This window comes from Mytilus edulis, chromosome 3 (genome assembly GCF_963676685.1).
Source record: "Mytilus edulis chromosome 3, xbMytEdul2.2, whole genome shotgun sequence".
Lineage (NCBI taxonomy): Eukaryota > Metazoa > Mollusca > Bivalvia > Mytilida > Mytilidae > Mytilus > Mytilus edulis.
Window position 1 is genome coordinate 51,072,230 of NC_092346.1, and position 72,089 is coordinate 51,144,318.

Consider the following 72,089-nt stretch of genomic DNA (forward strand, 5'->3'; position numbering starts at 1 on the left):
GTTTGCAATCTCTAAGGCAAGTGACGATCCACCATTGGTCAACATCTCAATTGACGCATCTTTAGATGATACGTAAAGGTATTGCCGTAGAGCATATGAAACATCGGCTGTCACATGGACTTGATATTGGGACGCTAAATCCCATGGACACGTCTCTATACCTGTTTGATGAAATGAGTCGGTTTGAATAATTGTATTCGATTCTCCACTTCATCAATTAATGTATCATTTTAAAACATTAGTTGCAAACACCTATGTACGGAAATTTATTAATTAAAAAAGTGACATGTTTGCAATATAAATAAAAGCACATGATTTATCTATTGCTTCTGCCTTTTTTTGTATTTTCTGTGTTATAATCTGGGAACCAATGTTTGTTACTTATCGATGTTTGTCTTTTTGGTCATGACGTTGTCAATCCTGGAAATTACGTTTTTACATAGTTTTCTTATGATATTGGTCAATATTTGAACATCACAAAATTTAATAAGCAATTGTCATATGTCAAGTGAATGAAATGTCTATTTGCTTATATTAAGTTTATTATAAATACCAGTAACAGCTTGTTCCCATGGGAATCGGGCTCCCAAATACCCAGTGCCTTTGGCGTTTTCCTTTGCTGTATCTAGCACTCGAATCCTGGAATTTATCATTAGGCGAGCTAAATTAGGATGAAACATCATAATTGGTGGCATTATCCATGTATCCATGTCCCAGAACACGTGACCTGCATAGTCGTTTGACGGACCCCCAGTTTTATTGGGGTTGATTTTACCCCCACGAGATAATCCACCTGAAATTAGAATAAAATTTTATCTAGAAGTTAACGTATGGTAAATAAAAAAAATTGTGCCTTAACAATTTGATTTGTGCTTTTTCTTATTCACTATATCGTTACCATATAGTATATACACAACTGTTAATACGGTTCAGATTTTTGTACTTTATGTACCGTTTGTCGTACCACTGATCGATATTTGAAGATGGATGTTGATATATCAAGATAATGATTTGACCCTTCCGTTTGATGAGTGTGCCTTTACATGGATTCGCATTTTTTTTGGACAGAATACGGTTCAACCCTTGTCATACCATCTGCATATTGTTGATAACTGTTTTTTTTGGATTTTGTTCCTGTTTTGTTTGGCATTTTCGAATTGCAGTCATATTTAACATCTCTTTTTGTTCACGAAAATAAAAAGGTCGCGTCTGCAATAAATTCTACATTGGTTATTAAAATTTCAATTGGCGTCAAGTAAAGTAAAGTTGGCGAAGATTAAGATCGTCTTGGAATCGACCTTATGCTTTCCCAGTGCCTCTACTACTAAAATAAAACAAATGTATTTACTAGAATATTCTAAGCGCTATGATATCTAAGTGATTCACAACATATGTACTGCTTACCTGGGCTTAATCCTATAAAAGGATTGTGAACATTTTGTTTCTGTGGTAAAGAAGACAATATGTTATAGAAGGCTGCATGGATATTCCTTTGGAGCTCTTTATCATCACCATGGATTTCTATATGTCCTTTCTTCCAAATTCTATTCCATTCCTATAAGAATTTACAGTTTATGAAAAAAAAGCGAAAACGAAAATATACATAAAAACACGTTTTACTTTTTAATTTGTGCATGAATTGAAATATGTTAACAATGCATTTAAAGACATGGTTCTTCGTAAACTTGAGTGGTCTTATTGCCATTGTACCTATTCTTATATAGTATTTTTGTTGTGTCATAGATAAACTTATATGTTCAGTGTATGTTAAATTGTTTTTGTTCATATGTCTTTTTGGTCGAGTTAAGCCATTTCAATCGACATTTTATAGTGTGTCCCTTTTTGTTGTAGTATTTCGCTACTGTTTCAGTTTAGGGAGAAGGTTGGCACCAGTTAGAATGATTATTACCGATGCGTTTTTATGCACCTGTCCTGTCAGGAGCCTGTTGTTCAGTGATTGTCGTGTGTTGGTGCAGTTCATAAGTGTTTCTCGTTTCTCTTTTTTTTTAATATAGATTAGACCAATGGTTTCCTACATTGTTACATTGATTGAGAGTTGATGTCTCATTGTCACTCATACAGTATCTTGTTATTTATATAACATGAGTGTTTAAAAGGCAGAAAAAAGGAATAATCGCTTTCTTCACCTGTTTATGTTGGTTGACTAGATTATCATGTCTCATTTCCAGGGCCTTTCTATGCAATGAGAACACTTCACCTTTATCAGTACCAATTGATGTAATCGAAATCCAGTTTGACCTATATGAATCATTGATGAAATCCTCTGATATATTGACCTTTTTAGTCCAAACATGATGGAATCTCATTGGTTCTAAATCATCTGTCTCCGGTCTTTTGTTTTCACCTGACCAATAACTATCATGCAATTGTATTATTTAAATAATTTTAGAACATAATTCAAGTTATTAATTTCCATTTGAACAAATAATCATTGTATACCAGTTTTGAGTGAAATATCTGCAAACCAAATTCAATAAGTGCATTGGGTTGTCGTTTATTTGGTTCATCTTGTCAAGATATAAATGGACTGGGACTCTTCACGATTTCATTTAATTTTCCGCCAATTTAATGAGTTTTTATTAGTAATGCATCTCCGGGTCGATAGTTCAGTGTTAAGTTCGTCATAGAAGTATAAACCCATCTATTGAATCTGTATTTTCTCATCACTATAGTTGCTAAAGCTCGAAATGTTTCAATCTACATTAATTTAAACACGTGAGTTTCAAGTATGTCTTCTTTAAAAACGAACAAAAAAACCCGGTTTTACTATGGTTTATATTTTCAGTTGAACTAAAAGCTGTGGTAATTATTTACATGTTGAAAATTTAGCAAAACAATGTGCGTTTATAAATCAATACTAGTATTCATTTTGAGATATAAAAAGAAACTGTTTCATCGTTTTCAATTGATGAGAATATACATACGTTATATCATTACTTAATTTAACTAAAAAGAAATGACAAAAAAAAAAAACTTCCTTACATCCCAAATTATCTTACATACGTGGTTGAGTTATCAACTTTAACCTCTGAAAAGTTGTCGATATCCTGACTTAAACCACCTTTTGAGTATATAAAACTTATATTTGTTGGTAAAATCTGCTGAACTGAGACATGAGTAACCAGTAGAGTATCATATTTTCGGTGAGCAAAATACATGATGGTAATACTCGTATTTTGTGTTGGATGGTAAATTTTCTGATAGAAGATGCCTGAAAAATATAATATCGAAATAAGATAAGAAGACTTCTTTTGATGCTATGAAATATGAAAAAAAAATTCTTCGTGCATTCAAAAATCTTTTCATTTGAAAAATGGGAATAAGAAAATTTAAACAAGTGAAAAAGTCGAATAAAAAAATTAATCAAATCGTCGGTCCACAACTCCAAAACCAGTGACTATATTTAGAAAGACCTAAGAATATCTTTGAAACTTTTGTTCAGACCTATGTTTGACTATATTTTATGGCATTTTTTATATATACTAGTATATATGAACAAAATAAAGATGGCTTATCAAAACAACTGCTTGTTTACCATTGAACATATCCAGGGCGTAATATCTAGAATCCCGACCGTCATTAAATTGAACATCAACAGCTGAAGTGGCTTGTAATCTTGCTCTGTGACTATCTTCTCTGTAACCATTGTAAAATCCATTCATGTATATGGTATCACTCAGGACATTTGTAGCAATATGACCATTACCAATAGGTGGCATAAATTTCTCATCAGGTAAGCTTAAATATAGATCAATATGGTCACAGGTATTAGTATTTTACTATAGTTTCAGGCTTAATGTTAGGCTCAATAAAATGATTGGAATATGTTTCATCTTGATACAATTTACACACAAAATATCACGAAATATTCTGTATACAAAAAGTCCAAGGTCAATAAACATTTGTTTAAATTTCTATTAAAAAACATTTTACTAACACTTGCATTGGAGTTTCCCTTTTCCCTTACTATTGATTATGTTCTCTCTAAGTATTTCTAGATTTGAAATGATTTATGCCACAGTTTGAGAAGGCTAGACATCATTCAGAAAAGACATTGTTTGTTTTTTCAGTTTAATCTTAATATTTCTGTTTCACTTGACTTTCTCTTCATATTATTCAACAGTCTTAAATAGTAAACATATTGTGATTGTTTATGTATGGTTATAAAAGACACAAATAAAAGAATCATTTCAATATTATATGTTTTTCTTTCGTCTTTTTCATGACATTGTCAATTTATTGCCAATTTATAAGTTTGAATATCCCTTTGGTATCTTTCGTCTCTCTTTTCTAGATACCTTGTGTTATCAAATAAAGGAAACAGTAGTATACCGCTATTCAAAAGTCCTAAATTGATTGAGAGAAAACAAATCCGGGTTACAAACTCAAACTGAGGTAAACACATCAACTATAAGAGGTAAACAACGAATAAACAGAAACACTGAAGTACAACAAAAAAAAATCAAAACGACCATGTAATTAACACACACAAAATTGAACTATAAGATAACAACTGCCATTTTCCTGACTTGGTACAATAATACTAAAATGTTTAAAAAAATACTAAATCGTATTAAGATTTTTCTTTGTATCAGTATACAACCATAAGTAGAATGTAGATAATGGATAATTAAAAAGCAATGTACAGTAAGTAAACAACATCATGATTAAGTTTATACATTTGCCATACGATTTTTCATGTTGGACAAGCACCTACGCCATATTGCGAGCTATTAATCGCCCCGACTCTAGGACTCTAGACAAACTTTGATTTATTCAACACTGACTACCAAGCATAGTATACATTATCAATACGGATAATTTCTACACAGACATAACTATCACTACTGTAGACAAGACCAGAGTTTTTGATTGATTATACGTATTGGAAAAAAAGACAGCAAAGAATAAATAACTCAGAAGACCTAGAGAAATATCTAATCCCGTTTCAAAGTTCAAAGACAGATTTGTATTTGTACTGTTAGGACGTTTGGGATGTTCCAGATATTTCTGTAGGATAGACTATTCTTTAAATTTATTTATGATAATGCAATATACCGATGTCATACCTGCTTGATACCAGACACCAAACATCTTCACTGTCACACGGTGAATAGATTGAAGAGTCAACAGCAATCAGACATTGAAACAAAAAGAAGCAAATGGAAATCACAAACTGCAAATAACGAAACTGGTATTTTTCAAAATTGCATATACAGAAGCAAGATATGTCGTCATGCAGTTAATTACAGCCAACTAGGCTTTGTAATTATAATGATTTTTATTAATTGACATTTCTTTGATTTATGTTGTAGCCCTGCAACTATCAAATAAAACTGATGTGCTATTGCTATGTTGTAAGTTCCCTGTAATAACGTGTATTTGTTTTATTTGCCCGGGAACCTTTAATTTTATTATGGTTTTTCATTATTCACATTAAGAGTTTATTTAGTATATACATTTTTATCATTACTTTATTTGTCTCAGACTCCACACAGACGTCTTATCTTGATAAAGTATTGCTTAAACATGCAATGTAATATGTAAAGGAAATTTTGTATTATTTAGCATAATTCACGGTTTAAATGAAAGCAAAGTCACAGATAGTTAAAATATTTACCTCTCCCATGGTATGTTTATACTGAATAAATTTCTTAGACTCCAAGTGATAACGGAACGTGTTTGTCCTGTGTGATTTATATATTGTACAACTGGTACATAAAATATGGGTATATCATTTTATATTTTTGTGATTTTGAGTTGATGAAACATAATTCACGTTACCATACTTGGCACTTTACACGTATAAAGCTTAATGTTTTTTGTTTTTAAGTCAAACATAAGTATATCGTCTCGTATTGTGTTTTCGACCGTCTGACGTTTTCGACCTAATTCTACTTTCTCTTCTCGTATGCTGCGCATGCCCGCATGACGTCATATTCGGCTGCTATACTTAGTAACAATAGCAAATGATACCACGTGGGGTGAAGATTTTTCAAATAAAGTTATAATATTAAGTATTAACGTTTTTTTTATTTGATATCACATTTTTGTACCCTTTTCACTAATACTAGTTTTACCTTCCAAAAGAATCGGTCTAAAATAAACGAATTTTCTAAACTTATGGCAGAGGTCTTTTTGCATTCAAAGTTAACTTCAATGTCATTAAGTCATGACTGTCAGGTGGTTAGTTGTAATACTTAAAGTTAATTTGAATACGGAATTACGCATGCTCTTTACAACTTTTTACCGAAAAAAAATAAAATATCAGTTAAATTTTATTTACAGAAAAAACAGTGTCAGTGGAAATTACAGACAATACTCACCAACCTCACTTCACAGTGGATTAACCAAAGTATTTAACAAAAACATGAATGTATACAAGACCATACAAGGCTTCCAAAGTGCCTCATTCTGAAGTGTGTACAACTTGTCCAAAAAAGACATCAACATGATATTTTGTATCTTATAGTTGTATATTTAACCATTCAATTCTTTAAGTCATAAATTTGATCGCCTCTAACACTTTGATATAAACTTTGGTATCAAATTTAGAATGAAATTCAAAACAGTGTGGCTGTGGCCATTGATTGACACATTAAATTCATGCATTGACTGGGACAATTTAGGTGAACGTTTGTATGTAACGACCACAGCTCACTATGTACTTTTTAAAGGCACTTAAACTATGGGGTCACCAAAGGTTCTCAACACCTTAATAAAGTAATTCGAAAAATTAATCAGAAATAACACGATGTTTTGATTTATATCAATTATATAAATCAAAACATAAAGGTTATTCCTGATTAATTTTTCGAATTATTTTTTAAAGTCATAAGAAACGAGTGACCGGTGAAAAATAATTTTCTTCCAATTCTTGAACTAATGCATACAAACATCCTAAACTTCGTCTTCTGTGCTCGAATTTATCATTTTTTTCGTGTAAATTTCGAATAATTGTCAATTTTTTTTCTCAATCGGTCAGTGTTGTTGTGAAAATATGGCAGATAATTAAAGTTCGTGTTTTGAAGCCGAAGTTTAACGATTGTCACCTGTTGTCAACAATTGACGAAAAATAAACAAAAAAGCATGGAAATTGAGCACGTGTTTAACATGTAAATTCAGATAATAGTTTATTTTAAGGACATCCATGCGTATTGTGGTCACCGGATTTTTACGAGATGGGTCACACTGAGGTCACCTTGCATACGGAAAATATGTCGGGGGAATAGCTTGCTGGAAGGAAGCTATTCAAATAAAGTAAACTTCTTCTAAATATGAATAAATTAAAGAATTTTCTTCAGAAAAAAGTATATGTACATAAGTTTTATAATGAAAACTATCCATTGAGTTATAAAAATCATATGCATTATTTTTTTTTGATTTGAGGTTTCTTATGACTTTAATTAAAGGCGTTAAGAAACCTTTGTTGACCCCACAGTTTAAATGTCTATCGTAGGTACGTCGTGAACAGTGGTCGTTACAGACAAACGTTCACGTAAATTGTCCCAGTCAATGGATGAATTTAATGTGTCAATCAATGGCCACAGCCACACTGTTTTGAATTTCATTCTATAACCAATTCCGGATATGTACGACATGTCGTTTCCGACTTTTGACCCGTTTTTTTAGATGGGTCGAAAACACAAGACGCTTGTTTTTGTCAACAAAGGTGCCATCGATCTAATAAACTCAAATGAAAAAATAAATTAAAGATCGAAATATATTTCCGTTACAATTATTTTATGCACAAGTATACTAGCGACTCTCAAAATATTAGGTATGTCTATGTTCAAACATATAACAGGGAAATTCGGAAAAATATGTTAGTAGGTCGAAAATACAATACACGAGGATATATCTCCCCCTCAACCGAATAAGAAATAAAAATTATAGAATCCTCATTAATATATTGACAACTTTTCAATAAGATAATTACTATTTATAGGCTGTCATACTTCAAGGAACGGACCTGGTCTTTTTAATGAAGAGATTATACTTAGTCTCTTTGTTTGTTTATTTAGTATGTCCTATCCTGGTTGTAAAACTGTCTTTTCTCGTAGGTCCTACAAAATTTTAAATACTACCATTTCAGAAAAAATATCAATTGTGAGACATATCCACCATTTAGATAAAATATTAAGATGTATTAATAACAGTATTTAAAATTCAAACCGGAATTTTCCTATTGAAATGGCTAAATCAAAAGCTGAAACACATCAAACGACTGGATAACAACTGTCATATTCCTGACTTATTTTCTATGGTAAAAAAATGGGTGGATTAAACAGGGTTTTATAGCTAGCTAAACCTCTCACTCGCATGATAGTCACATCGAAGTCTAAAGGCATTTTCTAATGTAGAAAACGATTTTCACTCAATTGTCATCTGACGCCCCCACTACACATTAAGCAATATCAATTACAACAAACTAAACTGCAATCACTTTTTTTTCTGGATCTGGCATGTTGATGTGAAACATAATTAATAAAATCACATTATTTAATTATCGCTCATTTTGATTTTATGGAACTCCCCTTTTTTTAATTTGACTTGAAGCTTTTATGTTATTGTTTTTCACATAATTATCATACAGATAAAATTCAACGTAACCATTTAAACAGGTAACAAAAATGTGAGTCTTACAGAAGGGTCATCCAACACCAGGTTATTTATTCCATTAAGAGAAATGTATAAATCACACAATACGATTACATTCTGACATGTAAGAATCTTCAACAAGCCTAGCAAAATATAATATGTTAAATTACATATCGGTCGTCACTATAGTTTGTTATTAAGAGCTTTTCCAATCTTCAAACTGGACGTTTATTTTTATTCTATGTTGACTAAGTTGTTGAAATCAGCTCTTATGCTAACAGTTAGACTACAGTAGAGCAATCGAATGACACTGTGTATTATAAACTATTGACTATAATGTCTATGATGAATTTGTACTTAATTTTAGTCCATTCAAATTATAGGAATTAACTGATTAAAGGTAAGATATCATCTTCCTACTACATGTAACTAAGGGTACAACTTAAATTTTCTGTTTGATTGTAAAATATTGACTGCTTCTATTTATAATTATTATTGAAATATGTTATTATGTCTCCAATATTAATCATGCACGCGACTATGTATACGTTGTATGGTCCGCGTCATTATGTACACCTATACCATGTGTGAGCATCTCAAAACATAAGAATAGTCGTTTCGTTTGACTTTATGCCAATTGTGTTTCTTCCCTTCCTTAACAGAGGCCTGATATGTGTTGTTGAAAAATATCAATTTGAATAAAGTCAGCTGTAAGATGACTTCTTACAAGAAGTTAAAAACTGATGAAATTTATGTAAAATGAGTTGGAGCAGGATTTTACTCTTTCAGAACCCCTAATCCACCAGTTTGTTGGAGGGGTTAGTGTTGTTTAGTATTTGGTTTTCTATGTTGTGTTTTCTGTAATGTAGTTTGTGTTTTCGTTGGTTAATTTTTGTCTGGTCACTGTCAGTTTGTATTCGACTAGTAAGTTTGATTGTCCCTATGGTATCTTTCACCGTACTTTTAGAACAGGACAATATACCATTTTAGCGAAATTGCGGAGCATAAGTCAATAAGACAACGACACAAATAATATACAATACCGAGGTTATTGCAATGCTTAAAGTTCTATATGGTTTCATAAAAAATGAGAATGGAAATGGGGAATATGTCAAAGAGCAGAAAACAGCCGAAGACCACTAATGGATCGTCAACGCAGCGAGAAAATTCCGCATCCGAAGGTGGTCCTCAGCTGGCCCCTAAATAACTTTGCGTACTAGTTTAATCAAAATGGACGTTACTCTAAACTCCTAAACATAGAAATGAACTAAAAATACCAAAAAAAACCCATACCAGACTAACAATTGCCAGATGAATCCTGACTTGGGTCAGGCGCAAAATGCGGCGAGATTAAACATGTTTTGCGAGATCACAACCCTCCCCCTATACATCTAGCCAATGTGGAACAAAAAGCACATAACATTACGCACAGTAAAACTCAGTCTAAACGAAGTCCGAGTCCTATGTCAGAAACGATACCAAAAGAAACTAAGCAAAATGACAAAGATACATAAATTAACAAAGGATAACTAGCAGTTACTGATATGCCAGCTCCAGACCTTAATCAAACTGATTGAAAGGTTATGTCTTCATCATATGAACATCAAGTTCAATCCCTACCGTTAGGGGTTTAGTATCATATCATCATAAAATATATGAGAAGAATATACCCCGTATCATACCAACAACTGGTTTAGAATAAAGGTGTTTATTTCCGATATAAAGACCTTAAATGCTTATTCTATAAACATGTAGTTTTATTTACAATACAAGGTGCTGTGTGCTGCGTGTATTTCTGATTTAACTTTCAAACGTTTTATGTATTTGGTCTGCAGACAGAAAATTTTGAATATCAAATGTTTTAAAAAATTATGAACAATATAAGACTTCAATGAATGTCTAGTGATATAATTGTAATTCCGGACACAATAGCTCTGCGGACGGAAACATATATGTTGCACCACTGGGTCGATGCCACTGCTGGTGGACGTTTCGTCCCCGAGGGTATCACTAGCCCAGTAGTCAACACTCCGGTGTTGACATGAATATCAATAATGTGGTCATCTTTATAAATTTCCTGTTTACAAAACTTTGAATTTTTCGAAAAACTAAGGATTTTCTTATCCCAGGCATAGGTTACCTTAGCCGTATTTGGCACAACTTTTTGGAATTTTGGATTCTCAATGCTCTTCCACTTTGTACTAGTTTGGCTTTATAAATATTTTGATATGAGCGTCACTGATGAGTCTTATGTAGACGAAACGCGCGTCTGGCGTACTAAATTATAATCCTGGTACCTTTGATAACTATATGCATACCTGTTTAGGGACCATGCAATATTTAGCAGGCAGGTTGGTCGAACGTTTTGTAATCAAAGTTATCCAAAACTCGTGTCTTGCAGAAAGAGCATAATAAATGGTCGAAAAAAAAAAATATAGAGTAAAATAGGCCATAGAATAACTAAATGAGAAAAATGGGCAAAACAAAAATGTAGAATAGAGAATAATCGAGAGCTTAAATTTCAAGAATAGAGAATCAGGGGCAAGATTTATAAAAGATAGAAGAAAATTGCTATAAAAATTAAAGAATACAGAATTGAAGCGCCCTCTCCTCCAAATCTGGATACAATTGATGTGATAGTTTATTATCTCTGGTACAAATAGAGATTAACTGAACACTTACGAATGGCATAATGACTACCTGTTACTGCTAACGATGTAATCCCCTCTCTACCCTGATAATTTGATTTTTAAAATATACAGTGTAAGCATCATTTCCAAAAACGCACATTAAATGGTTTAAAAGGTTTGAACTGAACTGCCTCAATTTGACGTGACGTTTTTTTTTTGTTTTTTGTTTTTTAATTTTTGGGGTACTAACAATGAAATAACCCATAATACTTTAAACTCTGAATCGGCGAGTTGTAATTTATACTTGTATTTTATTTCATGTTTAACAGGCGTAATGTACTGAGCATTCGAAACTAGAAATGTTGGCTTCGCTAATTGATGCACTTTGCAACATATAAAACTGTTAACATTGGTATAAATCGTTTTATCTATTTGCAAAACACACCTTTCAACCACGACTTTATCGGTTTGTTTATACAAACACAATCAAGGATTTCTCGAATCGCACTTTTCATATATTGATAAGATTACATCCTGTAATATTTTTTTAAGAATCTGACTTATTTGTACGTAACTATAAATGAGTATTGTCATGTAATACGAACAAACATGTGTTTAACAAGTTATTAAACAAAAAGATTAAAAGGAATGGTCGCACGAACAATCTTAGTTAAATAGTAAAACCTTTATTGGAATTAATTTACACTGATATACAGTAACAACAGTCGCAAGGGAACAATATTTTTTCAATTGTTTTGCACTAAATATTCATTTTTCTATTTTTATACAACATTCTGAACACTATTAAGGAGGTTGCTTTACCTTACTATAGCTGATTGTATCCACTTAAAAAATCCGAATCACATCACTGTGTAGCATCATCACCAGATAAAGGTTCCCCAAAGCAAAGAAACATTGAAAGCAACAAGTATCTATTCTCTACCCTATACAGTAAAAAACATATTCACCGTACGAATGTCCACTTTTCTTTAACCTGAATTTCTGCGTTTAGACACTTGTTTATTTCAAGATACTGTGTTGTACTTTCAGCCGATAGTGATGCAACTCAGTGTTTACTATCCAGACTTAAAAAACAAGGCAGTTCACGCGAGACAATGTTGTTTTAACTTAGAATTGTGTATCAGCAAGTTTCAGTAAAAATGCAGGGTTGGCTACTTTTCCTGAACTTTTATTACAGAAAAATAATACCTTTGAAGATTTTTTTAGCATTCAGACCTACCTTTCAGCTTGCACAGACGAAACCATACCAGGAGTTCCAAAATAGTCAGGGAAAAGTTATCTCCACTTTTTAATTTTCTGTCACGTAACTCAGAGTTAAAAACAAAATGGCATTGAGTTAGCTGCTTTATCATTTCATAGTTTGGGTAAAAAACCGATATTTTTAAATTGAACAAAGTAATCTGAAACAAGGTAAGGTAAGCTTAGAAGTGTTCCAAATATGGTATAAAAATAAAAATCAAATATTTAGTGAAAAAAAAAATAACAAAACTATCCAAATCTTGTACCAAAGCGCTTCTGCTAATGACAAAACTCAAGAAAAGGAATTGGTAAAAAAACTGTCATCATATGTTTGTGAAAATGCAATTGTTCAAAATGTGTTTCTTTCGATTGCATGTTTAAGGTTGCGAAGGGAATGTAGAAGAGCCTAGACACATTTAAATGTTAAAAGCATATATGAATATATGAATTTTTAGTTATACGTGATAACTTTGATGAATGATTTTGGTTCAAATCTTTTCAATACAAACCAAGTAGTAATGTGATTTATCAGTTTTACATGAAACATGTATAACTATATTGATTCATTATAATATCATATTTTCATAAAGCTGTGACTAAAAAATATCATGTTTCTAATATAAAACGACTTATTGACTGGGACTTACTAAAATGGATACTAATTCAGCTTACAGTTTTAAAAGTAGATTTTAATTTACAATTTGGATTAGCCTGTATCTGATTGGAGGTTGATTAGGGAAATCAGACAATAATAATCGACAGTCGAGCCTACATTTGACGTTGGTAAGCTGTTTTAAGATAATGACATGAATTCACAAAGTTTTGACTTTGAAAACTTTAACAATATTAAGAAGGATTTTTTTTTATTTTTACATATAAAATTAACAAGATGTGGTATGATTGCCAATGAGACAACTCTCCACAAGGTACAAAATGACAAAAGAACTATAAGTCATCGTACGACCTTCAATGATAAGTAAAACCCATTCCGGTTAGTCAGATATAAAATGTCCCGAAATGACATATTTAAAACAATTCAAACGAGAAAATTTAATATTTATGTACAAATGATAAATAAAAAACAAATATGATATGCAGCAACACACGACAACGATTAAATTACTGGATCCTGACTTGGTACAGGCACATATAGAATATAGCATGATTAAACTAGTTTTAAGGCACCAGTTCTAAGATGCACATCAAGAAGGGAAATTTATACAGGCATGTCAATCAACGGTAAAATAGCCATACATTCTGAATCTAAGAGTACAAACCCCAATTCATTATATTTTTTTTAATAAAATCACCTTTCTAATAACTTTTATTAATGCTTTTTGTAATGAAGAAAACAATATCAGAAAATTGTAACTCCAGATATACCGAGCTTCAACTTAACAGTGAACTTAATCAGAAATTGACAAAGCAAAAACAAACTAAGTTTATGCCCACATGTCTGTTTTGCAAGGTAAATCGCAGCTTTAAAATGACTAGATGTTAAGATTTTTTTTTATATCGGTTAATATATGTTAAATCCGGTACTGTAAATTATTGACTTCTAACTGCGTTCTCAGTCATACACCTTATCGCTAATCCCGGCTGACCCGGCCGCTTGAACTTTTGACGTAAACAACAATCACTTTTCCATTGTGGCGTCAGATATTTTGTTTTATGACGTCAACATTTTACGGGAACCTGTGTGATATCCAGCAATGGCGGACAAATAGCGATAAGGTGTATTATATGTGTATGTATTTAGTTAAATAGAAGTAGTGACTTCTTTAAAGTGGATATAACTTACCAATAAAGCCTCATACACTAAAACACAAACATTTTAAAGTTTTTATGATAGAAACTTTCATTAATAAATGCAGGAACATTTATTGTTATGCATTGCTTTACGTTTATCAGGTGTTAAAGACAGAGTAGAATAACACTCTGTAATTACTTTAATAACGACTCATAAACCAAACCTCTTGTTTCAAGTATATATTTTTTTATCGAAATCAAAGATTGTTTTGCTGAAAGAAACAGTTATTTGAATGAAAAATGTAGCTTGAAAATGAGTTAAATCTTACTAAATCACGTTACGTTGATATAAAATATGTTGATAACAGAAGGCGTTTCAATTTGAAGTTGTTTAAATGACTTTAATAGATGTATAATTGTATTCTTACACATATATGATAAATAAAAAGATGTACGTTGCTTACACCTGTAGTTTTCCTCAACTGTTTAAAACACTTTGAATTGTTACCATCCAAAGCACATGTAATAGCGCCAACCTTTCTCAGGGGCGTAGCTAGAAAGAAACGATGTGCAAGGAAAAATTGTTTTTTTTTGGTCATAGGACAGTTGAAAGAGGAGCTACATGTAGATAGGACTTATAAAAAATTTATGAATGTAAAACTAATAACAAAGCTTCTGAATAGAGTAAATCATGGTTAATTGAGAACATAAACTACACATTTTTCTGATACAGAATTTACTCAAAATTGTCCAAAATCTGCTCTTCGGGTCTAGGCAGAAACGAGCTTCCCTATTAATTTGTCAACATTCACAAAGAAATCCCGATGAACATGCAGTAATACTAGAGATAATAACCTGTCGTTGTTCATTTTTGATCGTATATTTCAACGAAGTAGTACACTGATAGATCTCCACGGTAGCACTCGCGAGATGATATAAACAAGCGTACGTGTTCGCCACCGAGCGACCTCCCAATTTTAATTGTCAAAATTACATGCCAGGTCAGTTTTCTCAGACTATGTTGAGATTTGTTGGTTTGCTATATTTACTACAACACGATGAAACAGCTACGGCTCAAAGAAGCGATTTTCTGATAATACCAGACGCGACTCCACTCTCCAGTTCCATTATCCGTAAGGGTTTCATGTTTTTTGTTTTGGAATAAAGTTATTTATTTATTATCATATGGTCTATAAACGCAAAATATAATGAGACTTTCCAATACTGTTTTGGCGTGTATGCAGGGTGATTGGCTCTGGTAGTCTGTCTAACACATCGCCGTGGCATATTTTCAACGATATCGAAGGATTCTGAAAATCTATTGCCGATTGGTACATCTCATTCTAAACATCTGTAAAATGTGCTCCGAAACTACATGCCTTAGACTGAGTATAACTAATTCAAATCTTGTAAAAGATACAAGTTACTGTCCGATTTTGTCATGATCTCCAATAAAACTTCAATTTTGAAACTAAATGCCGTTATTGAATGACATTTTATCTATTCAAAAAGTGACAACATATGTGTTTCCTTTAAACATTTAATTTATAAACTTTTATTTTGCAATTTATTTTTTGCTTGCCGAATCGATGTGCACGCAACTGCGTGTTAGCGTATAGGGAGGTACGCGCCTGCAGTTCTATATCAATATATACTGAGTAAAAAAGTTTAGAAACATACATTTAACATTAAAAAAATAATTCAACCTTTAATTTTTTTTTATCAATATGTTATCAAGTAAAATTAAACTTTATGAATTATTTTCCTTTAGACAAATGTTTATTTATTATTATGTAGAATTCTCATTTTAACGATATATCTTTTTAATATTGTCATAAAGAGGGAGATTTGGCTAGTCATCATCCCAGATTCAAACCATCATTCTTTCTTAAAATGTCCTGTACCAAATCAGGAATATGGCAGTTGTTATCAAATTGTTCGTTTCTATGTTTGTTGGCATTTGTTTTTGTTGCACTTCAGTGTTTCTGTTGTGCCTTTGTTTCCCTCTTATAGTTGATGTGTGTCCCTCGGTTTTAGTTTGTAACCCGGATTTGGTTTCACTCAATCGATTTATGACTTTTCATCACAGGTATACTACGGTTGCCTTTATCTATAGAAGAGTAGTTTACTTTTCAAATATAAAATAAAGAAGGAAAATATTTGTTGTTCAACTTGTTTTTACTCAGAACCCAGAACCTTTAACAAATGGTCACATTTTTGTCATTCATTTGTCATAAAACTTTGAATTCTCTATGTGCATTTCTTATGAACAATTCTGCCGAACATTTGGGTTTACTATAAAGTAAACGTGCCTATCTTTATTTTTCAATATTTCATTATTTTCCACACCTTTACGCTATTATAGGAGACATCATCAAGGTGTTTCGAACGACTGTTAAATATCAATTGAGCAATATTCATGGCACAACAATAATAATATAAACAGTAGTTTATCGATGTTCAAATCTGATAATGAATTAATACCCAGGAATAAAAGTGTTAAATAAAAACAGAAATATTATTTTATTTTTTAACTAATGTTTATGATGAACGCACGTAAAAATAGTGAAAAAAAAAGATATCAGTATTCATCAATCAATATATAATTGTATGTTATGAAATGTAAGATACTTTTATCAAATACTATATTAACCGCTGTATTTCCCTGTGCATGGAATATTGCTGTATAATACACTTTAACCATACCAAGTTTATAAAATATGTAACACCTGACGCTCGTTTCGTCTATATAAAACTCATCAGTGGCACTGAAATAAAAAAAGTTTGAAGGCCAATAAGACACAAGATTATAGTGCATTACAAAGCAAATGTTCCAGAGAGTTGTACCATATACAACTGAGGTCATCCATGCATATGGACAGAAACCCTAAGTGCTTCGAATAATTTGCAATTTAATAACAGAGACAATAACAATAGATATATTATGTCAACACAAACTGCTGGGTAAACGAGTTGATTTAATATCATTTTTACACGCCAATGAAAAAACATCTGCATACATGTGATTTTTATAATAACATATAAAATGTTAAAACTTTGTTACATATTTTACTAATCAATTACATGGCCATAGTTCTCTACCACATTATAAAATCTAAAACAAAGCAATCATACATTTTTTTGAAAATTGGTTTGAAAACTTTTTATTCCACAGCGTTTTCTAGTTTTGATCCTCATCAGCTTTTTTTTTAATACGAAGCACCATGACTTACACTAGCATTAATTGATTTAGTATTATTGAATTTTATTATTATAGAAAAAAATGATGGACATGTCCAAATTGTTGAAAGCAGTACCCGTCCTTCTTTCTGGTTGACATCATTCATTGTCTACTATTTCAGAAAACCCACGTTCAACTAGTGTTTTATGGGTTTCAAGATTTCTTTTCAGTTTTTGTTTCCAAACTATTTTTTTGTTTGCTTGTGTTATTTTGAACACTCTGTTGTCAGTGTTTGCCCATCTTTCTACGACTTTTATATCTTAATTGCATCACTAATATCTTATAACTATATCAAGTGATTATTGACGGAAATCTTAGAATTGGATTTCATAAAGAAGGATGATTATACAGAAATATAATCATGGAAAGTACCGAAGATTACATGAGGTATTTCGTATAATTAGTATATTGTAAAGAGATAATATATGCATACAGATAAAATTATGGTTCAGATATACAATTTAACAGAATATTTATGACTTGGTTGTGAAATTAAAACGTATACTTTTACGGATGTATATATCTGACATCTTCATCCTTTGTTAGATTTCTTAAGCTCTGTAATGTGCGTACACTCGTCTAATCCGTTTTGATTATCTGTTTCTTGCTGTTGCTTTTTTTAAGTTGATTGGTAAATCGCGTAATATAGAAAAAATAATTCAAAATTTCTAGAGCGATTTTTTGGTGCATCGTGGTTAAGTTATTTCAATTGCATTCTTACCAGCAAAGAGTAATTTATTCTTTGAAACTGACCGCCACATAGTTTTACGTTTCACTTAGTGTGTTGGGAATTTTTTTTACGGAAGTGGACATTTGCTAGTTAATTTATTATTTATTGTTGCAATGCTGATTTAGACACTGTTTTATCAATTTTGGTTAAGGGTTTCGAATGCATGACATAATTTACAGTTTGCTCATATAAAGCTGTGATGTATTTTTTTTAGCATTTTCATTTATTATTTGAGTGTGAATTTGCAAGGCGGGTAATGCATGCATATAACGAGTCACTCTGTGGTCACAATCAGTCTAGCTTATTTTTTTAGGTCAAGTGGTTCCCTCAGTTTAACATGTATCTTCATAATCAAGTAACGAAACTTTAGCAACGGTAAACTACTGTCTTCTGGATTAATTACTTTATTTTAGAATGAATGCATATCTTTAGTTATGAAAGGTACCAGGATGAAAATTGAGTACGTCAGACGAGCGTTTCGTCTACATAAGACTCATCAGTGACGATCATATCGAAATATGTATCAAGCCAAACAAGTTCGAAGTTGAAGAGCATAAGATACGCGTATTTTTTTTGAAATTGAAATTTTTAATTGACTATTATATTTACTGGTATTTCGATCAATAGTTTAGGAATATTTGACCCATCTTTTTTAATTTATGGTCTATAGTACAATTTTAACCGCTCCATGTTTACTGTACAAGAAAGTATTATATTTTAACGGTCATAGATATTGCCAAAATTTCTTTAACCGAAATTATTATTTTGATCGGTTTTTGCATTGAAAATAGTATATTTTAGGAGTTGTAAATAGTAAAAGACGTCTTTATTTAACTATAGATGATCATATTATGATCATGCGTAATATTTTGTTTTGGCAGAACAACTTGAAAACAGACTTTTTAATTCCAATAATATATATTAAATCCACAATTTAAAAAGTTTTTCCTTCAGACAACACTATCTGAACTTAAAATTAAATTTTCAATAGATTTGAAAACATCCCCCTTACTGTTTCTGACACCTTCCTCTAACACGATCACATTGTGGAGGAAGAGAAAATGTGTATCATACAAAAAAGGAACAGAAACAAAATGAACTGATGGTTGCTTGCACAAAATGTCTTGTCGAGATAAACAATGCAATGTCTTGTAAGAATATTTACGATAAGAAATTTCCTTTTTTTTTGTCTTTTATTAAAATAAAATATCTTAATTTTGTTAAAAGTGCAACAAAAATGAAAAGTGCCTTTGCAAAAGTTATTAAACTCTCAATTGTTAAATGTTAAAATAATTAAACTTTATTTAAATGAAACAAAATATTTACTTAGAACTTGACAAATATTATTTCTGTTTCAGTAGGCTGACAAAACATATTTTAAACTTTAGGAAAATATCGGTTAAATGATTAGATACCGTTTTTGCTGGCTTAGTGTTCAATGCCGACTGACGATCGTGAACCGTTGGTATAAGTGTAGTCACACGTTTTAAAAGTATAAACCAATAATCCGTAGCATCTGCGGTGGAGTTTATCCAGAGACTTGATCGTCATGGCATCTTTGTTAAGATAAAAAAGAACGGGTTACGATAAGGAATCGATTTGTACCATTGATAGGTTTTAAAATATTTAAAGTTTGGGTCATGAAACATATGTATATTAGCCCTCTTGGTAATAATGAAATTGAATTTGATGCGTCTGTCACACAACGTAGAGGTTTAACTAGCTATAAAACCAGGTTTATTTAACCAACTTCAAAGAAATGCCTGTCGTACCAAATCTGGAATATGACAGTCGCTTGGTGTGTTCGAGCTTTCAATTTTGGCATTTGTTAAGGGACCTACCGTTTTGATCTGTTATTTTTGTTATTTTATTATTTACTCAAATCTATAAGTCCATTTATCAACAAAGTGATGAGAATCGGTTACTAAACATTGTTTAGTAAACAATAGATGAGCATAGATGGGAAGCAATGAAGAAGTTATCTTCATTTGTCAATTTTTTTTATTATCATGTGTTAATTTTAAGAATTTTTTCTAAATACACATGAATCGAAATATTGTTTATTTCTTCTTTGCAACAAAAGAAACGATTTAAATTTTCCCATTGTAAAGTGAGCAATATACGGAAATATTCTAGAAAATCTGCCTATACTATCAGGATATATATTACACTTGATACGATATACCAGGGTTTGAGTATCTAATACATTTTCCTCGATAGATGGTTGTTGATTACATAAAAATATTTAATCAAGAGTTCTAAATGGTAAAGTTGAATTTATACCATCAACGGTTTAACGGACGCCAACATGATTTGACTTAACTTGTCAGAATATCTGTGTCATAGATGACCACAAGTACGTTCTTCTTTTCATAACAGCAATTAATTTCTCATGGGATATATCATGTGCTAAGTGGTAATTAATTATTTAAATACCTTAATTTTGTTTAAATGCAGCTTCGCATTATACGTAGTTTCTATCTTACGGAGAGAACACAGACAATTTATTGAATCAGAAACGATGTATGTTGCAATGATGTTTTAGAACTAATAAGTCGTTATTGCAGCAGCAAAGAAATACATGAATGTTTTAACAGCAGACATTAAACGATTTGATTAAATTCTTTAAATGTTAAAGTTTACATAATAAATATTCCGTCGTTTACTGAAAAATACAGAATATCGTTGAAGTTTGATCGTTATTTCTAGACTATTCTGCCAAGGGTTTACATTTACGAATATTTTATCACATTTCTCCTTATTTCAATTGCTTTTAATCTAAGATTTAGTAGCATATTAAGAAATATAGAGCTTTTAAACAAAGTCTTCATTGGCAAAGTAATAACTGGATCAACGTAGGGTCAACAAGGGACTTGAAGTCATAGATAATAAAATTGAAAATGGAAATGGGGAATGTGCCAAAGAGACAACAACCCGACCATAGAAAAAAAAACTACAGCAGAAGGTCATCAACAGGTCTTCAATGTAGCGAGAAATTCCCGCACCCGGAGGCGTCCTTCAGCTGGCCCCTAAAACATAGATAAACATTTTTTATTCTTGGATAGATTTGTAAATACTAATCGAATCAGCTAAGGGACACACAAGTAGAGCTAATAGCATATATTTACATATCTATTTAGAATATGAGGACAAGTCGTTTTTAAACTTAATACAGAACATACCTACGTGTGGTATGTAAAATATATAGGTAATCTTTTTCTTTTCTCGTTGTCCGGCTGCATATACAAAATGAACAGATATTCACAATTGATTTTTCATTCAGGATTGATTATCATATTGAACTATTTATACATGAAATGACGAAGTGAAAAGCCCCTGAATTAGTTAGTTAAGGAAGTATATGAAGCAAAAGAAATAAATGTACACTTGATTTATTTCTTTAATAGTGAAGTTAATTGTGTGAAAAAAAAAATTGAAAACAGAAGTGGAGCTTTGGATATTGCAAACATTTTTAAATTCTTTTTAAATGTATTAAAAACTCATCAAAGATACCAGGCATAAAATTTTGTACGCAAGATTACAAAAAAACGTAGCAGTGATGATCGATTAAAAACTTTAAATGGCATGACACACATACAAAAGCAGTATTTTCACCTCCAATTTTTATTGTTTTTCTTGTAGTATATTCAAATCATAAGGCACGTGTGAGAAAATGGATATGTGTAAAAAAAAAACTCATTTAAGACATACCTTCAGAAAACTTTAATAATTGTAACGTGTTTAAAGAGGTGCAGAAACTAGGGGCGATAACTCTTAAAAATCAGCTGAGCTTTTCAATAGCTTACTATAACTATGGGGAAACCAATCTTTTCAAAGATCAAAATTAGTGCTTGAAAAACTGCAAAATATTCCTGTAAATAGGGTAGTTCAAATTTCTTGAAATTTTCATATTTTTGTAAACAGGTCAAAGTAAATATTTTGTCAAAACTTTATGGACATTAAATGAGTCAAATATATTCTAGTCAAAGTGTTGGGTACCCCGTTAAGCAAAACGAACTTTTCTTTGAAAAATGAAATGGAAAATGTCGTCATATAGATATAAATGTATAAATATTAATAAATACCTGTGGGAGAACGAACTTAATTAATCTGTCAGAATAAGCAGTTCCTTCATCAGTTTCATACGTCGAGTGGTACATGGTAAGATGAACGAAAAAAGTCAAATGTGAATGGAAAACTTGTAAGCCTTGAAATCCCTCTTATTCCAACTGAACATGAATTAAAAGAATTTTACTTAATTTACACTTAAATATGTAAATGCTTTGTAATAACGTACATTTCTAAGACGTTTTGATTTTGCGCGTTCTTGGTGAATGAAAATCAAGAAAAGCGCTTTAGTGTCATTGGGTCAAAGTGCGTATAGAAAAGAAAATTGTATCCGTTAAGGGATTTATTTTATATAAACACATTTAATCAGAATCGCAAAAGATAACCATTCTTAACTGATTCATAAGAATTTTACGAATACACATAATAAATTTTGTTTTACTATTCACGCAAGTACATGTTCATACAGATACATGTACACAGACGTCGGTGCAATATAACACAAAATATCAATTATAAATCAGAAGTTATATGAGCTAGGTACTACTAGTACCTGATGAGCTCCTGGTGGTTACTTAACAGTTTCTAGTACAAGACTGGAAATGGTATGCCCCTAAGATAAAAATTTGAAAGAACATATCAACATTATCTTTTACGTTTATATACATTTTGTAAAAATAATTGATTGACTGTATATATGTGGACGTATGTTTAAAGTGTTTACTTAGAAAGCTTAACGTTTTAATTTTTCGACATCAGATGCTCTTGGTGTATGCAAATATTTATAATAAAAATCGACACACCGTCTATTGCATATCTTCATACATAACAGCATAGAATACCGATACTTAATGTGCTACTGTCAGCGATTTCCTATACAATAAGATTACAAATAAAAGAATGAACGCTGGCGTATAAATGTACCCAATATATCTTCTTAGTCATATCTAGCTTGTAAATATTGTTCATGTTATTTGATTGATGAGAAAAAATGCATTGAGTTGATTAAAAGGACTGTAATATTTTTCATTCTATTGAAATCTAAAACAATAATATGGCTGTCTATCTTCTAAATTTAGAATTAATGAATAGAGATATTATTTATTTAGATGATAATAGCCCGTCCTTCAATAACCTTACTTTATAGTCTAATTGTATATACATTTCCGTGAGACCTGTAAATCTTGCATTTAGACGATTGTCGTATCAAATGCATCTTATATTTGCAAAGCTTAATAACTTTTAATGATCGACGGAAGCAATCACTTTACTGTAACAAAAGCTCCTAAATCAATTCAGTATGAAATAATTCATATCATATCTATTAAAGCGAGCACAAAAAAACTTCCCTTTTGAAAAGGCTTTGTATTTTTGAATGTTTGGTCGTGTATAGGATAGTATTTGTCGTGTTTAGTTGCATTAATTTCCGCAAGGATTGAATATCATCCATTTTCAGCCGTAGATAAGATACATTTATATGCGTGAAACCATAATAGTGTTCTATTTGTAGTAACTAGTTTCTACAGTTTTTCTTTGTCTTTTACAGTTTTTCTGTGTTTTCTACAGATTTTTCTAGTTTTCCAGTTTTTCTATGTAGGGTTTTTTTCAATACAATTGGTGTAATCACAATTCTATCATTTCACAATTCCATTCTCAATTTAAAAAAAAGACCATCATTTAAAAAACAAATCCGAAAGGTTACGAAGGGGGAATTACGAACGTTATGTTGAAGAAAGATACACAACACCATAAAAGACAAACAAACGGAAGACAAACAACATTCCATAAAACACTACATTCATAATAAGTTGTCTAAATTGTCTAAAAGAGGAGAAGTTATTAAAAGATGGTTTCATAAAATCACATTGAGTAAATACTGTGTCGTGTTTCTTTTATTTAATAATTTAATGCTTCGTTTTGTTATTATGTATTAGATTATATAATTTATAATCGAAGCAGATTTTGTATGAAACGCGTCGGAAGCGCTTTTTACTAGTCTAAGAAATATGCGAACGATTAACTTTTTCAAACCCTATAAAACTAAATAGAAACATTGACTAGTTCTTATAAATGCCTTTATATGCTACAATCATACATTCAAGTTTTTCGTTTGTTTTCCTTTATTGAGACACATGCATTTATGAAAATGTTGATGATACACCCAGTGAACCAGAATAAGTGGGATTATCAACCCAAACTTTCAGAACTCAGACTTCGGAAACCAACATTCATCAATTCAGATAAAAACTGTATTCGAGGTCCATAATTAGTAATACAACATTTTAACCATACCAAATTAAATATTGGAAACTTGCGTGTGATTTGATCATCTGTAATTCGAATGGAGTCATTAAATAGTTAGACAGACCAGAATCAAGTTTCCTATTAGAGTAGTAATTTGCGCTAAATTTTCCGGCATCTGTCGTCAATATGAGACTCAACATTGCTAGTTACATTCATCATTATGCTGTTTGCATCGTGACATCATGAATTAACTCTATATACGTTGAACAGTAATACAGCTGTAATTTATCATAAGCTTAGAAAGCAAAGACTCTAAAATAAGAAACAGCCAAAAAACAAATAATACGACAGATAATAAAATACACAAAGGGAACGTTCTTTGAAATAAATAAAAAATATGTTGAAATGTCACAAACCGAACGCAGCATATTGATGTGAAGAAGGAATGGAATTTGATAAAAACAGGGTTAGAAATCCAAAATTTAAATCACTTACAGAGCATGATGGTTATAATCTATTTCCATAACTACCATTTTATTTAAATTTTGATTTTAGAAGCCTTATACACCATAATATTTTGATGTATGATATGACAAGAAATGTTTATTGTTTCCAACGCTTTCAAAAACTTGCTAATTGATGGACAAACAACTACGACCGAAGTTAGAGTTTATTTTTATACTTCCAATTAGCCAGATTATGGGATCGTTGGTTGAAAATGAAGCTGAATCCAATCGATCGACAATTTGGCCTTATATTCAGTACATTTGGAGGCAAAGTGTAGTACTCTCAATATAGAGAGACGAATTGCTTCAATACATATATTTACAATTTACACAATTATTAATTTGTTTCATTACGTCAGATGGTATTTGAAATTGAATTATCATTATTATCGTTTATTTTATTTCTCTTATCAGTCCACTAGAAATGCTTGAACTTTAAAAAAGCCAATAGCATCATACATTTATAATTAATCTATTTTTTGTCTGAAGTTTGAGATTTGGAATTAACCAAACTCAGATTCCTGTTGAATATTTATATATCTAGTAATCGTAAATCTTCAATAAGAATTTGATATGTGCAATTAGAAGCATTTGTGTATTATCGTGAAAAGCTCACATTTTCTGTTATACCAAATTTAGGTAGAAGTTTTGACGTCTTCATGGGCATTTGAAATACAAAATAAACATTGTATACCTACAGTGTTGGCTCAACATATCCGACTTTTTTGTTTTCTTTGATCCCCAAATTCGTATTCAATTAGGCATTTGAACTAATTTCATTTGAGCGTACGAATATATTTTAATAAGTTTTTAAATAATCTTTGTCGATGTCAGAATTTGTAGACGTTGCGTTCCAATGGTATTACAAGCCCAGTAGTCAGCACTTTTATCTTCCTTGACATGACATATCATTGATACATAAATGTTTATAAACGTTGAAATACTCTATACATAAAGGTTTTTCTTTCTACCCAAGACATAGCTAGCTATTGTCGTATTTGTTATGAATATTCGGGGTTTTTGGTGTGAATACTCTTATCTGACCATCTGATATTATGAATTCAAAACGACGTTCTGTCATTATATCTAACAGAGTATTCAAGAAATTTTTCGTAATCATTTTTGTTGAAGCATAATATTTGGAAACAAAACATGTATTCCAGAGCATCGTTACATACAACCTCAACACTCACCTGCGATTAGACGATAGGCTCTTAGAAGAATTTTTTAACAGCATGATTGGAAGAGGGGACATTGCAATTTAGTATTAAGCATTTTGTGGACGAGCTTCAGACACAAGATGAAAAGTGAAAAAAAATCACCTGTTTCGTAGCAAGTTCAAGTACATTTTATATCTTACGGCAATGTTCATTTCTTGTTTTTATTCTGCAATTGATTTACAAATTGTATAGAAAAACCTTGAAAATAAGAAAACCAAAAACACTGCTAATGAGTTATAATGGTATGGCGATTACAATGACAGATTACAATCGGATTCTGTATTTTTGTCTTGTATAACAAAAGTCATCCATCAATTAAACAAATAAGACTCTAAATAATTCAATGCAACGGAATAAAGAACAAATGAAGGCAACCAAACGTGGTTAGAGTTTTACAATAGCATATACTTCATTTGGTATTTAATGTTTAATTATCATTCCTATAAAAGATTGAAAAAACCTAGATTACTCTGAAAATAGCACAACAAATGTCATAAGACGTCAAATCGATCATTACTGTGTAGACCTTTTGATGACCACGCGTTTATAGTGGGTTACACTTCTCTTTAATGGATATTTCTAATTGTGGATAATACATTTATTAATTAACAATCCTTTAAATGCAATGCTAGAGGATTAAACGATTTCAAATGGTTACAAAACATTGTACAAATCTGCAAAGGTAAGTATTCATTCTTTTTTCGGTTAAGTTAGTTTCATAATTTATTTTCATACAAAAAAAAAATGAAAATCTATTTTTGGCGACCATTATATCTCTATCAAGTAGGGAACATGACTGTTGTTATCCGTCCATTTGCCATGTGCTTAGTGACTTTCTGTTTAGAATTTTCCTCGGAATTTGGTATTTCTGTCATTTTACTTTTTATAAGAATCATATGAAATGCGTTATTTTCAAAAAATAACATACACATTTGTCATACGTAATGTCGAAAATCTGACATTTTGTGGACGAGCTTCAGACACAAGATGAAAAGTGAAAAAAATCACCTGTTTCGTAGCAAGTTCAAGTACATTTTATACCTTACGGCAATGTTCATTTATTGTTTTTATTCTGCAATTTTACCATTCCACTTTATTCTATACCTTTTGTTGTCTTTAATCCTGACAGTACTAGTATTCAAAATAACCAAAAGAGGACTCCAATACCAAAATGAATGTTGACGTAAATAGTAATTTTAACTTTACCGTTTTCACAATCCACTAGATTATGCAGAATGGGTTTTGCTCCTTTGCGAACTATAGTTGTTACCTTTTATGTCATTTGGTTTCTTGTTGAGAGTTGTTCTCTGGGCAATCATACCACATCTTCTTATCTTAGCAGCACCATGATAACAGAATTCTTTGCTTCATATAAGATATCTTATATCTAGATAAACAACCATCTATCAAAGATGTGTATTAGTATAGCAAATTAGTGTAGTTGTGCATTCTATATCTTGTGTCAGCGTTTATAGGGTGTTTATGAACATAATATAAAGATCGTCGGAGATTACTATGTATGTTGACATATTGCTGTTTTTTTATGAATGGAATTGTAAAAATCTTGTATCTCTTTTCAGTGTAACACTTGTCGAATTAATGACAACATTTGTTACAAATTGTTTATTATATGCTTTATAACATGAAAATCTTCACTACTACGGATTTGTATGTATTGCTTGAGAATTAAAGCTTGGCATAATAACGTCAATTCTGTGATCTTAGTATATTTGCTCTTGTTTCTGGAAAATATAGCATTATACTTTAAAAAAAAAAGGCAACATTGTAGAGTATTTCATATTTGGTTTTCAAATATGATTAGGCAATATTGTTAAAAAAATATGTATATTCTAGTTCCAAGATTTAACGACACTTCTCAATTGAAGAATTTGGGAACACATGAAAAACTTTGAAAATGCAAATTGTGGTCAGACTCTAATGACAATCTTTGAAAAGGTATCATATATGAACATATTTTTTAAAGCGTGTCCTTGTTTACAGCTAATAATGTATCGAGTATATTCTCAAACATGTGTTCTAATATACACCTACTGAAGTATTTTGACGCAGAAAAATCTAGTCTAAAATTTGGTACAACAAAACGCTCTTAAAAACAGTGGTTATCTTTTGTTACTATGTTACATATATGTTTTTCGTTCATTTTGTACATTATTTGACCGTTAGTTTTCTCGTTTGACTTGTTTTACATTTGACATTTCGGGGCCTTATATGGCTGGCTATGCGTTTTAGGCTTAGTTCATTGTTGAAGGCCGTACAGCGACCTACAGCTGTCAATTTATGTGTCGTTTGGTCTCTTGTGGAGAGTTGTCTGATTGACAATCATACCATATCTTCTTTTTTTTAATTAAGGTACAAAATTTGAAAGTTCTATAGAAATTGCACTGCACTCAGGTACTCAAAAAAATATTAATTGAATTATAGGTTAGTAGCCTTTAACAATTCAAATCACCAAAAATAACTGTGAATGTAAATGCCAGTACGAAATAGTTTCACATTGAAAACATATAAAGTACAGTTCCAAACAAACTTGTATGGTTTTTTGGTGTTGACAAATTGATTTTGTTAGATGATACCGTGTCTTAACTGAATAGTTCTCACATTTCCTGTATTAGTGCACGAGAAGACACTCGAACTTTATTATGAAGAAACCAAAGATAAGCATTTTGTTACAAATCAGGAAAGTTTTTCAATGAACTGAACACTTAAACAGTTAAGTTCAGAAGAACAAATACTAGTGCCAAAGGTAGAAGACGTCAATTGTTTATACTATTGCACGAAAAAAGATATTTAAATTGAGTGTATTTAAAAAGATGTTTTAAAAACGCGCGTCTGGCGTTAATATAAAATTTCGACCCTGGTATCTATGATGAGTTTATTTATTATCTAAAACTGATTCTCATTGCGCGCACATAGAGTAGATATTTTAAGTATTTCTGATATACAAATAACAAGATGTGGTATGATTGTAAATGAGATAACTATACATCAAAATTAACAATTCACAATTCAATTGGACATAAACGATTGAAGGCAACTAAACCGTTCGGCCTTCTCTGATGAGACATGTGATATAACATGTTGTAAGCATACTTATGGTATGTGGGTACACAGTACAGTAGAGGACTGTCAATTTCTTCTTGTTTGGTTGAATTACAAAAAAAACCCATCATTTCCTATTAAGCAAATACCGAGGGAGTATACGTTGAATTATAAGTGAATTGTCAAAATCAATTCGTCATAAATTACTTAAGTCTATGTTATTTTCCGATGTTCTATTAATTTATTAGTTAGAGACAAATAAAACTAAAATATAAAAACTAAATGTATCGCATGAACCCCAAAAGACTAAGTGCGTTGACATAGTACCCGTCTCCGGTTATTTATATATAACCATCATGCTAATACATAATCAGCCAAAAATATATGATGATACAGATGAAAAAAATAGTTTGTACACGAACACATATTGTTAAAGGGGTAGTAGCTGAGACTCAAATTCATGTTCACAGATTCTCAAATATGATTTATAACATACTAAAACGTATATCCAAATTACAATAAGTCTGTAAGCATGTACTCGATAATATGTATCGTGTGTATTTTAGTCCAAACGCCATCTAATGAACTGTTGATATGACCTCCGAATATTGCCGATGTTCAAATAACCCAATATAAACATAAACATAAAAATAGATAGATTGTGTCCTCGTGCAAATGGATTTTAATAGGTATGTTTGGTTTTTGGTGGATCGAATCAGTCAACTAAATTTTTCACCTTTATTTCACTTAGAATTTTGACATTCTTTTCCTTTTAATTGATGGACACGACTAATGCATGATTAACCAATCTCAAGCTAATGAGTTAAATTGGAGCTCAAGTAAATACGGATTTAATTAAGTAGAGTTTTTCACTTGCAAATGAATAATTCATCAGCGATATTTCTTTAGATATTTTGACAAAATGAACCAAATTGGGTTCTGAAGACGAATTATTATTTCATTATATCATTTTTATTATTGATTGAACAAAACGAAAGCATATTCTATTTTTAACGTTTCTCGTAGCTAGTGCCCTAGTGAATAAGTAAACGAAATTCTATCGGATATTTTCATACACACGATTTGAAAATAAACTGACAGTGCCTTGTCTAAAAAAGAAAAGACAAACAGACAAACAACATTAGACACAACACAGTAAAGACAATTTAAACTGAATACAGCAAAGATAATTATTTTCTTTGATTAAATTTTGCGGGGATTTTTTGAAAGGGGAACCAAATAATTCGAATTAGACATTGTTCGTCCAGGTTAGGTAAATACAATTCGTACAATGTTTATTTCTAAAAATCAGTTTATATACATGTATCTTGGTCGAACAGTTGACGTCATTCAAGTTTGCAAAGTCATCCCTTAAATACTTTTCACGTATAATAATATCAGTATTTTCAGCACCAGTACCGGTGTATTGGCTCCTTGATTAATAAAATACAAACGATAACTCTTGTTATACAAAAGGAGTATTTTTTTCACAATACTAATGAGTCAAGACATAATTACCTTTCAATAAATATGAAGTGTACATTTATGCATATTGATGACTGTTTATCTATGCACAATGATGACTGTAAATTTTTCGATGTTCTTTAAATTTGTTATAAATATAACAATATGTCTTTAATAATCAAACAGTTAAAAGCTACCAGTGTACAAAAACTACTTTGTCTAATTTCTCCGTAACTGATTTAAACGGTTTATATGTACAGTTTAAGTTCCTTTTTGGGCATAAGAATAAATATGCATAATTAATGTAAAAAACAACTTATTATTTTGTTCTGACTATCAGTCAGTCTGTCTCCCTCTCCAAAAATCTGTGGAGAGAAAAAGGGAACCAAATGATACGCTTTGTAGGTTCATATGTTTGTTGAGTTACATATCACTCGTATTCTATGGATTTTAAAAGTATTAATTAACAAACATGTTTCTCATGTGTACTGTTGACGTCATAAGTATTGGTACAATCTTTCCACTGTTTTCGTTTTTTCACAATATTTTTAACAAAAGGTGACAAAAGTTCATTAAATTGGTGTTTAACGAAACCTTTATGGCAACAGGAAGTATGCTTTCGACAGATATGGAAAGGTATTAACGCATTGCTTTAAATTAAATGTATCTACATGACTTTCCGTCCTACGCTTTACATGTTTTCTCAATTATTTCAATTTCACTTTTATTTATTATTGAAAGTGTTCTCCTCGTGCATTTGAGATTTTTCTTCTTTAATATTTTAGAAATATTTTAATTTCCTTGATGGACCTCTTCGCCCTATAAGACAACTTCCATTTTCTTTAAGTGCATCTGCAAATCATGATTCGTACTGTCAAAATGAATTATAACACAAGAGTGAAAGGAAGAACTAATGTTTATTGTGTCTCATTTTGACGACAAATGGATGCAGAATGTAGTTCAAGTTACTAAACTTGCATCCTAATTAGGAAACACATTTCATGCAACGTCCGTGTATTGATATATGATTAGGTTATAAAACTGTCGTCAAACCTACATTTTGCACCGAAACATGTTTTTATTGTAAAATCTTAAGTAATTTCCTATAATCTTTAATAAAAGCAATTTAAGATTTTATCACATTTCACGAAGAAGGGGTGTTTTTATTTGGTTATTTGTACTCGTAATGCACTCGCTTGAAAAGGGAATGATAAATGGTAGGCATATTTGCTAATTTGTCTTCAATGAAGACCTCTCTCTCTCTCTCTCTCTCCCTCACACACACACACACTATTAACTTTATGAATCGTATGCGTCCGAGGCAGTTTTCGGAGTTTTACTTCATCGGAAACGTTCAAATGATTGAAAATAAAGGACGTATCAGAACGGAAGCAATGAAGGAGCAATATGACTAAACAACAAAAAAATAATAGCAAAATTCATAAAAGGTCGACTTTGCCTGCATTAATTTCTAATAATTTCTAAATTTACAATCGCGATTACCTCAAAAGAATGTCGGTTGATGTATGACCTTTCATGTAGAATGATATAAATCAAGTACACCTCCAAGCAAGTGCAATCGTATATTGATAATTTTTCGAGGTCTGTTAAATTACATGCAAAGATCTTAAAATAATTATGTATTCATCGTTTTACCTGTATAAGAAGGAATATTTCTGGGTCGTATGCCGAAGACTGGTCAGCGACGCTCGAATCATTAAAAAACAAAAGGCCAATTAAAATATAAAGCTGATGATCCATTACCTAAATTTGCTTATCACATGCGGTACCATATCCACCTGAGGTCAATTGAAGGTCTCATGCATACGGATTTCAATGAGGTAAAATTAGATTCAATGTTTTGAGCATTTTTTCGACAAACATTAACTTATCTGACTACTGATAAGTGAATAGTATTTTAAATTTTTCTCTTTTTGTATGTTTGATAAAAAATTCAATGAGACCAAAATTTTATAAAACTTAATAACTTTAGGTCACTGTCTGGCCTGTAATTATTCACAAAACCCATACTGCACAGCAAGCTATAAAGAATCTTTTAAAATGAGACTAACAAATAATATATTTGTTTTGTTTTTAAATTGAAACTATCAAACAATATATTTGTAATAAACATATAGTCATGTTTTCGGTTTAGAATAATAGGATGCCACTATTCTCGTCCTTTCTTTTTTTCTTGCCTTGCTGACAGTTTGGTCAAGGTACCTTCAAAACTGTGAAATAGCCTTTCCAATAATAATTCGTTTTGATAAACATGATAATAAACTGACGTCAAAGTATTAGCTTTTGACATAATATTACTTCCAATCATTAGCAAGTGTTCCTTTATTAAGTATCAACAAACATATCGCAAACCACTTGTCGTTTATCATCAACGTTGTACTATACGTTTACAGATAATAGTAACTTCTGCTAATAGCAAATGTATTCTAATCCAGCATTTTTCTGACACGAATGTCGATATTTTTAAGTACGATGACTGTTTGAACTCGTTCATTCGATTGTCTATGGACAAATATGTTAACTGACCTAATTACTGGAACCATGTGAATTTGAATGATGTGATTGTAACATTGATATATATATATATATATATATATATGAACAATTATTGGTTTCAGGTCATGTCCAGTGTATTCGCATTCATCACTATTGACAAAAGTAGAAGAGGTTGTTTTTCACAGTGATACAGTTTTATCTCATTTCATTAAAAAATAATAATTATTATTTTAAATAAACCGTATTTTTGCTGAACTGAATTTTTTTTCTTTGCATCTTCATTTTTTTCTTTGTTCTCTTTATCATTCAATTTTTAACCAGTTCCAGCAAACTGCGATTTTGCTAATTGTTTTGGAATTTGCAAGCACCTTATCAATTTGGAGCGCCTTTGCACGCCAAAAAAGTCATTTTGTGAAAATGACGGCTGTTAAAAGGTTCGGTTGTATTTTGGATTTTGACATGGATATGAAAAATATATTGTAAAATTGCATATTTTGGTAAAAGAGTCATGGGTTTTGTTTCTCCACAGGAATAATTTTCGTGAAACCAATTATAAACCAAACACTTACAGTAGCGTGAACGAATTTAAACATCAAAGTTGTTTCTTAGTGCTTACCAATTTATAATAAAAAACACCTATTTTGTTCACTTTTTTCACAAATTTATTTCCTTTTCAGAAATTTTATATTATTATTGTTTGTAGTAGGTCTATGTATTGTAATAGTAATAGTACTTGAAGTGGTAACAGTGGTAGTAGTTATAGTCATAGTATTAGTATTAGTAGTAGAGAGAGAGATTTTACAAAGTCCCTTCAGAAAAGCAGTCACGAATATTTTCAATTGTATTGTATTGTATTGGTCAGCGAATCCTTTAGTTGGATCTAGTACAACATATTTAAGCAAAGTATGTCATATCGATAAAAGCAACCATGAACTAATCAACACCTGACTTTGATATACGATCGTCATACTCTCACTTCCAGCATATAAATAATGCGAGGTTCATCAGTCAGTTTCATTGTCACAACAAAGATTAAGCAAACTTTTGAGTTCGGAACAAAATTTAACAGATAAAATATCGAGGTAAAGTTCATTTTTATATACTTTATAAGGTAATGCCTGCTGTTTTTAATTCGCTTCAATTGTTTGACCTTTTGATTTTTCTCCTTTTAATTTTGACTTGTACTTTGAGTAGTTTTGTTATTCTTCTGTTTACATATTTTGTTATAAATGTTATCAAGTTGTTGTAAATTTGTACATTGGTAATATGCAATCAAAGAAAAACGAGAGAGCAGATAATTAGTATCCTACACATTGATATAAGGAGATATGGTATGAGTGTCAAGTCATACATTTGCGTTTTTATTATACGATGAATTGAAGGTTTGGCCTTTTGGTTTTTAATCAAATACACGGTATCAACTATGGCGTGTGTACTAACTTCAAATTGAAAAATAAAAAAAAAACGTCTTGATCTCGTAAAATTGATTATGTCTGAAACCGATGATTCTTTCATTTTGTCTTGTTGTCTCAGAAAATAATGTGAGGTGTTTCAATTAAAATTGAATAATCCTGATATTCGTTCCATCAAATATACATTAATTACATTCACGTTGGTTTGCTTTTAACAGTTTTTAGGTTAACATTTATTTAAAGTATGACAAAGACTTGCACGACGGAGATTGCACATTCAGATGTAGGTCTATACAATATAAGATCAAAAATGAAATAATGAAGTAAATTAAATCGTAAAATTTAACCGTATTGCTGATTAAAAATTTCTGTTAAAAAAATGAAACTAATTATGTTTCCTAAAGATATTGCCCCGAGCTGAGAGACATGTTGTAATTAATTTTATATTTTTGGATTAACAATACCAATCAATGTATTGGACAATTGATCCGTCAAATTAATTACCATGACGACAATTTTTAGAGAAAACACAAATATCTAATGACTTCAATACAAATTTATATTAAATCTATAAAAATTTAAAAAAAAAGTCCGGTTAACTGTTTTTGGTATTCGGTATTCGGTCGTTCGAACGGTTAACCGGTGAACCGGTTAACCGTTGACAACACTAGTTAATAATATTTAAGATTACTCTTTTTCAGTGAGTGAACGTAATTCTACCTACTGTAGCCAATAAGATAATACTGGTAAGTCATAATTTTAACCTGTTAATTTATTATTGTTTTATTATGAAATTGGTTTCAATAAAAACAAAAATCATTCCTGAATTTTCAAAAAATGAATACAAATTGTAAGGTGCATTTCAATTTTATTAAAACATAACTAAAAAAGAAAATAAGACGCAATGTGCAGAATGGTAGAAGGTATTAAAGAATCAAAGACAATTTTATTTTAAATCCATTCAGTAATACTGTTGATTCATTAATATAAACACAGACCTATAATTGTTCAGAATTTCCTCAATATTAAGTGTGGTAAAAGTATATGCTGGATTTCCACGATAATCGTCGATACTTAATTCTTTTATCAAACATTTTATTTTAAAATGTGATTCACAAATCAAACAAAATCTTCTCGTCTTTGTCAGCAGGGATGATTTGATTTGATTTGATTTGAACTGTTAAAAGATGTCTACACTTTGTTTCCATGAAAATCATATAATTCACATTTAAAAGTATATAATTCTTATATGTCAGAGTAAAATCAATTATAATAATCATGAAACAATTTAAGATAGCACGTCAATGTGCCAAGAATGATTTTTACCAGTTATATACATTTGAAGAACGTATCAAATATTGTTTAAATCTACAGCTCACTGTTTACTTTTCGATGAACTTTATGTTTTTTCTTCATAATTACTAATTATTCATGGTTCGAATATAAAATTGAGAACGGAAATAAGGAATGTGTCAAAGAGAAAACAACCCGACCAAAGAGCAGAAAACAGCCCTCGAATATATCATTTAATTAAGAATAGTTATACAGACATGTCAATTCTGTTATTTGATGCACGTCTAATCATAGTGATTAAACAGATTTATGTAAATGCTTTCTTTTTTTTTTACTATTGAGTGTACTGCGACTTTTTGGTACATTATCCCAATGTCAATGCAGTCAATTTACATAATGCAGAGTTGAAGTTATTTTTTATGCAAGAATTAAATGGACTCGACAAAACTAAAATAGAATAAGTATACAACAAAGGGTAAAAGGTATGTACATATTTTGTCTCTGTTTCAAGCGAGAAATTACTATATAAAATCAAAGACTACATTTTTGAATGTGAAATGGTCTCAACCTTGCAACAAAACATGTAATATCCTTCATTTGATAGATGACGAGGAATAACTTTTGTGTTTTCTGCTCTTTATATCCAAATACTGTGAAGGCATTTAGTTTGATATGAATAGATCAAAGCGTTTGGGTTGATAGAGGGATGTTGTCCACATCATTGAAGACATAACGTTGATTTTTATTTCGAGTTATGGTGGGAGTTCTCATTTACTCTCAAGCAAGACCATTTTTCTTTTAGATGACACCGTGTTTTTTTTATCATTTTCATAAATTATAGAACAAAGGCTCATATATTTTAGTTTAGTACAATATTTTATTTAGAACATTCTTCAGGTTGAAATATTAGGCTGCTTTTAAAAATTGTAATTTATATGGTCGTGTATAAGAAGTCCTAGAAAATGGACACGTTAAGTTTGATCAAATAAAGTATTTCTAAACATCTTCCTAGAACCATCCTCAATCCATTATGACTAGTTTTTTTAAGTACTGGTTTTTCTTTTTTGGTATTTGTAGTTATTAATGGGGATATGTCTTGAAAAAATCGAACCAATACTAAAAATAACGGAAATTTTCAATGCAAGCTTTTCTCCTTAGTTAGAAAATGTTTCCTAAGACATCCAATTAGTTGATTTTAAATTATTATTCATGAATCACTTTATAGCTTGCGTTTTCGGAAACGACAGGACGGGAAATAACCTAAAATTTCATCAAATCTATTTCAATATGAAACGCAAGAAAATAAATTTATGATAATCTATATTGATAATAAAAAACAAAACCAATTATATGTATTTTTATATGACAAAACACATTTTTAAGATCTTCAAATACAAAAATGTATGGTTCATATACAATAGAGGTGATCTCTCTTATTTAATAATTTTCCTCCTTACGTGCGACAGGGTACCTTCTACTCTTTTAGTAGTAGTTTAGTTGCAACTAAACCACGGTTCGGACTCCTTCGTGCAAAGTTGACCGTGGCTGATTCTGTTTGCTCTGTTAAATGACCAAGGGTTATTTTTCATTAACTTGTCTTTTTGCGAAAATAGCTGTTTGATAATATTAGTAATAGTCGTTTTTAGGTTAAAAGCAAGTGCACAACAAACAAACCCACATTTAAACTGTAAAAAAGGGACGAAAGATACCAGAGGGACAGTCAAACTCATAAATCGAAAATGTAACTTTGAAGTGACAGTTATATACCAAAAACACGGCTAAAAAAAATAAACTGGGGCTGGTAGCGATAAATACATATTTTTTCTGTATTCGTTTTACATTTATATATTTTGTTTCTATACCACTCATTCATTTTTTATTTAGACATGTTTACGTCTTTGAAGTCTTGTTTTGTTATAACTATTAATCAAGTAGAAAAAAGTAAAATCACAAAAATACTGAACTTAGAGGAAGATCAATTGGGAAAGTCCATAATCACATGGCAAAATCAAATAACAAAACGCATCAAAAACGAATGGACAAAAACTGTCATATTCCTGACTTGGTACAGGCATTTTCAAATGTAGAAAATGGTGGATTAAACCTGGTTCTATAGCGCTAACCCTCTCACTTTAATGACAGTCTCATCAATTTCCGATATTTTTACATTGATGCGTTAAATAAACAGACACAATAAATATAATAGTCAAAATATGGGTACATCAGTCATCATCGTTTAACAATTTTAAAACCTCATGTACAATGAGCAATTTATAAAAACAAAATATGATATTAAAAGGATTTGAAATATATACTTGTCAGAAGTGTTCTTCGTTTCAATAAACATAATCTCTAGACATGACGAGAAGTAATTTTCAGGCTTTTTTGGGGGAAATTACTACATATAAAGGTTCATAAACATATCAATATTCAAGCTTCAATTTAAATGATAACAATTGTATTTGTTATCTTTGATGGTTACGTTATGGTAATGCATCACATAAGAATCGTTTAAATGCAGATCAATACATTTAAACCAAAAATAACACAAGGACCATACAATCTACAGTTTAGTAGCTACTTAATGAATATCAATAAAGTACTGTCATCTTAATGAATGTGTATAAATTCAACTTTAATGAAATAAATTATAGTCGACACGGCATCGTTTTTAATATATAGTAACTATATAAAAGTACGGTCATCTTGAAATTTCCATTTTATTGGAAAAAGCAAAAAAAAGGCCTTTCTTCTTTACCATTTTCATTAATAGTTAGCTGTCGGAATTTCTTCTGTTAGTGATTATGATTTATGGAAGCATTTCAATCTCGTTTATTGCAGATTACATGATTTACGATTTATTGGTACGATTCCATTATATATAATATCTACTTTTATGGTATCAATCTCGTTGTTACGTCAAATTTATAACAAAAGATAGAGTAACTGCATTTTACTTGATAACTTCCATAATATTGATCATTCTGGCAATCTAGATACACTGATATGTTGAATCATTGAAAAATCCGACATCACTTATCAAATTAAACAAACACTTTCATACTCTACATTTTAAAGGAACGTCAAAAAAAGGCAGGGCATCACTCCCACAATGTATGCTGTCATAGTTTTTTGCAAGGGTTTGTCTTTATACCAAAAATACCGAAATAAAATATAGTGACGTCTAAGAGATATGTCTTCTTTTTATTTTTAAGCCATTTATTCATCTAAATTTTTTCCCAATATCATTAAAAAAAAAATTGTGAATGCATTTGGATTTTGATATTGCTCATGAGCTTGTCGTAATGGTTTTTGGTGATACGTTTCAAAGTATCGAATGGAAATTGTTTTAATTAAATGTTTTGTTCCCATGATGGGAAGGATTTTTTTTGCAATCCCTTAATTTTTTTTTACAAATATTTCTCTCTGAACTCGTTCTGCAACCAGACTATGTAATTCTTATTATTTGTTTGCATTAAGTTATAAAATCGTGTCGCATGTCCGGGTCAATTCACGAACACTGATGCATTAATTGAACAGTTAAAATAAAACATGCACAGTAAAATCAGACAAACGATTTTCAGTAAATGTAAATATTGAACTGTCATTAAGATGCACATTTCACACATTTCCATAACGAGTAGTTACAGATAACATTCGAGTCTTCGAGCCATGTCACCTCGTTACGTTCCATATGATAAGAATGTGTCCTGAACGTTGACATGTTTCGGCTGTGTTGTCGTTACTTCTCATAGATACTGAGGAGATATTTGATGTATTAAAGTGTGTTATGCGTAAATAATTACAAATCAGACATGATTTGTCACTTTGGACTTAGTTAAAACAAGCTCATTAAGATTTGAGGAAAGGAAATTTTTTCGTCCATTTTCTACCTCATTTGCGAAAATAATGCTGATATCTTATTTTTAAATAAAGGCAACGGTAGTATACCGCTGTTCAAAACTCATAAATCTGTGGACAAAAATCAAAAACGGGATAACAAACTAAAACTTAGGGAAACGCATTAAATATTAGAGGAGAACAACGACACAACATTAAAATGTAACACACACAGCAACGGACTAAGCATTAGACGAAATCCGATGAGAATAACCAATATAACATCAAAACCAAATACATGAATTTGGGATAGAAAAGTACAGTGACACATCTTATAGTAATGTGAATTCTCACTCAAATATAGGAGAAAACAAACGACACAACGGAAACACAACGTAAAAATGTTACACACAAAGAAACGAACTATGATATAACAATGGCCATTTTTCTGACTTGGTACAGGACATTTTAAAGAAAAAAATGGTGGGTTGAACCTGGATTTGTGCCATGTCAAACCTCGCACTTTGATGGCATTGTTAAATATAACATTGAAATGACAACACAATAATACAGGACTACAATACAAATAAATAGGAGAACGTATTAGGCAAAGAAACACATGAATAATAGATAACAAAAGGCATCAGGTTTAATATTGTTAAAAGAGGGACGAAAGATACCAAAGGGACAGTCAAACTCATAAATCTAAAACAAACTGACAACGCCATGGCTAAAAATGAAAAAGACAAACAGAAAAACAATAGTACACATGACACAACATAGAAAACTAAAGAATAAACAACACGAACCCCACCAAAAACTAGGGGTGATCTCAGGTGCTCCGGAAGGGTAAGCAGATCCTGCTCCACATGCGGCACCCGTCGTGTTGCTTATGTGATAACAAATCCGGTAAATAGTATAATTCGGTAGGTCACATTCAGGAAAGGGAAGGGGATTGTAGTGACGACGTAAGGAACATATCCGATATCATTTGAGATACGGTTAAAGTTTGTCTCAGAAAAGAAATGTTGACGGACTATAGGAAGAAAAAGTGAATATGACTGTTGTTCCTGCTACCTTGTGAATAGCACGTTCAAAACAAGACTCAGCATATCAGTCTACCACTTACCAGGGTTTATATTATATCGCATTGACATATTCTCGTTCTGAATATGCATTCAATATGCCATTCATCCATCTAATACCGAAAATATTCTTTTAATATTTTTGTCGAGATATGGATATTTTTATATTATTTTATTTTTTCTAATCAATACATTCTGTTTTAAAGTGTTTACAAAAAACATCCTGTCTATGCAATTTTGATAAGGAGGAAACTTGTCTATCAAAATTAATTCCATTCAATTAATATTGTTCTTTGTTGACAAATCGCCATGCTATTCTATCATTTATGTACTTACGATTAAAATCGACAAGGAAGTACTAAGGCATTTCGATTTTTTAATTGACATAGCCGCTGAAACGTTTGTTTGCATGGCATAAGCAACAAATTAGAATAAGGTAATTAACCGAGTTCGCCATTCTGCAATAGAAATATTGCGAGATGATTTATAGTCTCACAAGGCATAAGTCAAATTGAATGTTAAGTTATGACACGTTCGGTTTCCTTGTCTTTTACAAACGGCGTTTTGAGTGTGACTTTCTTGGCTTCAATTCAGTTAGGTATCGATGTTCAATTATCATTTGTTGATGAAGATGACGGTCTGTTTACATTTTATACAAGTTAATGTTAAACACAAGAGAGTTTAACCATCATTACGATAGCTTTACATCTGAAAGTGCAACTCTGGTCGCGATTGAAAATCTAATTGCGGCTATTAATTTACTGATGATGAACACATTGAGTTGAAATTATTCCAATTCAATATTGTTGTTTCATTTCTACAGAAAATTCTCGTAAATTATTGAATCATTGATCAGCTCTCAATCAGTTATTCTCTATTGTTAAGCTGGATTAATAAGTTATAGAATAGAACAATTTACTGATACGAAACAATATAAATACATGACTCTCATTTCAGATAACAGAACACAACGCACGGAAGTTTTAAAGTCCTTTAAATAGCGAAAATAGAAACGGCATTATGATTCGTTTCAGCCGTGACAATATTTCAACGTGGGAAGACACTGAATGTTGGTAAAATAAATTATTTCCCGGATCGAAGAAGTTACGACAACAAACCGAGATTATTCGACATGTGGTATTAATTACAATACAGGATCTTTTCACTTTTTAAAACTATTTAACACAGTAAAAATGTGATAAAATAACTATGCCTTGATGGACAGTGAGCTGAAATTCTTTGATTCAGACACAATGAACAGGACTACTTATGACAAATTATCTGAGTGGAATAATGAACTAATACAGCATTATATAATAAATGATGTTATTCTTGGAATTTATCTTATTCTCGGAACATCTGGAAACGCCGTTGTCGTACTTGTTTATGCTTTTCGAATGAATAAGAAAAAGGATGACAGATATTTCATTCCCTTTTTGGCAGTTGTTGACCTATTAGCATGTGTATGTAGATCTTCGTTGGAGTTGGCTATGAACTTTAACCCCGTACGGTTTCAAGGAAGCGTATTATGTAAAGCTGTGTGGTTTCCTACAAACGTAACTGCTATAGCTTCGATTTTCCTTCTGTTAGTGATAGCGATACAAAGGTACTTGAAAGTATGTCGTCCCTTTGGACAACAAATGACGCTGACTTGTAAAAGATTTTCGTTGATTGTGTGTATATTCGTTGCTGTGTCCGTCTCTGCACCATTAATAGTATTCAATGACGAAATAGAAGTTATAAATCCAGAGACCAACGTCACTGGATATGTATGTGATACGGATGTTAAATCTCATTATGGCCAGGGATTTTTGGCATACATAATTTTCGCATCTGCATGCTCTTTGATTTTAATGGTGGCTTTAACTATTTTAAATATCTGCATCGGACGGACAATTTTTAAACAATTTAGAGCTAAGCACCGTAGAAAAAGTTGCAATAATGTTATTAGCAGACATAAAGTTAGTGTATGTGCTCAATCTGATTTATTGAACGTGGACCCAGACGTGAGTTTATCAGACACAGAAACAAGTTTTAAACCCCAAAAGAATTCCTCACAAGGTGCTCAGAATAACAGTCAAACAAATATTAATTCCAGTACCGAAAGCGATACCCAGAATCGATCAACTATGTCATTTTCACACCGTTACTCAATTATGTTCATGGCCATTGGTGTTGCTTTCATTATATCGTACTCTCCTCGTTTGATCTTGTTGTTTATAACATTGCATGACCCGAAATTCTTCGGAAAAATCTCACAAACCAATCTGACAATATTGTCCGTTATCCGGGAAATGAATGTTGTAAACAATGTAGTAAATCCCTTTATATATGGATTCTTCGATCATACATTCCGTAAAGAAACAAGAAAAATATGCTTCAAGGTGAATTAGGATTATTGTTCATTTTTTATATATATTTAATAATGACAATCAAATATGATCAAGTATACAGTAAATTAGAAACTGGTGCAATGTTTTACATGTAACTGTGAAATAATTTTATGTACACATCCATGCTAAATGATATATGTTATACATTTTGTTGTTTGGTAAAATTAAAATTTTATACTGTCACATTCTGACATCATTTAGTAGCATATACTCTTGAAAACGAGAAATAAAAGATGTCAAAGGGGTATTCAAACTAAAACAAAATGACAATATCAGTTTAAAAAAAAAAAACAAAAAAAAACCGGACATAGGATAAACAACAGTATACAAAACACAGAGCAACACAAACCACCCAAAACTGGGGGTTGGTCAGGTGATCCGGAAAGATGGGCATAGCATGTTAACATGCAGGAAATATGTTAATATGTAAATATTTATAAAAGATATTTTACTCTTTGGTCATTTCGCACTATATTGTAAAAAATAATTGTTATACAGCCAGAAAAATTGTAATGTATATAGTTATATCAAGAATGTGTATTCAAATCCTGTGTTATTACAGATTCATCAGTTAGATTAATGCCTTGATTGCAGAAGATCAGAAATCGGTCATTTTAATTTTTGATTCAAATAAAAAAAACGCTTAGAATAACCAGCATTTTCTTTTAAAGTTAATTCAATAGGTCGGTAAATTGATTTTGATCAAAGGAAATAAACAAAGCCAATATAGCACTGCAAAAAAGAAATTAATCTGATAAAAAAGCTTATTTATACAAAACAAAATACCTTCTACTTTTAAGTAAATACTATTAGTATGCTGTAGTTTTATAATCATCTGGCAAAGCATGCAGTAGACATTTATTTTTATTTACTATCATGCTTTGTTTTACAGATAAAAAAATCGATTCCCTTACGATAATAAACAACTTAAACATGTTCAGAAACCAGTTTTGATGGTCATGTGCTTCAATACCTATGAAAAGAAAACAAAATATGCTCAATTCTCAACAGGTAACATTGCTACCTTTAATTCTTGGAAGCAATTTGTGTGTCGAATTTCAATAAGGCGCGAAGATGTATTGAAAATTTCCTTTTGAACTGACTTCAATTAATAAGCGGCTTTAACATAACTAAACCAGATTTTAGAAACCTATTTTCTCAAAATTAGGAAGGTTTTCATTGTGATTTGAAACACATGTTACAAATGAAAGCTAATGAACGAATACCTGATGGTTATAAATCTGTTAAATCTAAACAGATACACGGCAATAGTTCAGTATAGACAATTACATCTGTATTTATGGAAATGCTTTTGTGTAAATCTATTACAGCTTATGAGCATGCTTACATAATATCATAATTCTAATATTGGAATCATAGATAACAAAGATTATTGTGACTGAGTTTCATTGATTTGTTAATTGGATCGTTTAACTGTTGAATTAAACCATTTATCCAATTTGTGAGGTGTTGGTACCCGTCAATTACTTTCAAATTCAATTCTGCCGACTTATGTATTCAGAAATAAATAGGTCAAAACCAATTCCAATTGAAAACGATTAACTCCAATAAGTGCACAGGATACAAAATATGGCCACCTAGTTTGAGAGTTCTCCTTTACGGCAGTAAAACTCACATAAAAGAGGGTGTGTGAAAACGTCGCCACGTCCATTCGGAACGGAATCGTTTAATTTAATATTTATTTCAAAGGTGAGTGCCACGTGTACATTCTCTGTCATAAATGAATCCCTTTGTTAAATATTCAAGGGGTTGTCACCTTTCATCCCAATCGAGTTTAACATACCTATTGTATTGTTTATGTATATGCATGAAATGTGTGGCAGTGAATGTTAGTCAAAAATAACTATCCGCCATTCCTCATCATATGTGTGCCTAGTCTATTCAGTACGACAACCAATTATGGTTAGAATATGTGTTGGTGTTTAAAAACAGTTTAAGAGAAACAACCAAATAGTAAACTGTCTTTGAGAATGATATATTATCACTCTGTAAAACCAAGAATTTGTAATAGCTTATAGGCAATGAAGAATCAATATAGTACCCAGATACTTTGCACACTGTGCTATCATGTTTCAATTTAAAAAAAAAACCCAACTACTTGCCATTTGTAAAGTCTCGTTGTACTATAATTTTGGTCCATCAAAATTGATCAAGTGCAGTTGCAATGGAGGAAAGGTACCAAGATGATACTGTTAGCTTTCAAAACGTTAAAGTTATTCTTAAAAAGGACATTTTTATATTGGAAAATAAATTTATAATTACTGCTGTCAGTGTAGTACTAAATGACAATTGTTATCACCTTCTTTTCTATAGACAAGAAATTTGGTTATGGCATTATTGACGTAGGTCACTAATTATTCGATAGCTCAAAAATTATGCTCTGTACATATAATTACATCAGGGTGAGAAACTGTAACGAAACATAATTATACAATGATCTGTAATGTATTTGTCCAGAACAGATGATAGACTTCCTTCCAGTTTTGCCACCAATCAAAGGGTAATAATTAATCTGAGACAAAGTTAATTGCATTGTTCTTATTCTAGTCACTTCCAGACGGTTCCCAATATGACACAAAATTATTACTATGCTGCCTATGCATACTGCTGTTCACAACTCGTTCGACAGAGTATTTTCGATTATAAGGAAATCAGTCAAATATAAGTTGTTTACATCTAAGTTTTATTATTGGTATTCTTGTTTAAGTTATACTTCAGTATCAATTTTTATTGTAATTAAAGTGACGAAAGATATTCATGGAACAAAATACATGTTATAAGAATAATGAACCGAAATCAAATTGGAAGCACCCAACCTCCGTCAGTAAAAGTCCGAGATAATTTGGTCAAAATACGACAGGTGGGATTTACATCAATGACATGTAGCAACCTCACAGTACAAAAGAACAAAAGGCACCAAGATGTCTGCATGCGTAAACAACAAAAGAAAGGCGCTTGAAAAACCAAATATAGCTCTTACCTGCCTCGAATAAATTAAATAAAATATGTTTAGAAATTTAAAGGAAACTATCAAAAGTGTACAATAAATACCAAACTGGAAAATTGTCAAAGCACTTCAGAATTGAAAACTGGTTAAAAGACAGAGATAGGGGTGGAATTTTTAAAATCTATAGTTATGATATATCTACAAAACGTATGGTTAACGGTATAAGGGACAACTTTATGAAACGAGTGTTGCAGTGTAGCTGTACCGTAAGCATTACCGTTATTCTTACAACTAAGTCTTTGAAATAACTTGACGTCGCAAATTAACTTTCACCTCGATTATTTCTATGGTTCAATTATATACTTCAAATTTCGATAAAAACTGATACAAAACAATGTTTAATGGTAGAAATTTTATTCATCTCGTTAATAATTTAGGAAATTATTAAGAATCTAGTGAATAAACTCCCAAGGAAAAGTTGTCCTTCAATATAAATTTGGCTGTACTTACTATGGACCTGTTGGTCGTATATTAAGGTAACAGTAGTATATCGCTGTTCGAAATTCATAAATCGATTGAGAAAAAAAAAATCCGGGTTACAAACTTAATCTGAGGGAAACACATCAAATATAAGAGAAGAACTACGACACAACAAAACACAACACTAAAATGTAACACACACATAAACGAACTATAATATAACAATTTCCATTTTCCTGACTCTCCACGTGTTTATTTACATATGCACCATTGGCTTTTATATATGTTGGTAAAGCATATCTGGTGAACGTAAATCCAGGATTTAAAGAATACACATTGCAACTCGTTCAACATCACCCTTTGTGAGTTACACTCACTATTCGATTCATTATGAGTCAACATAGCAAAGACTTGGCATATTAACACGAACATCAAATTAAATGGCTTTAAAAAAAGCGAAAGAACAACAGTGTTCGTGTTTAAGCGTAAGTTTAGCTTAAGCTTAAATTTAAAATCAAATAATAAGCATAAGTAAGTAAACGAGATTAACTTAAAAGCATGCAAATTAAAAAACAAAACAATCTGTTATTTGATTCCCGAAGTTTTGATGTACTTAAATAAGAAAGAAGATTTTTTTTCCAGACATCGTAGACTTATGCAAAAAATTAGACATAGTTCATTTGCGGTAGTGAATACACATCAACACGATCAAACCAAAAACGAATCTGATATACGTACACTCTGTATTTTGACATGCATACTTGGCATTTTATTGGTCATTTGTACTTGCTTTATTACAGCAGATGCAAAAGTCTTCGTATGTGTTTATTTAACAACTGTGTCAGTGTACAGGTGAGATTGAATGTTTGTGCATAAGGTAAACATCTGACTGTAAAATATAGCAAATAAAATTCATGAAACTGGAATTCAAATTAGGAAAAACAAATTGTTATAACCGTGATCACCATTCATTTTATTTAAATAATAATTTTAATATTACTTAAGTTATTGTTTATTAATTAAAGAAGAAAAAAATGACCGAAGCAGTTTCATAAAGTGTAAATTTTAGCTTCAGTCAAAGAGTGATTATTTTCCCGACACATTGTGTCTTCGTGTGGTACCCATAACAAAATATGTGTGATGATTTTGAAGTCATTATTACCTCAAGCTTACTTGACGGTCTGATCCAAGTCTATAGAACCATAATTTAATTTAAATGATTCTATTTTTCTAGAGGAAGTCAAAGCTTGCCAAACCCACGGTGGTCGACTCTCCTACACGTTAATGTATAGCCATCTTAGATCTCCAGAATATAACGACTTCATTATCCGGGTTATCCCTTCCGGCAAAAATTTCTTTGATTATATTATCTCATAACCACAAAATTGTACTCGACCCATTACAATAGTCAAATAAGTTTAAGATTAGTGACGCCATCACTTAGCCAAGCGTATATGTTTTTAAAAGACAGTTTCAACCTTTAACAGGATTATTGCATGAATATTGTCTAGGTCAGTTGATATCAAAGGGTTTTATTAGTTAAATGTTTTTTTTCTATATTTCATAATGACTTATTTATCCATAATGCCTTGAATGGCCTATAACTAATGCTCTGTTGGCTCCAATAGTTACTGTTTTGTAAAAATCTTTTTTGAAATTCTCCGTATAGAGAAATTTTGAAAGTATTATCTAGAAACTAAGGTTCCAACTACCTCAAGCAAAGTTGAACTTTGAATATACTTTTACTGCAAAAGTGAAGGTCTATAGCTTTATGATATTCTAGTTAACCCCACACAAATACTAACCTTCTAACCCAACAACTCGTTAAGGTGGTACCCAACACTTTCACTAAAATTAATTTGGCTAGTTTAATTTTCATAAAATTTTGACAAAGTATTTACTTTGACCCTTTAACCAAAATATATAAATTTCAAAAATTTTGAACCAACCATTTTATCAGAAAAATTACACTGGTTATATAGCAGTTTGACAAACACCAATTTTGATCATTGAGAAGACCTTTACAACACGACGTAATTAAAACGTTTAGCTGATTTTACAGAGTTATCTCCCTGTAGTGTTAGGTACCACCTTAATTTGACTTCTATTGAACTTCGTCTGTTTATTTATGAAGATTTGATCATATTAACAGAAGTTCTTTGTTTTTGTTACAGTCCAAAGTATCAAGCTACGAGTTTAAGTATCTTATCTAAAACTTTCTAACATTAGTACACGAGAAATATGGTCATTTATTCATTCATTCCGTATAGCGGAATCTATAAAATCACTTATATTGCTATTATCGAGATGACACTGTAAATGCGGTATCAGTAATCAGTAAAACTAATTACATAAAATATTTCATAAGATAAATATGTCAAATGTGCGCCAAGGGTATCTCCATGTTAAGAATTAAATGAATTAACCTGTAGCGATATATCTGAATACCACAACATTTAATGGACAATAATAAAACTAAAGATATAAAAACAAAGGATTATTCTTGAATGCTGCTGGTTATTCAATTCAGACTGTGTAGGAAGATATCAAATGTAAACGATGAAATTATTAAGTATTAATAGCTCTTCAATCCTACTATTTCAAGTATTCAATCCCTAACGATTTTACGAAATACAATTAACTTTTCCAATTACACAAAATTAAAATATCATGTTAAAATATGAATTGGTCGTTGGCTAAATTTTAGATAATGTGTTTTCATCAAAAATAGATGTACATATCCTGAAATTCAAGCAATCCAATTCAACATATATACATGAAGGATGTTTGGCCAACAAGAAATCAATTTAATAAAGTTTATCAGATTGGAGATAAGTATCAACTTTCAAAATTAAGATAAATTTGGTAAAAAAAAAATACTCCTACTTTGGAGTCTAATAGAAAAAAGGAAATATTATTTACTTTTATATTTTCAGGGTGGTACCTTCAATTGTTCAACAGTTAATAAAAATATTGCTGAGTGCAGTTAACCCGCCTATGCATCGATATTTTCGATCCTTCCTTTTTGGTGCAATATCAAAATACAGGTTAAAAAATAGAACGACTTCACATATGACATTTCCCATTACATTTGATCCACCAATTAAGTGTGCTGTAGAGTAGTTTTGTTCTTGTTTGAATTATCCATTTGATTTCAGCTTCATTTTGCTACACAAATTGAACTGTTGAATAGATGATTTTCTATCAAAACACCGCCGGTAACTTTATATCAACAGTTGTTCTAAAATACTTGTACGTCTCATCCAGGCATTAATATTGTGTCACATGGGTGAGAGGGTTTAAAGAATATTTTTGCCGGAACTTTTTCCTTAGGGAAATAAGACACATTCTGATGAGTTGTCTGATTTGCTGCTTCAGACTGTTTTAACAAAATGTCTTGTTGAGACGCTAAATCCGATGCCTTGTTGTTATCGGATATTCGTGATCACAGATTGTATAGTAACCCTTGCAAAATCTTTTTGACACTTGGGGATCCGTTCTTGACCAGTTCCAAAAACAATTATCTTGACAATGTCCTTTTTCAGATCTACCCTCTTTCCAGTTGCACTTTAACTACCTTGTCTTTCGGCAGGTATTAACTAACCTTGTAGAATCTACATAATTTTGATTTATTTTGTTATTAACTTTGTTCCCGAGTATGCCAGAATATTTACAATTGGACTATTTAAATATCAGCAAAAAATATCGATATATCTAGTTTGAATTGCTGTATTTCAGTTTACAATAAAAACAAAATACTTTTTTGAAATAAATACCCCCAAAAAGAAGAACAATATATAACAAAAACTCCATCTGAAGTAATACAATATTTTCTTTAAATATTCACAATACAACTGAACTGGTTAGTAGCGTTAATGATAATATCTGTCGTTATCTAAAAAAGAAAATATCTTAAATACATCATTTAAGGCCCAAAATCAGGACCTGATGTTCAGTGGTTGTCGTTTGTTGATGTTTTTCATAAATGTTTCTGTTTCTCGTTTGTTATATAGGTTAGACCATTGGTTTTCCTATTTGAATGGTTTCACACTAGTCATTTTCGAGCCCTTTATAGCTTGCTGTTCGGTGTGAGCCAAAACTCCGAGTTGAAGATCGTACTTTGACCTATACACATGGAAAAAAAGTATTGCAACACCAAATTGAAATTCAAATTAAAAAAACACTTTTAATTTTTTTGTTAAATAATTTGTTGAAATAGAACTAATTAAACATTATTCAAATATCACCTGAGTTTAATCAATAAATATCGACTCTATCAGTTTTTATCTGCACATGCAGGTACTGTACTCGTAAACACTAAAACAGCTGTTTTTATCCTCATTGTTATCAACACTTAAAATAACCAAGTTTATAAATTTATGTGATTGAGACCTTGTAATTGGTCATCCACAACTCATAACTGCAGCAAGATGGGAGATAATCAGCATGAGGGAAGCAGGTATGTCGCTGTGACAATTGCACGTATTGTTGGTCATCACCATTCCACTAGAAGTCGTTTTGAGAATAAAAATCAGTCAAGAAACGATGTTAAAGACCTTCCGAGGTCAAGAAGACCCCCTATAACATCTGCTAGTGAAAATCAAGCATAATGAAGGTTGGTCGGAAGGAAACCCATTGCAAACAATACAATCCTAAAAAGAGAGTGATGACCATACAGGAGCCTTTTAACAAGAACTGCTCGAGATTGGCTCATCGCTACTGGTTATCGTGCGATAATACCATTTCGGGGACCTTTGGCTACGAACAGACACACTGATTCGCGTATCCAATATAGTGCAGAGTTCGCCAAAGTTGGAAATTGGCGTCGTGGAGGAAGATCCATTGTTCCAATGGAATTCGGTTTATCTTCCTTGGCCCAATCGTAGTCCGAATTTGAACCATATCGAGCATATATGGTACACTCTTGGGCGTAAAGTGCACGAAAGGACATCCGAGTTCAAACACGTCATGAAATAAACAATACCCTTCGTCAAGAATGGTTGCTGCTACCTTAGCAACAAATTAGTCGACTTATGGCAGGAATCAGAAGACGTTAAGATGCGGTTATCCGTTTAAATGGAGGCTGCGCACAAAGTACTAATTCTTTGGCGTATAACGATCAACCATGATGTGAACAATCATCTAAAGATTAGTTTTGAAATGTCTGACATTGTAAAGTTCGACTACAGCAAAAGTTGTAAAATGCATTTTTTTGTATCAAAAACACTTCATTTTGTTATAAAAATTTTGGTTAGATAAAACTTTTTTTTCATTAATTTTTTGTTCGTTTTAATGCCAATGTCATCATTAACTACGTTTCAATATTATTTTACAAATATTTTATCATATTCCATCCAAAATAAGAGACTGATTTTTCAAGTTTAAAAAAAACAAGGTGTTGCAATACTTTTTTCCATGTGTATATAATGGTTTACTCCTTCGAAATGTGACCTGTATGGAGAGCTGTCTCGTTGGCACGTATACCAGATCTTATATCTATATGCCTAATACGTACAACATTTACAGAACAAAACTGTGGCAACGTTGCTTTTTGATCCTTTGATGTCAATTAATCCTATCATTGTAAAGTAGAATCACCAAACGTCTGTTTATTAAATCTTAAACAAATACGGAAAAAATAACAATCTCCGGAAGCAATAGAACAACTTAAATGATAGCATCACAATTGTAATCAGTTTGGACAACATTTGAACTACAGTTTAAAAGATATTTCCTTCAAGGCATTCATTTCAAGAGAGAATCAATACTTAATCACCATTAAATGAAAATGTAGAACTACCCATACCATTCCTTCATAATTATCCGTATATCAAAATTTAATAACATTTCGAAAATAATTAAGAAATTAATAGAGGATTCATACTATGTCTATTTCTAGGATAAGAAAAATCTCCAGGTGCTCATAAGCTTTTTGTTGTTGTGATGGCCAACAAAACAGCACACAATGTGGAAGTAGTCTAACGTAAATAATACTTGTAAGTGCATTGTTGAGGGCTGTGCTGTGGCCTATACTTGCTAACATCTACGTCATTTTGGTCTCTTATTGACAGTTTATTATTGGTACTCATCTGATTATTTTTATATTATTAATGTACTTCATCCAAGGTAGTACGCAACACGGAGAGTAAAATGGGAAAGCCATAATCACAACATGACTTCATCTCAGCTTATAGTCTTGTCTCCTCTGTATATTCAAATGTCCTTTCTGTGTATTGACTTCCCAAACTAAACAAGCAACCCCGACAAACTGCTATTCGTGTTGGCTACTACTTAATATTCCATAACTTTTCTTTCTGTCTTTTTAACTAGGGCCGTGATCACTTTTTTAAAGAATGTATACCTAAATCGGCTAGAGATGACATATTTGTATTTTTGTCTGGGAATACATGGTTTTGCGTTTTGCACGCGGCGTGTTTATTTTTCTATATAGGCTGGAGGTATAGGGAGAGGGTTGAGATATCGAAAAACATGTTTATCCCGCCACACTTTTGCGCCTGTCCCAAGTCAGAAGCCTCTGGCCTTTGTTATTTTTGTATACTTTTTAATTATAGTTTCTTTTATATATTTTCGAGTTATGACGTCCATTATCACTGAACTAGTATACATTTTTATTTAGGGACCAACTGAAGCACCCCACCGGTTGCGGGATTTTCGCGCTGTATTGAAGACCCATTGGTGGCCTTCGGCTGTTTTCTGCTCTTTAATAATCGGATGCCATACTATAGACCCTTTCTGTTTAATTATTATGTTTGTGCTACAAATGTATCTAAATTTTACATGATGTCTTTAAAAAATAATGTTGTCGTCGCTTCTGTCGTTTAGAAAGGTTTTTTCTATTCAGTCAATATATGTTTTAAAAATAGATGAAATACATCCCTTTTTCATTTGATGATTGCATTCAAACTAGCCAGGTTTTGTCCATTGCATACACAAGTCATATTTCACCTTTTGTTTTACTGAGTTTATTGACAGTTTTTTTTAAAGCATCTGGAATTATAAATATATTGCTTTATGGTTAGAAAAAGAGTATTTTCTGCATTGCCTTTTGATAGTTTTGCAATGTTACCAAACAAATAAACTTATTTTGTAAAAAGAACACTTATTCCATTGGTCAATTTTCAATCTATTCTAATAATACTTGTGTATGTTCACATTCCCAAAATAAATGTTATAATGTTTCAAATTCTATATTACAAAATGTACAATTTGGATTATCATAAATCTTGATTTTATGAAGAAATTTGTTTGTAGCTAAGGTTCGATGATTGAATCTATACTGTAGCCACTGTAACTTAGTATTATTTGTGACAACAAATGGCAGTTTATACATTTTTTTCCAAAAATGTCAGTCCATCTTAACTGACTAGTGGGACCACTTCCATTTTTATTTAAAACAATATACATATCTTTAGATCCTTTTGAACTTTTAACAAGTTTTTAATAACAGATGGAATTAAAGGTAGTTCTAATTTGTGATTTTTTTCAACAAATGATTTTGATGATTGATGTATAGCAGATATAATACCATTATATCTCATGAAATTCACATTTATCTGATACATTTCTTCTATTTTTTTATGAGAGAAAAGAGTCCCATCTTCATTTACAATATCATTTATAAATCTTATACCATTTTCAAACCAATCTTTATAAATAGTAGTTTTATTTGCTACCTTTATATTATTGTTAAACCAAATTGGACTAGCAAGAAAGCATTCCCATCTTTTTCTCTGAGAAGTTGCCATGCTTTCAGAACATCTTGCCAAAATTTTTTTTGATATTTTGATGTAATTTTGTATATAAACACTTCCACAACCATAAATTTTTTCAAGTTCTATATGAACATTTGACAAAAAACATTCTTCCATTTGTTGTCTGTTTTAATGTTGAAACACTGGGTACTTCATAGTAACGCCGACCTCTATAATAAAAGAGTCAATGGATATAGTCAACTCAAATGCTTTACCAAATATTATCAACTAATTAAATTTGAATTGACAAAAGTAATACTTATGATACAATATAAACGGTTCAATAAAGATGCTAATACTCAGTTTATCTCTAGGAATCTCATTTATCAAATTAATCTGTAACAAGACTGAAATAAATAAACAGTTACTATATTGGATCTGTTTTGTTAACCCCACAACGGAATACAGTATTTTATCTATTAAGAGTGACAAAATAAGATTTCTTCCGTAAAATCAGCCATAAAACTATTCAAATGCGGAAATTTCAGTATAAGGTTTCTAACGTTAACTAACAACAGAAAATTTCTCGATAAGAAAACTATATGTAGAACATTATGACACATTTTATAGTATTTTTAATGTTCAAATCAGGTGCTGCTTTTATCTTAAGGAAAATAGATAAAAATCGACAAAAGTCAAATGGTACAATTGTTAAATGTGTATATATTTTTTGATAACATTTTGTCGTATATTTCACTTTATACTCATGTACTGATAGCTCTATATCTTGTTAAAAAAAATATCTCTGCCTTCTTTTTCTGATGAAGTCATTAACATGTTTAAAGTCACAGTCCTTCTAGTTTCTTGAACCTGAAATATCTGTTTAGGAATATTTCAAGTTACGTATAGTAATTAGAACTATACACCTATTAATTTTATCATATTAAAAAGGGTTACAGTCTCCGTAACCAAGGAAAGAAGATATACAAAAGTATCATATAACAAAAACCATATGAGTAAATATCTTGTATTATATATGTTTGTATAAACTGTTTGTATGTAGGATCAAACAACCTTCACGTATTTAACCAATTCAAACAATCGTTTACCTTATATCAAAACTCGTAACAGAATATTTATAAAAAATAGAATCACAAAAATACTCAACTCCGAGGAAAATTCAAAACGGAAAATCCCTAATCACATGGTGAAATCAAATGATAAAACACATCAAACGAATGAATAACAACTGCCATATTCCTGACTCGGTACAGGTATTTTCTAATGTAGAAAATGGTCGAAAAAACCTGGTTTTATAGCTAGCTAACCCTTTCACTTGTATGACTTGTATGATCTGTAAATTTAGGGATGGTATAAAACGGCACCACTCAATCACTGAATTATGAAAAAAAAATTAAAAAAATCTCGTTTTGATATTGATATTTCTAAAAGTGTAAATGCCTATTTTCAGATAAAAATTAATAAAAGCGACATTGCTTTATAAAGATGATAAAGGCAACTTTTTCATGTAATGATATACATCTAGAAGGTTTCGTTCTATAAATCCATTTGAACAACTGTAATGTTTGCATTCAAGGCATGAGTTGTATGACATGTCGATGCAGGTGGTCTCATTCCGATCGGAGCACATTCGATTCTGCTTGAAATTTCTCCCATATTTATATTAATATGACGATTTGCATTGCCAATAGGACAAGTGTCCTCCAGAGACCGAAGGAGGTGGGGAGAAATAGCTATTTCAACGCTGAACAAAACTCATATCGTATAGTCGGATGTGTTTAGATGGTTTGATAAGCTTTCATAGGCGTTGGTATGTTAATGTATACTGATTAGATAAATCAGCTTATAGACCATTTTCATATGAAAATGCTTGTAATAACGTTAACGGTATCATTTGTTTCTGCACCAGTTGCGCAGTAAAGTATTAAAAAGAGAGGCGATAACTGGCTCAATATCTTTAATTGTTTTTACATAGGCGGTAATGGTAACGTTTTTTCCTGTAGCTCAGTCCATATCGTAAACTTGGATATGTATGATAGCTCGTTTCGAAGCTGTGACAGTTTCACATATGTGGTTAAATTCTCGGGGTACGAAGTGCGATTACTTTTTCCGTAAATAAGCAAACCCCGAACATCCTTTTGTGATGCGGCTCCTTGTGGTAAAATATCCCCTTTTTAACACAATAAGTTCTTTGAAAATTTAATACTTTGAACACATTCAATAGCTCCATAGTTTTTACACATTTATTCTATTATCCTCTACTTTCCTAATCACCACAAATAATTAAGTTCAGTCATTTGTTAAAAATAGAAACATGTCCAATATCACTACACAGAGATTTTTTCTTTACACGTGACTTTTGAGTTCCTCATTTCGAGGCGCATTAGGGATGTTGTCCCATATTGCAATCCATAGTTCTGATTTTTCCAAATATTTTTATGTGATCTTCATCGGTATGTCATTGTGAATAAATCTGTGTATTTTTGTCCATTTCTGAAAAAAAAATAAAGTTGTTTCAGCACTATAAGATAATGACACTTTTATCGCTATATTTATTTATTTTGAATACAAAGTGTATGCATAATTAATTTCTTCCAGTATACCTTCACTAGTCAAAAGAAGGACAAAACATCTGAATGTAACCTTAAATTACAACACACAGACCCTGTTAAAGCATTCAATAAAATTTTCTGGTGCCTAAAAGGGCATTTTGACAGAGAAATTATGCAAAAATGAAGATTTGATAAAAAAAACCACCAAAATACTTAATTATTCTAGCCAGTGGAAACCTTGTATTTTATACTGTAGAAACCACTATAAACAACTGTAAAAGTCATTTGAATCAGATAATTAGAGTGCAATGAAGTGCAAATTTTTCAAAACTTGTTCTTTCACATAATTCTATTTGAGAAAAAATGTTTTTTACATGTATTTCAGTGAATATCTTTTATCAGTGAGATATCGGCATGTGGTTTTAAATGAAACGTTGTGGCATCACACGTAATATGGCGTCATTAACTAACTACATATCAAAATAATGCTAATTATAGTTTGCAGTGTTACATGAAGAACAGTTGCCGCAAGGTTTAACTTGAAATATGGAGTCGAAAAGATCAGTAACCAAGCATTTTCATTTAATGCCTAGACCATAGCAACAGTTTTCATATCAGTATATTTTTAACATACCGACTGTAATTTGAATTGCATAAATACCATATATAATCAATTTAGAGCTTGCCAAATAAAACAAAATGCTTACCAGTTATTCAGGACTTTTTAAAACCTCTAGTTTGCCATCTCAGGTTAAAAAGTAATGATATGTCTGGAACTGAAATAAGACAAAAAAAAATTACTCAGGCTGTGTTATTATTTGGTTTAGATACATAAGTATTATTGAGAGAGCAAAAATCAAATTCTTGAAAGTTTTATCGCAAAGAAAGAAAAATGCTTCTCCCTTGTGGCTTATCAACCTTCATTTAAATCTTTTATATTAGCAGCAACGAGTGCTAGCTAACTAGCTTAATAGTTGAAAAGGTGCAGCAATATTGTTTTCAAAAGTTTTGTTGATCCTCCCCCTTTTTCACTGAGAAAAGACAATATCTTGTGATTTGCTAGTGTGCATTACAAATAATAATTCATGATTTCCTTAATACATGTACATGTTTGACTGTTTATTAACTGCATATGTCCAATATCACTACACAGAGATTTTTTCTTTACACGTGATTTTTGAGTTCCTCATTTCGAGGCGCATTAGGGATGTTGTCCCAACTACTAAAAGGACATCATTAGTCGAAAAAAAATGAAAATGCCATAACAAAAAACGAAAAACGACAAAAAGAAAAATAAGAGGATACAAAGCACAAAATAGAAAAACAACACAAACCCCACAAAAACACAGAGGTGGTAAAACTAGAATCACTTAAACTAAACTATTACATTATCTATTGCAGTCTTTGTATAGGCTTTGTATAGATATATCATTCGTTTGAAGTATTATCAAAAATATACTGTTATAGATTTTTAAATGGGTTCTCACATCTTCAAGACAACTGTTTCATTAAAATAACTTAGTCCATATTTGTAAAATACTTTTTTCACTCTGGTAACTGGTGAAAAATAATTTGAAGTTTAAAATATTTGGTTAAAAATGGTGGTTATATAGGATTCGAAGTAGTAATTGTACCACTGAATGGTTCAGATAAGATGTCACCACTAGTGATACTAAATAGTTTTCAACGCGATCCTCTAAAACAAAAATAAAAACACTAGAAGTTTCAAACGCCGTGCTACATCATAGGATAAAAATGACTTATCAAGTCCGACCCTGACTGAATATTTATCATCATATTATTTTGAAGTGTGAAAGAGAGACAAAGGATGACATTAGAACATTCAAACTCGTAAGTTTAAAATAAATTGACAACGCTGTGTATAACTGACTGAACGGTATAGTTATTGCTGATGTTGACGGCTATATGATGACCGGTCAAAATCTTTGTCCTTTGATCTTCGTGGATAGTTGTCGCCTCGGCTATCCTAACATATGTATTTCTTTATTTATATTGTTATGTTTGTGTTACTTATGTACCTTTATTTTACATAATTCCTTAAACACACTATTTTGTTGTCGCATATATGGATATATTTCATTTTTGATGTATTAAATACCTCTACTTCCATTTGATGATTGCATTTAAACAGTAGTTTAATGTTGAAACACTGGATACCGCATAGTAACGTCGACCTCTATATTAATATATAAGAGTCAAGGGATATAGTCATATCAAAAGTTCTTATCCCAGGCATAGATTACCTTAGCCGTATTTGGCACAACTTTTTGGAATTTTGGATCCTCAATGCTCTTCAATTTTGTACTTGTTTGGTTTTATAAATATTTTGATATGAGCGTCACTGATGAGTTTTGTGTAGACGAAACGCACGTCTGGCGTACTAAGTTATAATCCTGGTACCTTTGATTACTATTTACCCCACTGGGTCGATGCCACTGCTGGTTGACGTTTCGTCTCCGAGGGTATCACCAGCCCAGGAGTCAACACGTCGGTGTTGACATGAATATCCATTATGTGGTCATTTTTATAAATTTCCTGTTTACAAAACTTTTAATTTTAATTTTTTCGAAAAACTCAGGATTTTCTTATCCCAGGCATAGATTATCTACATGTAAGCCGTATTTGGCACAACTTTTTTGAATTTTTGATCCTCAATGCTCTTCAACTTTGTACCTGTTTTGCTTTATAAATATTTTGGTATGAGCGTCACTGATGAGTCTTGTGTAGACGAAACGCGCGTCTGGCGTACTAAATCATAATCCTGGTACCTTTGATAACTATTTTACCAAACATTTAAGAACACTTAAAGTTGAATTGTAAAACATTACAATTATGATACAGTATAAACAATTGAATTATGATGCTGCTCTAGGAATCTCATTTATCAAAGACTGAAAACAAATAAGATTTCAGTAAATAGTACATGTAACTTTTAACAAGTTACAATATCGAATCTGTTTTGTTAACCCCACAACGGAGTATAGTATTTTATCTATTAAAAGTGACAGAATAAGATTTCTTCCGTAAAATCAGCAATAAAACCCATTTCAGTAAGGCTTCATAATGTTAACTAACAACAGAAAATTTCACCATGAAAAATTATATATATATAGAATATTATGACACATCATTCTGTAGTATAATTTTTTTTTATTTGTAAATCAGGTGCTCCTTTTATCTTAAGGAAAATAGATAAAAATCGATAAAAGTAAAATGGTACATTTATTTAATGTGTATATATTTTTTTTAATAATATTTTGTCTGGTTTACTTTTTTTTTAAATTGTTATTTGGATGATGAGTTGTCTCATTGGCACTCACACCACATCTTCCTATATCTATTGGATGGAGAGTTGTCTCATTGGCACTCACACCACATCTTCCTATATCTATTGGATGGAGAGTTGTCTCATTGGCACTCACACCACATCTTCCTATATCTATTGGATGGAGAGTTGTCTCATTGGCACTCACACCACATCTTCCTATATCTATTGGATGGAGAGTTGTCTCATTGGCACTCACACCACATCTTCCTATATCTATTTGTCGTATATTTCACTTGATATTGATAACTCTATATCCTTCTTTAATTGTTTTTATCTGCCTTCTTTTTTTTATGACGTCATCAACATGTTTAAAATCACAGTCCTTCTAGTTTCTTGAACCTGAAATATCTGTTTAGGAATATTTCAAGTTACGTAAAGTAATTGGAACTGTACATCTATTAAGTTATCCTATTAAAAAGGGTTACAGTTTCCGTAACCAAGGAAAGAAGATATACTTAACTATCATTTCTTAGTATCATATAACAAAAACCATACTATATAGATATAGGAAGATGTGGTGTGAATGCCAATGAGACAACTCTCTAACGTTCGACCTTTAACCCTGAGACAGGTGACCGATATTCAATTTGAAAAACACTTGTTTAACAACGCAAAAACGGTGATTTGTGAAAACTCAAATTTACAAGATTAATATTGCTGTAAAAAATAAATTGATTGAATAGATTTGAGTACCTACTAGTCCTTTGAGAATATAAGTCAATACTTCATGATGGTTTAACCCTGACTTAATGTTTCGTCGTAGCATTGTGACATAACGTAATCATAAGGAAACTATTTATTATCAAGGTAGGATATTTTAATTAATAATCTTAGGTTTGAAATTAATTTCAAACTTGGAATGTATCTTTTTTCTGACAAAAATCAGATACTTTTAATGCCAAATTTTCATTTGATGAATAATACTTCGTAATTTCTTTGAATGTCGAGGAATTTTTGAAAAATCTACGTAAAGTAGATCGTCAGCAATGTTTTACATTTTGAATTTCCCAGGAAACTAATACTTTGCAAAAACAAAACCAATAAAGCAGTGTTATGAGTAGGAGATGCATAACAATGACGATTAAAACTGTATTTGGTTAAAGGTGAAATGCAAAGGTTTTTAAAAACTTTTTTTGTTTAAACATTCAATCAGCATATAGAAAACCGAGCATTGGATTGCACATAGCTATAGGACAATTGTGTACTTTTAATAAAAACAAAAAGGGAAAAACAAACATAAATAAATTATCCGTAGGAATTCGATTTGGTACGATAAAAGCCTGCTCTTTCATGAATTATAAGATAAATTTACAGACCCTTGTATCCCAGCTTTGCTTGTATTCTAAGCTTCTAGATTTAAATCAAATTGTTTTATTTATTAATTTTTCTTGAAATGTTTTACCACGTTGATCGAATATACCAATAATAATAAAGGAGATAAGCTCCGATACCTTTCATAGATTTTATTTACATGATATATGTATAAATTAAGATGTAGGGTATTTGTCAATGAGGCAGCATCATATTTCAACACCAAAACTAAAGCTAAATAAAGGTCAACAAAACGGATTTAAGTAACAGTCAAGTGGTTGCAAAAAGTAAGGTATGGATAAAACTCATTCTTATGCGGAAAATGTCTTACAGAGGGGCGAAAGAGACCAGAGGGACATTCAAACTCATAGATAAAAAAAATAACGCCGTGGCTCATAACAAAAAGACAAACTGACAAATAATAGTACACAAGACACAATTTAGAAAACTAAAGATTAGGCAAAACGAACCCCACCAAAACTGGAGGTTATCTCGTGTGCTCCGAAAGGTTAAGCAGATCTTTCTAAGGAACAGCCTTATTTCTAGAAAATAAAGCGTAGCTTTAACTACTTAGATTGTTAATTTGGGTGAAAATCATTCAAGCATTTTCCTTGCATACCGAACAGGTAGAGTTACTGATCATTGCGTCCTTTTCTTCATGCGTTTGTCTTTGGTCAATCAACATTCTGCGTTTACAATTTAACCTAAACCGACGACTTCATTTCAGTGATACTTTCAGAGAAATTCAACTTCCAATTTTTTTTCAAAAAGATTTGTAGTACTTCCCATAGTAAAATTTCGAATTTTTCATATATACAAAAGTGGTGCAAGTATATGTACACACGGTTTTAAAATTACTATTTAGGTTTTTATCGAACTTGAAATTATGAAATTGTGTATTTGATTTAAACCACACCAACAACACAGTACAAGAAAATAGCCACCAACAGTACAAACAATAGAATAAACACCAACAGCACAGTACAAGTAAAACGACACCGATATCACAATTCAGGTGTGAAGACACCAACAGCACAAACAGATAAAAAGACACCAACAGCACAAACAGATAAAAAGACACCAACAGCACAAACAGATAAAAAGACACCAACAGCACAAACAGATAAAAAGACACCAATTGCGCAATACAAGTAAAAAACTTCAACAGCACAATACAAATAAAAAGACATCAACGGCACAATACAAGTAAAAAGACATCAATATCACCAAATACAAGTAAAAAGTCTTTAACAACACAAAATACAAGTAAAAAGACTTCAACGACACAAAATACAAGTAAAAAGACTTCAACAACACAAAATACAAGTCCAAAGACACCAAAAGCAGAATACAAAAAAAGACATATACTATACATGTCACGGAAAGCTGTGAGCTGTATGTTGTCAATAAGCCTTATAGAGAACTGCTGCCAACTCCAAATTATTATACAGACAAATTCGGTAAGACATAACCAAAACACATACAATGGCATGATTCTTCACTTTGGACAGACACAATTTGGGTTGAAAATTTCTTTTAGCACTAGATCCCAACTCCAACATTTTTATCTCCATGCAGAAATATATATTAAAAAAGCGTTCTTGAGGTAGAACACATCTGAAAATTAAATTCATGAAGGCCTTTAATGAGTGTTACTTTACAGCAGACTAAACTGGGTCAAATTCTTGAGACATGGATTTTTTTCAAATCACACTAGTCCCTTTCATATAACATAATATGGTTGAACTTTTCAGTAACAGTAATCTGTATCCATTTTTTTACATCACGGATGCTTAACAGATTAGTTTGATCTGTACAAATTGTGTAAATTAATCCCAATAACCGATATCGAAGGTGATACTAACGTCATATTACATTACACTATTGTGTCTATAAGAGAAGTAGACACCATCTGTTCACTTGCTAAATGAGACAGATTAGATACAGAGCCCACTCATCTGACCTTATTCATATGACCTTTTTTTTTTAAGTTGAACGTCATGAAAACAATCTATATACTATGTACCATAACTAGAGCAATATTTTATAGCAACCTCCTTTGCTTCATTTGTTTGTTTTTATAGTAATTAAGATGATAACACAATGTTGACTGATGTACCCCTATTTTGAGCTTTTAACCTATTATGTCTGTTTGTTTTGTTCACGCATGGTTATTAATATAATGGAACTTGATGCGACTATCAAGTGAAGTGAGAGGTTTAGTTAGCTATACAACAAGGTTCAATCCATCATTTTCTACATAAGAAAATACCTGTACCAAGCCAGGAATAGGACAGTAGTTATCCTTTCGTTTGAAGTGTTTGAGCTTTTCATTTTGCCTTTTGATTAGGGACTTTCCGTTTTGAATTTTCCTCGGAGTTCAGTTTTTTTGTGATTTTACTTTTTACCATAACCAGAGCAAGATTTTAAAACAAGCTTCTATGATACTCACGATGGCCTACTATTTAAATATAATTCCTATTATCAAGAAATTGAAAAGATGTATTGATCAAGATACATCACTACGTTATACAAATATCTAGATATTTTTTCAACAAAATTAAATTATCGCTCAAGAATTAAACTTCATTTTTCACAATGGAAAATATTGACGTTTTGACAGAATGAGTATCCATGTAATTCTTAATATTGATTAAAATACAGAAGTCAAACCTTTTCACACCTTCGATTGCACTATGTATTCAATTTAATCATTTTGACATTAGCGTTACATTGACCCAATTTATCTAAACACAAGAGTGCATACCGTTCAGTGTAAAAAGTAAATCACAAAAATGTGGTTTAGTTATGTTATAGCCGTTTATTAATTGACGTCAGTTCAAAAGGGAATTTTCAATAAATCTTTGCGCCTTAAGAATTAAAGGCAGCAATGTTACCCGTTGAGAATGATGGGTTTCTGAACATGGGTTTCTGAACATGTTCAATTTAGTTTATTATCGTTTATAGGAACTCGATTTTTTTTTTAATATGTACAACAAAGCATGTTAGTAAATAAACACAAAATATTTCTGCACGTTTTCCCAGATGTATATAATTTAATACGCCAGACGCGCGTTTCATTTACATGAGACTCATCAGTGACACTCAGGTCAAAATAGTTATAAAGCCAAACGAGTACAAAGTTGAAGAGCATTGAGAACCTAAAATTACAAAAGGTTGAGCCAAATACGGCTAAGGTAATATTTTCCTAGGATATGAAAATCCTTAGTTTTTCGAAAAATATAAAGTAACTCAAAATCATGCAAATTTTCCCTGAAAAATCTATAATTTGATTACCGAAGTTACAATTTTAGGTAGAAAGGAAGATTTTTGTTTTAACTATCGTATATTTATGCAAAAAATTGAGATATGGTTCATTTGCGGTAGTGAATACTCATAATTCCTTCAAATCCAAGACGAATCTGATGGACGTAAACTCTGTATTTTGAAATACATACTTAGCGTTTTATTGGGCATTTTATTACAGCAGATGCAAAAGTCTACTTATTCGTTTATTTAACAACTGTGTCAGTGTACATGTGAGATTGTATGTTTGTGGATACGGTAAACATCTGACTTTAAGATATAGTAAATAAAATTCATGAATCTGGAATTCGAATGAGGAAAAACACATTGTTGGTTAACTCTGATCAACACCCATTCTATTTATTTAATCATTTTATATCACTTTAGTTATTTTTATGATAAAACAAAGAACAAAATGACCAAAGCAGTTTTGTAAGGTGTATATATCTGTCCGGCAGGTATCATCTGACCTCCTTGACCTAATTTTTCATAGTCCATTGGTCAATGATAAGTTTTCATGGTTGAGTTTGTTTCTTAGATTTTTTAAGCAAAAGATCAACTTTATTTTACCCATAGATTGATTGTAAGGTCTACATGCATGTCTGGCATGGTTCATCTGCCCTTGACCTCATTGTCATGGTTCATTGGTCAATGTTTAGTTTTCTTGGTTACGTCTGTTTCTTAGAAACTATAAGCAATAAGTCAACCAAGTTTGGTGTATAGAATGATTATAAGGTGTACATGTATTTCTCGTTTGGTTGATATGTAAATTCACATTACTATAAGACGTGTCACGGTACTTATCTATCCCAAATTCATGTATTTTGTTTTGATGTTATATTTGTTATTCTCATAGGATTTTGTCTAATGCTTAGACCGTTTCTGTGTGTGTTACATTTTAATGTTGCGTCGTTGTTCTCCTCTTATACTTAATGCGTTTCCCTTAGTTTTAGTTTGTTACCCCGATTTTGTTTCTTGTACATGGATTGATGAGTTTTGAACAGCGGTATACTACTGTTGCCTTTATTTATATGACCTTGCCCTTATTTTCTTTGTTCATGTTAAGTTTATGTGAAATATGTAGTAAAGCGTTATATTTAGGACTATCAACATAAAATCTATGGTTATCAAAAAGTCGAGACATTTCAGCGTGTGCACTTTTGTTCTTTAAAATCATTATGACTAGTTTTATCCATTTTGACCGAATAAAACTGTCATGTTGGCTGTATTAGTCACTGTGTTGTAAACTTCTTTTATGTTATGATAAAATAAAGATAGATTTTGAAATTATTATCTAGAAACTAAGGTGCCAACTACCTCAACCAAAGTGGGTTGGGATCCCGCTAACATGTTTAACCCGCCACATTATTTATGTATGTGCCTGTCCCAAGTCAGGAGCCTGTTATTCAGTGGTTGTCGTTTGTTTATGTGTAACATATTTGTTTTTCGTTCATTTTTGTTTTTTACATAAATAAGGCCGTTAGTTTTCTCGTTTGAATTGTTTTACATTGTCTTATCGGGGCCTTTTATTGCTGACTATGCGGTATGGTCTTTGCTCATTGTTAAAGGCCGTACGGTGAACTATAGTTGTTAATGTATGCGTCATTTTGGTCTTTTGTGGATGGTTGTCTCATTGGTAATCATACCACATCTTCTTTTTTATATTGACCATAGATTGATTTGCCGGTATCTTTTGTTCATATAAATCCTTATATGTATTTATCATCTATGGTTCAACATAGCTTGTTTTTTGTGTGTTTTTTTATCTTTCAGAACGAAGGTAAATCTAGAAAATACAATTCGGACGCACGAAATTTATATATTTTTTTCATTCAATTAAAGAATTTAGTATTCGATATATGTGAGATTGAAGTGTAAATTGTATCAGCTAGAGCAAAAGTGAAGGTCTTAAGCTTAATGATATTCCAATTAATTCTTGAGAGACCAAATACTCCATTTCTCACCCCCAACCTCACAACTGTTAATTTGACTTGCCCCTATAGAACTCTGTTAGCTTATTTAGGGAGATTTTATCATATTGATCGAAGGTCTTTATTTTCAGTACAGTCCAAGCTTAAAATATCTTCTCTAAAACTTTATGATCTAAGTATTCGAGAAATATTGTCATTTATTCATTCATTTAGTATGGTGGAATCTATAAAATCACATATATTGCTATTATCAAGTTGACACTGTTGATGCGGTATCAGTCAGGGGCGTAGCTAGAATAAAACGATGTGGAAGCAACTACCGCCGAGCGGTGCGAGGCGAAAATTTTTTGGGACCCTTTTATGCAGAAAAATGTTTTTTTTCGGTTTTCGGTCATCATGGTCATAGCGGACGGTTAAAAGAGGAGCTATATGTAGATAAAAATTTATGAACGTTAAACTATTAATAAATCTTCTGAATAAACAACACATATTTGTGATACAGAATTTACTCAAAATTGTCCAAAATCTGCTCTTCGGGTCTGGGCAGAAACAAACTTCTCTATTACTTTGTCAATATTCACACTGAAATCCCGATGAATATGCAGTAATACTATGTAACTGTCGGTGTTCATTGTTGATCGTACATTTGTTTTCAATAAAATACGTAGTACTGTGACTAATAAATCTCCAGCATGGCATGGTAGCACTCGCGAGATGTTATAAACCAGCGTACGTGTTCGGCATCGAGCGACCTCCCAATTGAATTCGTCAAAATTACATGCCAGGTCAGTTTCATATGTCTCGGACAATATTGAGATTTGTTCGTTTGTAATATAACCTACAACACGATGAAGCAGATTCAGCGCAAAACAGTGATTTTCTGATAATACTTGACGCGACTCCACTCTCCAGTTCCCTTATCTTATGGTCAATGAACTCAAAAATAATGAGACTTTCCAATACTGTTTTGGCGTTGTTGCAGGGTGATTGGCTCCGGTAGTCTGTCGACCACATCGCCTTGGCATATTTTTAACGATATCGAAGGGATCTGATAATTCTAATGCCATTGGTACATCTCATTCAAAACCGATGAACTATACACTATAAAATGTGCTTCAAACCTACATGTCTTAGACTGAGTATTACAAATTCAAATATTGTAAAAGATACAAGTTACCTTCCGATGTTGGCATAATCTCAAAAAAAAAAAATTGACACCAAATGTTATTTCATCAATTAAAAAAGTGACAACATAGGTGTTTCCTTTAACATTCAATTTATAAATTTTTATTTTGCCATTCCTTTCTTGCATGCCGAATCAATGTGCACGCAACTGCGTGTTAGCGTATAGGGAGCTACGATATTTTTCTGCATGACTCGAACATCTTCATCAACACTTTTATTAACTAGGTTGTCAAACTAATATCCTGGATAGACAGAACAGACACCAACAGTATCCGAACGTTCAACGAATATCATAATAGTCTTAGATAATACATCACGCTGTCCGATTCCGATTGACCAACTCGTCTCTCTCTCTCTTCTGTTTTTTTTTTTTTGTTTTTGTTTGTTTTGTGAAAACGACGTGGATGCACGTGCTGTCGTGCCTCCGGGTAGCTACGCCCCTGGTCAGTAATCAGTCAAACTAATTACATAAGATATTTTATAAGACCAATATGTCAAATGTGCGCCAAGGGTGTCTCCATGTTAAGGATTAAATGAATTAACCTGTAGCAATATATCTGAATACCACAACATTTAATGGACAAAAATAAAACTAAAGATATAAAAACAAATGATTATTCTTGAATGCTGCTAGTTATTCAATATCAGACTGTGTAGGAAGTTATCAAATGTAAACGATGAAATTATTAAGTATTAATAGCTCTTCAATCCTACTACTGCAAGTATTCAATCCCTAACGATTTTTACGAAATACAATTAACTTTTCCAATTACACAAAATTAAAATATCATGTTAAAATATGAATTGGTCGTTTGCTATATTTTAGATAATGTGCTTTTATCAAAAATAGATGTACATATCCTTGAATTCAAGCAAAGACATTTCAAAATATACAAAAGAAGCATTTTCGACCCACAACAAAGAAGAAATAATTCAATAAAGTTTATCAGGTTGTAGATAAATATCAACTTACAGAATGAAGTTAAATTTGAGTAAAAAATATACTCCTTCGTCGGAATATAATAGAATGAAGGAAATATTATTTATTTAAATATTTTCAGGGTGAAAACACCAATTGCTCCACATTTAGTAAAATGAATTGCTGAGTGCAGTTAACCGGCCTATGCATTGATATCTTCGGCCCTCTCATTTCTGATTCAATATTGAGAATTAAATATACAAGCTAAAAAGTAGAACGACTTCACAATTGTTATTAGCCATTACATTAAATTTGCCAATTTAATGTGCTGTGGAGCAGTTTTTTCTTGTTCTACATGTGTCTATTGCTAATATACATAGTAGACACATCCAGTACGATAAAGAACATAGATAGGTCCATATGTTGTTATTTTTTAATTCCCTTCAAGTCTCGTGCAGTTCTTATTATTGTGACCTAAGGGTGATAGCGGATAAAATTATATTTCTCTAACAGTTCGTCATTCACCTTCCGTATTAAAGGTCGATGTTGATGAGTTGTCTGTTAAATTTTGCTATTCTTGATGTATTAATAAGCAACAGCATTGCACGGTCGAAAAAAACACGTTAATATTCCAATGCCTTGTGTTGATCTTGAAACGTTTAGAAACCCTTGCAACATCGTCTTGATTCTTTTGTGATTCTGAGGTTGCCTCATTTGAAGACAGCATTTTGCCTTTTTCTGACAATATCATCTTTTCCAGTTGCACTTTAACTATCTTGTTCTTTAGCAGGAATTCACCTACCTTGTAGAATCAGCATAATTTAGATTTATTTTGTTATTGACATTATTCCAAAATATATCAAAACATTTGCCTTTGGTCATTTAACAAACATCAGTTAATCGATATACCGAGTTTGTAGTTTGCTGCAGTCCAGTTTACAATATTTTATTAAACAATAAACAACCCAAATAGTAGATCTATGACATCATAGAAATACCATCTGAAGTAATACAACAAGTCCTTTATATCATTATCATGTCACTACTGAACTGGAAAGTAGTGTTTAAATAATTATAATATTTGTCGGTATTAAAAAAAAAAGTATGAAACTAAAATATATATGCCTACAGTAATACAAACGTAGTGTTTACAGAACAAAACAGTAGCGACATTGCGTTTTGGTCCTTTGAACTCATTCTATCATAGTATAGTAGAATTACCAAATGTCTGTTTATTAAATCTGCATCATACTTAAAATTTACGGAAAGAATAACAATCCCAGGAAGCAATAGAACAATTTAAATGATAGCATCACAATTGCAATCAGTTTGGACAACATTTGAACTACAGTTTAAAAGATATTTCATTCAAGGCATTCATTTCAAGAGAAGATCAATATTTAATCACCATTAAATGAAAATGTAGAACTACCCATATCATTCCTACATAATTATCCGTATATCAAAATTTAATAATATTTCGAAAATAATTAAGAAATTAATAGAGGATTAATACTATGTCATTTTCTAGGATAAGAAAAATCTCCAGGTTCTCATAAAGCTTTTTGTTGTGTGATGGCCAACAAAACAGCACACAATGTGGTAGTTTTATAACGTAAATGATACTTGGAAGGTCATTGTTGAGAGCTTTGCTGTGGCCTATAGTTGCTAACATCTACGTCATTTTGGTCTCTTATTGACAGTTGTCTTATTGGTATTCATCTGATTATTTTTATATTATTAATGTACTTCATCCAAGGTAGTACGCAACACGGAGAGTAAAATGGGAAAACCATAATCACAACATGACTTCATCTCAGCTTAAAGTCGTGTCTCCTCTGTATATTCAAATGTCCTTTCTGTGTATTGACTTCCCAAACTAAACAAGCAACCCCGACAAACTGCTCTTCGTGTTGGCTACTACTTAATATTCCACAACTTATCTTTCTGTCTTTTTAACTAGGGCCGTGATCACTATTTTAAAGAATGTATACCTAAATCCGCTAGAGATGACATATTTGTATTTTTGTCTGGGACTACATGGTTTTGCGTTTTGCACGCGGCGTGTTTATTTTTCTATTTAGGCTAGAGGTATAATAGAGGGTTGAGATATCGAAAATCATGTTTAGCCCGCCACATTTTTGCGCCTGTCCCAAGTCAGAAGCCTCTGGCCTATGTTAATTTTGTATACTTTTAATTTTAGTTTCTTTTATATATTTCGGAGTTATGACGTCCATTATAACTGAACTAGTATACATTTTTGTTAAGTGGACAACTGAAGCACCTCTCCGGTTGCGGGATTTTCTCGCTGTATTGAAGACCCATTGGTGGCCTTCGGCTTTTTTTTGATAATCGGATACCATACTATAGACCCTTTCTGTTTAATTATTATGTTTGTGCTACAAATGTATCTAAATTTTACCTGATTCCTTTAAAAAATAATGTTGTCGTCGCTTCTGTGGTTTATAAAGGGTTTTATATTCAGTCAATATGTGTTTAAAACCAACAAAAATGAAACACATCCCTATTTTCATTTGATGATTGCATTCAAACGGTAGTTTGAATGCCAGGTTCAATCAGATTCAATCCACCATTTTCTACATTTGAGAATGCCTGTACCAAGTCAGGAATATGACAGTTGCTGTCCATTCGTTTCATGTGTTTTGTCATTTGATTTTGCCATTTGATTATGGACTTTCCATTTTGAATTTTCCTCGGAGTCCAGTATTTTTATTTTTTTTATTTTTTATTATTTATAACTTCCAATTTACAACATAATATACACAAATATAATAGCAATATATAATAAATAAATCTATAGATATTATCTAATCAATACATCTTTCTATAAGGAAGCAATTTTATTTTTATTAAATATACAAATGTAAGATAAAGAGTAAAGCAGTTTGAACACCGCAGAGAGAAAGAGAGAGAGAGAGAGAGAGAGAGAGAGAGAGAGAGAGAGAGAGAGAGAGAAATTTTCAATATAATTCATCTAGAAATTGAATTCTATTTTAGTAT

At 31.4% G+C, this 72,089-nt stretch overlaps 2 protein-coding genes across 2 annotated transcripts in view; one reads left to right on the top strand and one right to left on the bottom strand.

The window, feature by feature from the left end:
- The window catches only part of LOC139516745 (protein-glucosylgalactosylhydroxylysine glucosidase-like), an 11,212-nt gene extending 6,019 nt beyond the window's left edge, over nt 1–5,193 (bottom strand). Inside the window, exons 1-7 of the mRNA XM_071307030.1 lie at nt 5,091–5,193; nt 3,557–3,759; nt 3,025–3,232; nt 2,148–2,376; nt 1,405–1,555; nt 554–793; nt 1–161 (exon numbers count right to left, since the gene is read on the bottom strand). The exon at nt 1–161 is cut by the window's left edge and continues 49 nt beyond it. Of these exons, the coding sequence (XP_071163131.1) occupies nt 1–161; nt 554–793; nt 1,405–1,555; nt 2,148–2,376; nt 3,025–3,232; nt 3,557–3,740 (1,173 nt within the window). The 5' untranslated portion in view covers nt 3,741–3,759; nt 5,091–5,193. The remainder of the gene's footprint in view (nt 162–553; nt 794–1,404; nt 1,556–2,147; nt 2,377–3,024; nt 3,233–3,556; nt 3,760–5,090) is intronic.
- A 7,978-nt stretch (nt 5,194–13,171) lies between these two features.
- On the top strand, nt 13,172–43,517 carry LOC139516747 (5-hydroxytryptamine receptor 2B-like). The gene is made up of 3 exons (XM_071307031.1): nt 13,172–13,295; nt 35,425–35,469; nt 41,899–43,517. Exon 3 carries the CDS (start codon nt 42,159–42,161, stop codon nt 43,332–43,334), a length of 1,176 nt encoding a protein of 391 aa, XP_071163132.1. The 5' UTR covers nt 13,172–13,295; nt 35,425–35,469; nt 41,899–42,158; the 3' UTR covers nt 43,335–43,517.
- Nucleotides 43,518–72,089: the final 28,572 nt, after the last annotated feature.

Bases quoted from the DNA above. Each gene is read 5' to 3' on its own strand.
- LOC139516747 (XM_071307031.1), top strand. From the start codon at position 42,159: ATGGACAGTGAGCTGAAATTCTTTGATTCAGACACAATGAACAGGACT.